The sequence below is a fragment of the Coptis chinensis genome, chromosome 5 (genome assembly GCF_015680905.1).
Source record: "Coptis chinensis isolate HL-2020 chromosome 5, ASM1568090v1, whole genome shotgun sequence".
In the NCBI taxonomy this organism is placed as follows: Eukaryota; Viridiplantae; Streptophyta; class Magnoliopsida; order Ranunculales; family Ranunculaceae; genus Coptis; species Coptis chinensis.
The window spans coordinates 71336583-71408671 of NC_141460.1; the positions used below are offsets into that span (position 1 = coordinate 71336583).

Sequence of the window (72089 nt, forward strand, 5' to 3'; positions counted from 1 at the left end):
ATGCAAGAGCACGTTAGTGAGTTCCGTCGGCGCCTAGCGGATTATTTGAATGTTGGTATGAAGATGGATGATGAGGATCAGCGGCATGTTTAATATTCTCCTTGCTAGAAAGCTATGAGCATCTAATGACTACATTCATGAACAGAGAAGTCGCCGATCTTGACGAAGTTCAGAGTGCACTTCTTTCTTATGAGTTGATGAAGAAGACGCGGGTAGAGAATAGCATTGATGCAAGTCGGGGGCTAGTGGCAAGAGGAAATTAAATGCACGCATTTAATTATTCAAGTAATGATAATTCTAGGTCCAAGTCAAAGAAGCCTTTAAAACATGTACGATCTACAATTGCAAATGAAAAAGGACATTACGCAAGTAATTGTCCTCACCAAGAAAAAGAGAACAAGAGAGGGGTCGGAAGAAAGGTAAGGCAAAATTTGAGGCAAATTATGCTTCAGCTCTAAAGAGGATGAGTTCACCTCGTGTGTGTCCACACAAGACTATATGACCGAAGGTGGATCCTTGATTCGGATGTTCCTATCATATGTGCCCGAATAGAAAGTGGTTTACTTCTTATGAGAGCATTGATGGTGGTTCCGTTTTAATGGGTAATGACGTTGCTTGTAAGACGGTAGGAATTGGAACTATACGGGTCAAGATGTATGATGGTGTAGTGAGGACTCTAACCGATGTGAGACATGTTCCTGAGCTAAAGAAAAGTCTTATTTCTCTTGGTACCTTAGATTCCAAAGGCCACAAATTTGTGGGCGAAGGTGGAGTCCTAAATATTGTTAATGGCTCTTTAGTTGTTATGAAGGGTCAAAAATATGGAACCTTGTATACTCGATTGGTAGTACGGTGATAGGCGATGTAACAAAGGGTGCATGTAGTAATGATTCCGAAGTGCACTAAGATGTGGCATATCGCGTTTAGGGCATATGAGTGAAAAGGGTTTGTCCGAGTTGTGGCGAGGGCTCTTGAAGAACTTGAAGAAGCCAAGTATGGGGTTACGCGGAGCATTGCGTCTATGGGAAGCGAAGCAGAGTCAAGTTCAAGTCAAGCAAGCATTAACGACAACAGCATCCTTGATTATGTGCATACGGATGTTTGGGGACCTCTCGTGGTGGCTTCCAAGGGAGGTAACCGCTATTATGTCTCATTCATTGATGATCATACTCGCTATGTGTGGGTGTATATGATGAAATCGAAAAGATGAAGTGTTTGAGACATTTAAGAAGTGGAAGGCAAGGGTTGAGAATCGCATGACGATAGGAAGGTAAAGACATTACGGTCCGACAATGGTAATCGAGTATACCTATGGACCTTTCCAAGAGTTCCGCGGCGCAATGAGGAATTGCCGCATTAATCGGACGATCGTAAGCACGCCACAGAGAATGGAATGGCGAGAGGGATGAATAGAACTTTGCTTGAAAAAGAGCAAGATGTTTATTGTCTAATGCCGTCCCAGGCAAAGAGTATTAGGGCGATGCACGGTCCATGGCGTGTTACCCGCATAATAGGTCACCAAGCATTACCACCCCATAGATTGCGGGACACCCTATGAGGTGTGGTCGTAACCCAACCGATTATTATATTTTTTTGATGAAGTTTGGATCGACAACTTACTACCATGTGAGGGGCGCAAGCTAGATCCTAGAGCTAAGAAGGCCATATTCTTAGCTTCGCAAAATGGGGTAAAGGGATACGATTGTGGTGTCTAGAAGACCACAAGTTCCCCGGTCACAGAGATGTTACCTTTGATGAGACTTCCGTGTTATCTTTTCGATAGTTTAGGAAGTAGGCGGCGTAATGGTGAGTCCATAGAAGTTCAAGCTTACCGAGCTTGAGTTGTCCGATGCGCCAGATGACCGGTTGGATCATGATGAGGTACCAAATCATGGAACCACACGCAAAGAACAGGAAGAAGAGCATGAGCATCCGCGAACTTGTAGTGGTGACCCTAGCCACGAGACAAGTTAAAGAAGTGCACAAGTATGGGCATGAGAAGCCGGTGAAACACTATGGTCGTGGATTTAGTGGCATATGCACCGAATATCGAAGATGATGAGCGGATAGCTTCAAGGAAGGCTGTTAGAGATGCTCATTACGAGAGATTGGTTGGTAGCTATGCAAGCAGAGATGGAATCTCTTGATAAAAATCACACATGGGACCTAGTTTTATTGCCAAAGGGCAAAAGGACTATCGGCGAAAATGGGTGTTCGGAAGAAAGAGGTCCTTCCCGAGTCCGACAAGATCGGGTACAAGGCAAAAGAGTGGTAGCAAAGGGTTTTTCACAGAAGGAAGGAGTCGACTACAATGAGGTATTTTCCCCGGTGGTCAAACATACGTCCATTCGTGTGTTATTGAGTCTAGTTGCTCACTTTAACTTGGAGTTAGAGCAACTTGATGTGAAAACTGCTTTCTTGCATGGGGACTTGGAAGAAGAGATCTATATGAGACAACCCGCGGGTTTGTCGTTCTTGAAAGAAGATTATGTATGCAAATTGAATCGGTCAATCGTGACGGGTTAAAGCAATCGCCTGCAATGGTACAAAGCGCTTTGACACATTCATGATGCAACATGAGTACACCCGGCGGTATGACCGCTTGTGTCTACTTTAGAAGGCTTCGTGGTAATGACTTCATCTATCTCCTGCTTTATGTGGATGACATGCTTATTGCTTCCAAAAGCATGGTGGAGATAGACAAGTTGAAATCTCAACTTAGCTCTGAGTTTGAGATGAAAGACTTAGGTGGAGCCAAGAAGATACTGGGCATGGAGATTGACAGAGATAGGAAGAAGCGACGGATAGTTGTATCTCAGAAGAAATACATTCAGAAAGTAATTTCTCGATTTGGTATGGAGAATGCAAAGTCGGTTTCTACTCCTTTAGCTGGGCATTTTAGGCTTTCAGCTAAGTTCTCTCCTAGTTCGGTGGAGGAACAAAAGCATATGGCTAATGTTCCTTATGCAAGTGCCGTGGGTAGTTTGATGTATGCTATGGTGTGCACACGCCCAGACATTTCACAGGCAGTTAGTGTTGTGAGCAGGTATATGGCAAATCCTGGGAAGCAGCATTGGGAGGCAGTGAAATGGGTACTAAGGTACCTGAAGGGTACTTTGGATGTGGGATTAGCTTATGGTGGAGGCACTTGTTATGTCGTCACCGGTTTGTGGATTCTGATTATGCGGGTGATCTAGATAGACGACGATCGACTCATGGTTATGTGTTTATGATGCATGGTGCACCGGTTAGTTGGAGGTCTATGCTATAGGCTACTGATTGCTCTATCTACTACTTGGGCGCGTATATGGCGATGGCGAGGCGCGGAAAAAGAGGCACTATGGCTTCGAGGTCTTCTAGATGATTTGGGTATTGAGCAGAACAGTGTTGTTGTGTATTGTGATAGTCAGAGTGCTATTCATTTGGCGAAGAACCAAGTTCATCATGGTCGGACCAAGCATATCGATGTCCGATATCACTTTATACGGGATGTAGTTGAGGATGGTGATGTAGCACTTGAGAAAGTAGACACCCATGACAATCCTGCTGATATGTTGACGAAAGTTGTCACCGGAGTTAAGTTCCAACACTGTTTGGACTTGCTCCAAATCCTACATGTTTGAAAGAGCCCTGTGTGGGCATAGCCCTTGGCGGTTATTTCTGAAGTCTTCCTTTGGCGGGAGGTGTTCCTACCGGATGTGATCTTCTTTGGATGTGTTCGCCCGGTTTTATGTGTTAAAACCTCACCGAGGTGGAGAATGTAGAAAAATTTCTGTTTCTCACGATCGAGGCCCAGCCAGCTTTCGAGAGCGCCGACTTCGCGCTCATGACTCCAGTGATTTAGCGCGACCCGCGCTCAAAGAAAGCGCCAGCTCCGGTGCTCCGATGATTTTGGCACGCGACCAGCGCTCAAAGGGAGCGCCCAGCGCTCGAGTCCTTTTTATGGCCTCCTACAAGAATCGCGATTTTTGGTTTTGGTATAAAAACAAAATCAGTTTTTTGGAAAACCTAACTTTTCCAAAACCAAGAAAGAGAGTGATTACAAGAGAACAATTCTTTGTGAGTTAAGTGTTCATTCTTTGTGAGTGAATTGAGAGAGACTTGTAATCGCCATACTCGGACATCTAGTAAAAGCTTGGAACTCGCGGTGTGGAAGTAGGCAAATTGCGAACCCACGATATATCTCGTCTTGTGGTTTGTTCTTCTTTTACATTGATTGTTTTATTTCATATGCTTGTTATTTGATATTGAGAAGTGTTGGGATATTGCTTGGAGGGTGTTGAAGTCTTGTCTATTGAGAAAGATCAATCTTTGTGTAGGATTGATCCGTTTGGTGTGGGTAACGTTGTTTCCGCAGTTAATTATTCTCAACACATGTATTAGTCTTATACATGTATTATGAATTATAAGTGTACAGAGGAGATAGGCTTAAAATTAAAACTTGTTTATCTAGTTTAAGTAATCTGAGTTAAAACTCATGTAAGCAAACATTTTATCTTAAAAGAATAAAGCTGCAAAACGAGACAACAAAAACATTGGAAGGAGGAATACAAGAATTTTACATTTAGTTTACGTATGCCTTCCATCTTGATAAGTTTCTCAGTTGGAATCCTTTGCCAAGAATCAAGAAGACCCTCAGAGAGAAAACCCACTTGGAAACACTCGCATATGCAGGCTGCAATTTTGCAGTTGAAAGAAACCAAAGGATTAGGTTCTTTTATTGAAGTTGTATAGGACGTACACATGAACTAGGAGGTTAGTGGTGACAACGGGACCGGATGCAGTATAGCATGGGAAGGCAGGTTGCACAGGATCAGATCCGCGGTATCCCAACCGCTCTGGAACTGCTGCGAGACGTGGAGAGAGGGAGAGCGGAACCATAACCGTAAGATAACCGCTGCGGTACGTGGAAGGAGAGGGAGGAGATATAAAAGAGAAAGGGAGAGAGAGAGAAGAGAAAAAAAGGAAAAAGAAAAGAGGGGAGAGCAAGAACTTGGGACTAGTAATATTATAGGTTGTGATCACAGTTCATACATTTGGCGCCGTCTGTGGGGACCGAGAGAAAATGGCTACGGTAGTGAAAAGAGGAGTAGAGAGACCTAAGAAAGCAACGGTGAGAGAAAATATCGAAGAAAGAGAGATCACGGGAGTAGAAAGGATAGGAGAAGAAGAGGTATCAGACGCGGCAGCGGATGCTACCAGACTTCTTCAGGAGGAGATTGTTAGGCTACGAACGGAAAATGATGAGTTAAGGAAGGGAAGAGAGGTTACGCAGGGTGCAACGGGTCGGGATGATCATCGGAGCAGCGAAGTAGAGGGGGAGAACGAGGAGTATCCGCCACAGGACATTGAGCAAACGGTGGGTATCACCTTGGAGGTAGTGAAGGCAATGATTGAGAAGGAGAGAGAGATGAATCGCACTGCAGAAAAAAAACCGTGAACCAAGCTGCTGAAGGAGGTTGCAAGCCTCAACAAAAAATCCAATGGCGGTTCGGTATGGAATTCGGTGCGAAAGGATTCTCCCAGCCAAGATTTGAGAGGTATGATGGAAGGGGGGACCCGACGGATCATTTGCACCATTTCAGGCAACAGATGTCGTTATGGCAGGAGAGTAAATATGATGGGCTTCGGTGTATGATGTTCCCCGCTAGTCTAAAAGGGAGAGCTTCGGATTGGTATTACAGGTTGGCTTCGCGGAGTATCCAAAGGTTTGAAGAATTGGAGCGCGCGTTTGTTGATCACTTCATACACCAAAAAAGAAGGGTGGTTGACATCGCGGCACTATTCAACATAAAACAAAGGTCAACGGAGTCCTTGAGAGAGTTTCTGTGCAGATTCAAGGAGGAGACATTGAGGGTAGAAAATTTGGAGGAACATGCAGCGGTCATAGCCTTCCAGCACGGCTTGAGGGTGGGAACTAGAGTTCATGAGTCGGTTCCCAAAATTGAAATCACTTCTTTGCACGCTCTGTATCCCAAGGTAGAAAAATATATACGCTGCGAGGACATAATGCAGAGAAATGCAAAGGAACATAAGAGAGCAGGGAAGGCAGTGCAGGCCGTTGACCGCGATGACCGCAAGGGAAAAGGAAGAGAAGAGGAAAGAGGGAAAGGAACGTACAGAGGAGAAAGTCGTGGTCCGGATAGGACCGGAGATCGCGCCGGGCGGATATCCGAGAGGAAGCCGTCTGAAATCGAAAGCGGACCCTTCATCGGCCGCTTGAGGAAATCTTGCCGCTGATTAAGGGATTACAGTACTTTGAGGGTCCGCGGAGTACGCCAGTAGAGATAGATGGGAAGCCATTCTGTGCCTACCATAAAATCAGGAATCACGCTACCAATGAATGCTACGCCTTGAAGTGGTTGGTGGAGAGAATGATTGAAAGAGGGATGCTCAGGGAGTTTGTCGCAGAGGTTCGCCAGGCCGATAGAGGGCAAGTTCCGGCAAGGATTTTAGGTACCATCAATGTCATCTTCAGCGGGGAAACCCTGGGAAGAAATGCACACCGAGAAAAGATGAGAAAGACAGCTAGTTTACAACAAGTGAATGAAGTGGTGAGCATACCGCGACTAGTTCGAGGAGTCGTAATGGGTGATGAAAGCATAAGGTTCACCCCGGAAGACTTAGAGTCAGTAATTTCCCCGCATGAGGATGCTCTGGTGATTACTATAGCGATGGGCAATTATCTGGTAAAGAGGGTGCTAATAGACTGCGGCAGTTCAGTTGACTTGTTGTTTAAAGGGGCGGTGGAGGAGATGAATATTGGAAAAGACCAGTTACAAGCCCCCCAAACTAATCTTTATGGGTTCAACGGCAGCATGACAGAGCCCTTGGGTGAATTGATGCTACCGGTTACAGCCGGCCCGACCACGGTATTCACCAGATTTATGGTGTACCTTTTAACCTCACACCTCCAATCTCCTCTGTCTCTTCTCGAAGATGAGACTCTCTCTCTTGTGAACCTTTCAGCTGAACCCGTTTAGGGCTGCCTACGTACCCCCGACTCTCCGGGGGATCAAGCTGTGCCGCCGTAGTTCTCTCTTCCTTCTCTCCTCTCTCTCTTCCCATCTCTCTTTTCCTCTCTCTCTCGTAACCACCCCTCTTATTCTCATCTCCTTATTTTCTCTCGTAACCGCTCTCCTTTTCTCTAACTGTCCACCTCTCGCATTACTTATCGCGGACTGGATATTGTACACCTGACCCCGGTTTCACTATCTTGCATCTTCTTGAGTCACTGAACCCCTTCTTGCCACTACGTCTCTCTGGAGTCCACGTCCCTTTAATGTTTCGCGGACTGGATCCTATGCTCTCTCTCCCTTGTGCCTTATGTTACCTCCGTCCCATGAGACGTGTCATCCTGATAGTCATGAATTTGGCCGATACACCTCCAAAACTTGAAACAACGGCTTCAAAGTGTGGCTGGGTATACTGAGGAGTTTCTTTTGTTGTGCACACGGGCTGATTTGTCTGAATCCATCGATCAAAAAATTGGGCGTTATTTGAATGGGTTGCGAAAACCACTTCGAAAAAGTTTTTGTGGGAGAATATAATATGCAGGTTTGGGCTGCCGCATACTGTCATCGTAGACAACGGAACGCAATTTACAGGGAAAAAAGTGCGAGAATTTCTTCAAGCATTTAGAGTCAAACAAGGGTTTTCTGCCCCATACAACCCTGAAGGAAATGGACAAGCAGAGGCATCTAACAAAATAATAATGGACAATCTAAAGCGAAAGTTGGAAGAGAGAAAGGGTGCATGGGCGGACGAATTAAGTCATGTGCTATGGGCGTATCGGACCACACCAAGAACTTCCACTAATGAATCGCCGTTCGCGATGGCGTACGGAGTAGAGACCGTCATCCCAGTGGAAATGATAGAATCCACGACCAGAACGCAAGCTGTGGAACATGGACTGAATGAGAAAATATTGGCCGCGGACTTGAATCTTGTTGAGGAGAGGAGAGAGATAGCCCGTATTCGGTTGGAGGAATACCATCGAACTCTGCAGATCGAGACAATATGATAAACGAGTGAAGCCACGGAGTTTCCAGGTGGGGGACTATGTGCTGCGACGAGTTACTCCAGCCACCAAGAATGATAACGACGGGAAGCTGGGGCCAAACTGGGAAGGCCCATATGTCATCGCGAAGAAGAAGGGTACCTCGGAACTTATGGATTAGAGACTACGATCGAGATAAAATAGATAAGCCGTGGAACATCGTAATGTTGAAAAAAGTTCCATGTCTAAGATCTTTGTTCAGTCTTTTCATATTCGATAACGCACTCTTTGTATGGTTTATTATTATGACTATGAAATAAACATGCATTCCTTCCAACAAGATTAGCAACGCATAATAGAAACCAAACAGGGACAAGTATGTTATCCGAGTTAAGTTGGGGGCAACCCTGACTAGCTTCACAGCTATACAAAGAGAGCGCGGGGGGGACGAGTCCTTCGCGGACTGTAAGTCCGAATCAAACTGGGGCAACCCTGACTAGCTTCACAGCTATACAAAGAGAGCGCGGGGGGGACGAGCCCTTCGCGGACTGTAAGTCCGAATCAAACTGGGGGCAACCCTGACTAGCTTCACAGCTATACAAAGCGAAGCTGGGGACGAGCCACGCCGGACTGTAAGTCCGAATCAAACTGGGCAACCCCGACTAGCTTCACAGCTATACAAAACGAAACGAGGGGGGCGAGCCCTTCGCGGATTGTAAGTCCGAATCAAACTGGGGGCAACCCCGACTAGCTTCACAGCTATACAAAACCAAAACCAGCGGGACGAGCCCTTCGAGGACTTTAAGTCCGAATCAAACTGGGGGCAACCCTAACTAGCTTCACAGCTACCAAAGAGCGAGCGGGGGGAAAGAGCCCTTTGCGGACTGTTTGTCCGAATCGAACTGGGGGCAACCCTAACTTGTTTAAAAACTATACAAATAGTAAATGCAGGGGGGAAGAGAGCCATTCGCCGACAATGCGTCCAAATAACAAGGGACAACCATAGCTAGTGTCTAGCTAACGGAGTTTGGAGATGCAAATGAAAAGGGATTGAGTCAAAGTAACATATAGATCAATGGCTCCATGCATAACGAAGTAAAAATACGTCGTAATCGAAACACGACGGATAGTGAATTACAATGCAAAAAGAGCACAAAGAATATAAAAGTACTAGCTACAAAAGACGTTGTTCCTCATAAACACAACGATAATTGTTCAACTATTACAAATCCAAGGCCATCTGCAAAGAAAGTAAGCCGACATGTGCTACTACTAAGGATCAGTAGTCGGTTCTTCAGGAGAAGTATTTTCATCTTCATTGACTGGGATGCTGGCATCTTCATTCGCCTCCACTGGAGAAGGGACCGCGCCGGTGATGGGAGTCATAACACCAGTGGTAGGCGTCTCAACAGCTTCAGACTGCACAATTGGTTCTACCAGGGACGATGTCTCTACAACAAGAGGAGGCGGTGGAAGCAGTCGGCCAGCAGCGCTAAGCTGATCAAGTTGTTGTTGCAGTTCGCGTGCGATCTTTTTCGCAGCAAGGCCCCGGAATCGATCCGCGGCCTCTTTGACAGCCTTATCCACAGCAGCTTGAGTGGCAAGCCTCTCCGTCTCTCTAAGACTTTCCATTTTTAAATTGACACCCGCTACGTAGTCGCGGTGTCTGTCCTCAGCTACCTGGAGCTCCTTATGGAGCTTAACTACCTTGATCCGCACCTCGTCCCTATCCTTCTCCAGCTTGGCGTACCTTGCTTTCCAGCCATCAGGGCCGTGTATCTCCTTCGCGCAAGCGTCCCAAGTTCTCCACGGTCTTTGGTCGTGCCACGCAAAGACATAGCCGATGTCTAGACTTCAATTCACGCGAGACATATTGGTATAAGAGTAGCAAAGGAAAGGATGGAGAGATATTATAGTCAATAACGCATACCTTTTCCCATCCAGTGTAAATGGAGGCCCTGTGGGAAGCAACGGTACCAGCATCTCCATAAGCTTGATCCCGAGGGAGGTGAGAGCTGAAAAATAAGGAGGCGGCAACGGCTGGATTTTCCAAAGCCGAGTCTCATGTAGTCACATCGCGGTCCCTAGCCTTGAATTTGGGATGCCACACCTCGACAGGACCAGAGGTTAAAGGACCAGCTGAAGAAGAATCCTGTCTAGGGTGGTGCGAAGATATCACAGATTGCGGAGGTTCATTGCGGCCAGTAGTTGGTGGAGGAACAGCGGAAGAAGTTTTAGCCCTTTTGGTGGGAGGGCTTTTGTTTGACACGTCAATAGGCGCATCCCCATCAGAGTCGCTGTCCCAAAGCTTGTACTTGTTCACATCCATTGCGGTGGCAGAAGGGGGAGCGGTAGTAGGAGCAAAATCGTCTTCCCACTCAGCCACACGAGTAGGAATGAGGAAGGGGTGTCCCGCGGTAGTAGTCTTCTTTAGCGCCGGCGGCTTGTTGAAAGCAACGGCTTCGTGAATGGGAGATTTTGGTGGTATAGTTGAAAGACTTGTAAGACGGGCGTTTTCTTTTTTGAGGTGGGGATGGTTTGGGCTTTCTTTCTTTGGGGCGACGATATAGAGGGGCTTTGGTATTTGCCAATGTCTTTTAGAGAAGGGTCAAGTAACAGAGGAGTGGCTTTTTCCGGATCAATGCCAAGGACTTCACACTATGAACTCCCGAGTTCGCGGAGGGATTGGAAAATTTCTGAGTAAACACCGTTGTATATCTGGGATCGCGAATCGGGTCTCCAACCTACATCACCAAGAACAAAGACAAATTAAAGACAGGTGAGAGATAAATACCGCTACTCAAAACGGCTTACTTACCACTTGTTAGGAAATGGAGATGCCTCAGAGAAACTTCCGGAGGGAGGTCTGCGGATAAAAAATTACCGGACACATACAACGGGTACTGATGCCACACCTTGTCAGAAGTGGTGATGTGAAGAAGGAAAGACTTCTTTTGAGGACGAGTGCAGAAGGATTGATATCCCACACTCCCCAGTTTAGTGCTTTTTTTTATATAGAAGTGGGCAAGGATATCACGGAGTTGTATTTTGGGGGAGTGAGTCTCATTGTAGTGGTTGGCGGCATACATAACACACCAGAAGTTATCTATGCCCTGGCACGGAGGAATGTTGAAATGGTTACGCACCTCGGCGTCAAGGGGAGTCAAAGGAAAGCGTAAACCGCCGCTATCCGTCCCTACAAGAGCTACTGAGATAAACCGTAGCGGTGATACTAAGTGAGGAAAGTGGGTGACGCCAGACACATGTTCGAGAATAATGTCACTAGGAATGCCGTAAGCGGCTTTAACGGCATCTAGATTGGGTCCGCGGTAGTAGGGCCGGGCGGTGATGGCGAGAGAAGGTTTCCTACCGAAGTAGATGGAACAAAGCGATGGGATCGGTAGAGTTTGAAGTCGGGGATTCGATCGTCCGCTGATTGGCGACTAGATCTAGGGGTAGAGGATCCGTTTACCCGATGTGGTGGCGGAGGATTGGGTGGAGGAGATGACCTCACATTCCGATGAAGGCATAATGGAAACAAAGTGCAAGAGGGAAGTTCGAAAAAAAAGATAGATCGCTAATCTAGGAAAAGAAGATAATGAGGAAGCAACCCCCAAAATAAACAATGAATGCACAAATAACGAGAGGAAAGGAAAACAATTTAAGACAAACCTGTAGCAAGAGAGGGCCAAAGCAAGGGAGGGCGTAGAACCAAAACGTGCCGGAGGTTGCGCGAAGAAATTGACGAAAGGAAAACGGGGGAAGAGGTTGAAGAAGGGGAAGTTGAAAAGAAAAATGGTGAGGGTTTACTGTTTGAGGGTTTTGAGGGTTGTGAGAGAAGAAAGAGATTTGAGCGGGATTTGAGGGGGCAGGGACAAAATGGTAACTGACCAACAGAGAACCAAATAAATGGGGACGTGTGTAATCTCGATTTTCGAAGGGCAAGATACGGCGCGCGCCCGTATTCGATTTCGCCATATTTTCCGTGGCAAGATAGAGGAAGCCGCGTGGAACACGTGATGGGAGAAAGAGATAAGGGAACAGAGTGGGAGGGTCAGACAAGAAGTATTTAGCAGAGTGGGTATGGAAAGAGAAGGGGTAGTTCTCGGCACCATTGCCAGTCGCGGACCATCAATAGGGCCGAGAGAGGGCATCTGTATAGGACGTACACATGACCTAGGAGGTTAGTGGTGACAACGGGACCGGATGCGGTATAGCGTGGGAAGACAGGTTGCACAGGATCAGATCCGCGGTATCCCAACCGCTCTGGAACTGCTGCGAGACGTGGAGAGAGGGAGAGCGGAACCATAACCGTAAGATAACCGCTGCGGTACGTGGAAGGAGAGGGAGGAGATATAAAAGAGAAAGGGAGAGAGAGAGAAGAGAAAAAAAGGAAAAAGAAAAGAGGGGAGAGCAAGAACTTGGGACTAGTAATATTATAGGTTGTGATCACAGTTCATACAGAAGTTAACATATTTTTTAAAATGCTTTGTTTATATAAACGTATCCTTGGTGTCACCTTTCGGTGTTCATCAGGATATTTGTGTTTGTGGGTGATGGAGCCAATATCCTGAAAACCATGTGCATTTTGGTAAGCTCGCAAGATTAGTCGAACATAAGCCCTTTCATTCTGTGGGGGGGTAATTGATGTTCTATTGAATACTTACTAGTTCTGTCCCCACCCCCAGTTAAACTATCAGTGACAGTTGCATGGGATTTATTTGGGTTGTCAGATATTCCTGCCTAGGATTCCAATGGTCGTGAAAACCAAATTACAGTGGACTGTCAATTTTCCAAGTTTTAGACGTTATGCTGTATAATTTTAAACATATGAAGCTGATTAACAGATTAAGAATGTGCATATGCAGATATTTCAGTTACTCCCTTGATGGTAGAATACTTCCAAGACACAAGATGGCCGTTGAGGACCGATTAAATTTCAAGCTGCGCTACATGCTAGCATGCTCTGATGAAGAGTTTCATAAGAGAGTGGATGCTGCAATTGAGAAACGCAGAAGATTTGAATTTGGCATTGTGGATGTTCCTCTTTCTAATAATGAAGCAACTGATGAGTTAATCGAGGGGACTCAAGTTGAATTTACAAGAGCAGAAACTTGTCAAGGGCCCTAATTAAATTTCCGTTGTAATTTGTGGAGTATTTTGAAGCGAAAGAGGGGGGGATTGATGTTCCAGCAAAAGAATGTTAAACCATCCGTTGACAGTTTCTTGTTGTCAGCCAGATCACCTCACAGTCGGATAAATTAGTCTCTAGTAGTTGAATGTCGAACTTGGATTCCGTCAGAGAACTCAGCTGCCTTTAAACATCAATACGATGTTCCCCCTAACCTCTTTTTATTTTTGTACTTATTAATTCGGCGATTTCCATTTAAATTTGTTTTCGACAAGTATAGGTTTCACTAAAATATATTGAGTCGACTTTCCCTTTTCACTGATTCTCATTTCCCCACTCTTCAATACGATGTTTTCCTCATCCTCTCTGTATTTCGTGATTGGATGTAAACCAAGCCAATCATATGCACTGACTGATCCCAGACTCCCAGTGTAGATAAATGGGCTCGATAAGCAATTGTGACCATGGGTATTATGCTGGAGCTAGAATCGGGTCCTAGATGTTGAAAGTTTCATGATTCAAACTTTTGGTTTGCTCTCCAGTGGTCGCTAGTTTGATTCCCCTCAGAGCCACTAGCGAGGCAGTACTTGAAGTATTCGTAAGCTGGCCCGGCAACACCATGAGCACAATGTTCCAATCAGTAGTTGCATGGTTGGCTACTAACAAAACTAGACATGAGATCAAGTTGTGGTAGAGGAAGAAGAACAATGCAGTCTCGTCCATCATTTGTGCCTTTGTGGGATGGGCTCCGAAACAAAAAATCTTGACCACCCACCTTCTCAAGCAGTTTCACAACAATTCTCCGCTCTATTTTTGTTATCCAATTTTTATATTTTCTGGTTTTCTAATCCCAATATCTAACCCAGACCACTCTCCCATTTCATTTCTACCATGCACTCATCCTCTATCTATATTCTCTTGTTATCCAATACAAAATCAAGACGACATTTCAAATGGGATTTCCGACCAACGTCAATCCATCCAAATTGGAGAAGATCGATCAATTTCGTGAGTTTTAATCAAGGTTGTATATCCAAGAATCAAATATGCATGACAATCAATTGAGAGTATGTAATTTAAGTAACTATAACCAAAATTGAAAGCAATATCACAAAGTGCATGGGGAAAAATTTGAGTCTTTGAGATAGTTTTTTTTTTCCTCAAATAGTCTTTGAGATAGTTGGGTTGAAGAGATTTAGTGACGTACAAAGGAGGAGGAGCCCACTGAGCTAAAAGATGAGTCTCTCTCCTAGGGCTGTCAACGGGGATGGACCTGAACAGAACACACCTAGGTCTAGGCCCGGCCAAATCATATTTTATATTTTGAGTCCAAAGCCTAAGTTCTATTGGACAAGTTCAGATTCGGGCCAGGCTTAGATCTGTTAGCAATACATGGAAACTGTTATTTTTTTTATGTGGCAGACACAATACTAACCAATATGACTTCCAATTTTCTATATCAACTTTCAATAAATATAATAGATATATTAATAATATTAAATATAAAACACATAAAACTATTATAGATTTCGAGCCAGGCCATTATCAGATCGGAAGACTTGATCCAATAATCTTATCAGGCTAAATTTAAAGTCTAAGTCCTTATCTTATCGGTTCAGATTCAATTGGGCTTCGGGCTTGTCCCGGCCCATTGATAGCCCCCTAGTCTCTCCCAATGTTAAACAAAAAGTAGAAAGGACGATGTCACAGATAATGGGCTCGCTAGCATTTCTCCCCTGATAAATAGGCAAAAAAATCTCACTCTCGTGTAGGAAAAAAAGGCCTCCTATAAAATTGGTAATAAATTTCATAATAGCCTCCTTAAATACAAGAAATGGGCCTGAGCCCCCTCATTCCAATCCGGTTATATGTAAACCTCTCTTATTTGGCCCATCCCACATAACCTCCCTATTATTCATGCGTTATAACATAACCTCCCTGTTTTTTAGATTGGAAAAGAAATCACGTCTGTTTCTCATTTTCTGATATTTTTCTCTTCCTCTTTTACCATTTGGAGAAAAACCACATTTGCATTCCTTGTTTTCTCCTTCAATTGGTTTCGATTTCCTTGGATTCTCCTTCAATCAAGTTCGATATAGTTAGATTTTGAGAAATGTTGTTTGAAATTAGCTTCTTTTAAATCCGAATTTAACTTTGTTTAAGCTAAAAATGAGTTTTAAACATTGAAAGATTTGAGTTTTAATTGACAAATTCACCTCTTAAACTTGTTTTTCGAAGGAAAATTTGAATTAGAAGAGGAGGAATCTTCTTTAAATTTCATTTTTTTTTTCTTTTTTTTAAAAAAAAAAATGGTATTTACATGTTAAAAATATGTATATGCATATGAAAGTTAAAATTTACATAGTATTTATGTAATTAATCAAGTTTGTGCCTTGTTTGTAAACTGACATACCCTATGTAAATTGTTTTTTGCTTAAAAATTTCAGTATGCAAGTTTATTTTTACATAGTGTTCTATCTCTGCAAAATTATTTTTACATAGTGATTTTTCTAAAAAGTAATATATGTTTTTGTTTTATTGATTTTTTTTTTCTATTTTTGAACAAATCACTGTCACTATGTAAATGACTTTTTGCATATAAATTTTAGTATTAAAAATGTTTTTATAAAGATTTTTCTATGCAAATTTATTTTTACATAGTGGTTTTTCTCTGTGTTTTTTTTTTTTTTACATAGTGATTTGTTCATGAAAATTTATTTTTACATAGTGGTTTTTCTATGAAAATTTATTTTTACATAGTGATTTGTTCATGGAAATTTATTTTTACATAGTGGTTTTTCTATGAAAATTTATTTTTACATAGTGATTTGTTCATGAAAATTTATTTTTACATAGTGGTTTTTCTATGAAAATTTATTCTTACAAAATGATTTTTCTTGGAAAATTTATTTTCTATATAGATTACTATGCAAAATTATTTTTACATAATAGATTTTATGTGATATGAAACATGGAAATCGTACTACGTAAAGTTTCTCTTGCATATGAGTTTTAGTATGAAAAACAGTGTTTGCATAGTGATTTTTTGTAATTGTTCTTTTACCTTAGCTTGGTTCTTAGTATACTAATCATTTATGGATCTGTTGAAGCCTTTTCATGTTGAAATTAAATCCTTTTGCGCTGTTTGAAAATTTTGTCTTTGAAGTATAAAGTAGACAAATCTCAAATTTGGTTCTTAGTGGAAGAAACAAAATTTTCAAATCTTGATATTGCTTCTCAAATCTGATTTGCTTGGTTGAAGAACAACAAATTTCAAGAGAAATTGATTGAGAGAAAGAAAAGAATAATTTTGTATTTGAAAAGAACAAAAGAAGGATATAGAAAGTGAGAAAGGAAGAAGAAAGAGGATAGTGGTGTTAGGGGTATTTTCATCTATTTCCACTGATAATTTGGGGTTTTGAAAAAGAGGGAGGTTACGTGAGTTTGTTCGCTTAGAGGGGGTTTTAGTGTCCCGTTTATCTTGCCAAGGAGATTAAACCCAAAACCTATCCTTAAATATAGAGTAATAAATCTCTTTCGAATTTCTAGGAAAGGCGATAAATTTCTATACAAACCTCTGAATCTATATCTTCCTTTTTTGGCTAGAGTTTCCCAGAGAAAAATTGTTATTAAGGGCTTAATTGTTCGTATAAGCAAGATTATAAAAACTTTGTTTGACAAAATAGACCTCAAGTTAGCTTCCCTAAGGCCTCCGCTTGGATTGAGCTGGCCCTGAAGAAGAAAAAGTATGTATTGTAAAATACCTCCGTTTTTGCATTCCCATAGCTTCAATTTTAACCATCATTTGTGCTAGGATAGTGCCCGGCCTATTTATGCCCATACTATTTATACCCTTTTGCTCACAAAAAAAAAAGAAAAAGATATGATCTTTTCAACCGTGAACTTCTTTCACTGTTGAAGTAAAAAAGTTCTATTGTATGCGAAATATTCAGAACAACGATCCAAATGTACACAAATGGGTTTCATAAACACTAAAGCTAGAATTGGATTGACTCAACAGTTTGATATAATTAATGCCTTTGAAGTTCTACCACCGCAACCCTAGTGACCTAGTGGTAGCATAGTTAGAGCATCTCTAGGTGGTGGAGGCGACAATTGTATGTTTGAGGCCAAAATTTGAGGCAAGCATCCGCAAACAATTACCAACTCTAGGTCGACGTAAACCAGAATCTCAAATTTCATATATAGGACCTACCATGCACGACATTGGTAATGACGTGCACCATTAGTAGTATCGCAGAAGTTCCTGGTCAAAGTAAAAAAAAGTTTCGGGCGACATGATAAGTGGAGCATGCGACAGTGGGAGTGTCGCAGAGGTTCTTGGTCAAACTCAAAAAAAGTTTCGGACGACATTAGAAGTGGTGCGTGACACTACCACTTCCACGCCGCATCCACATCCGAAACTGCAAATCTACCTCCACAGATGCGGCTAAACAGTTGATACCTCTACATTTGCCTCCATCTAGAGATGGTTTTTGGCTAAATTCCTAATAGTAGAGGCACATATTGTTGTGTTATTTTTAAATAAAACAAGTGGTAATGTTTGGAGTGACTTTGTAGTGGTTTGATCCCTTGACCTCTTTGTAGGATAGTTGTTTAAGTAGAGAACTTTAATCCCACATTGGAGAGGAAACACTAGTGAGTAATGTTTATGAGTGAAAGTCCCATACTCAGGGCGTGTCTTTAAGGTACAAAGGCTTTTGGGTTAAGAAAGAGGACTCACACAAAGCCACACACACACACACACACACGCCGAACCGAACCAGGCTCGGGCTTGTGGCTCGGGCTCTTTGATCCCTTATCTTCTTTTTGGTAAACCATTTTCCTGGTAGGTTTGGAAACATAATTGGATATGGATTGGGAAACATAAACGTAGTGGACTAGTGGACTCCAATCCTTATCGGGAAACTGAAGCAGTTCCCTACAATTTCGAATCTACTAAGTGCTCCATGTTTTTTCCTCTATATACTCCTCTACCAGCAGCCTATACAGTATCTGCAAAACCTTAATTTTCTATTCTAAACTACATTTTTGGGTAGTCAAAATATCAATCTCATTGTTCGTACTTTTCTTTTTTGGTTTATGTGCAGTAAACAGAGAAGAGTAATAACTGGTTGTTGTATCCTGGAGGTTGATGTGGTATGTCTGCATAGAGAAGAATAGACGCAAAACAACCTTAAAGAGAGCGTACCGATCCGTGCCTCAGCCTTCTTATATTCACTGTTTGTTCTTGTTACAGAAATTATATTCCAATAATTTTAAGGTTGTTTGACAATGGAACATGAAGAAGGTAACCTGTTCAAGTCCCACAATGACAATAGCCATAACCGACTGTTCAAGTTTGCTGGTGAGCACTTCAAGTGGTGGAAGGCGAAAATGATGTTCTATCTGACCCTGGTGAAAGTGAAAACTGTTCTAAGTGAACCGATTCCTGATGAAGATGTCCTACTGGAACCTGCTCTATCTATTGCTATTGATAAGTGGATCACTGCGGATTTCAAGTGTAAGAATTACATCCTGAACTCGCTTGCTGATGATCTATACGACTTATACTCTAAACTTCCATCTGTTTTTTATGTTTGGGAAGCCCTGCAAAAGAAGTATGATACTGAGGAAGTTGGCTCCAAAAAATACGTTGTAAATCGTTATCTTAAGTTTCATATGGTAGATGACAAATTTGTTGTGTCTCAATGCCATGACCTACAAATTATTGTTCATGAGATACTTTCATAAGGGATGAAAATTGACGGGCAATTTCAGGTTGTTGTCGTCATTGATAAGCTTCCTCCCTATTGGAAGGATTTCAGGAACATACTTAGGCATAAATCTAAAGAGTTTTCAATGGAGAGTCTTATTATGAGACTCTGTATAGAAGAGGAATCACGAAAACAAGACCATAATGAGGAAGTAGCCATGTCATCTGCCAAGGCTAAGGTTAATGTGGTAAACCAACAAACCAGTAAGACTAAATCTAGCTTAAAGCCTAATAATTAAGAAAGCCATGAAGAACAAACCTTCTAAGAAGAAAGGTTCACAGAATTGAACTAGAATTAGGTGTATATGAATCAAAAACCACCCGTTGACATGTCATAAGTTGTCTGTTATACTTGTAAAAAGAAGGGGCATTATGGTCGAAACTGTAAGTATCGTAAAGTCAATGAGGCTAAAGTTACTGAGGAACCTTTTGTTGCTATGATAACTGAGGTCGTCAATTCTGTTAATGTCTGTGAGGGGTGGTGGGCTGATACTGGTGCTTCTAGGCATGTTTGTTTTGATAGGAACTAGTTCAAGAGTTATACCACAACTACGAATCAGGAAGTTCTACTTGGTGATAATCATACGACTAAGGTTCTAGGTATTGGTGATGTTGAGCTGCAGTTCACTTTTGGGAAGAAACTGTTTTTAAAGGATGTTCTTCATACTCCTGAGATTAGGAAGAATTTAGTTTCTGGTTTTATTCTGAACAAAGTTGGGTTTCAGCAAATCATAGATAGTGATCAGTATGTGATCACTAAGTCTGGGGTTTTTATTGGTAAGGGCTATGCATGTAATGGGATGTTTAAGTTGAACGTTGCTGATCTGAATAAAACTTCTACTTCTGCTTACATGATCTCTTGTTATGTTAATGTTTGGCATGGTAGATTATGTTATATTAATAGGAAGTATGTTAAGAACATGAGCATATTTGGTTTAATCCCTAACCTGAATGATGATTTTTGTACACTGTGAATCTTGCACTAAGGTGAAAATCACAAAGAAGCCTCACAAATCAGTTAAGAAAAGTACAAATTTGCTAGACTTGGTACATACTAATATCTGTGAGCTTGAAGGAGTTCTGACTAGAGGTAGTAAAAGATATTTTATTAATTTCATTGATGATTGCTCGAAGTTTACATATGTTTATTTGCTGAAGAATAAAAGTGATGCTTTTGATGGTTTTGAAGCTTATATACTTGATGTTCAAAATCAGCATAACATGAACATTAAAGTAATTCGAAGTGATAGAGGTACTGAATATGGTTCTGCTGATTTTAATCTTTTCTTGCAATCACATGGTATAATTCATAAGACGACAGCTCCTTATTCACCTGAAATGAATAGAGCAGCTGAATGTAAGAATAGAACTCTTAAGGAATTAACTGTTGCCATGTTACTTAGTTCTGGAGCACCCTCAAATTTATGGGGTGAAGCTATTTTGACTGTATGCTATGTGCTGAATAGAATTGCTAATTCTAAGACAAATGTTACACCTTATGAGCTATGGAAGAACAAGAAGCCTAATTTGAGTTATGTTTCGACCCCCACCTACGTGGCAAATGTCCATTAGTAGGGGTCCCCACTTTATTCGTTTAATCGACAGGGCTAAAGCCCAATTTGCAATACCATGGATCAATGTACATGCCCACTAACTCATGTGTCTAGAGTTGAACCCTAGCCGCATGGCTTGCCATTTACGTACATTAATTTATGTCCAGATTCGTTTCTTATCAAATAGATAATTATCAGTTGAGAGTTATATTCAATTACAATTACTTAAGCTATAAGAAATTTCTACTCTACCTATATAAATACCAAATTATTTTTCATACAGAACTACGTTCTTGAGACTTGATCCTATCAGTAATTTGGGTACGTAGACAATCGAAAGGTACAGTCTCATCATTCTCTCGATCACCATCACTTTTCTCACTACTTTTCTACGTTATTCATCTCTTTCGTCACCACTTAGTGTTTTGATCATATTTAGTCGAAAAAAGTTACTTCAGAACATGGGGATGTCTGGCTTTTGTAAGGAAACATGATCCCAAAATCTCAAAGCTTGAGAGTAAAGCTTATGAGTGTGTCTTTCTAGGCTATGCTATGAACAGTACGGCCTACAGGTTTCTAGATATGAAGCCTACTGTCTTGTTTGAATGATCTGATGCTGAATTTCTAGAAAATAGATTTCCATATTTATCTAGAAATAGTGGGGGTGTGTCTTCCTCCATGGCTCCTACTACTGATGTTTCTGACACGAATATACCTAGATTACATGACAGAGACATTGTTAAAGAATCTGAACCTAGAAGAGGTCAGAGAGCAAGGGTTGCTAAGGTATTGGGACCCAATTTTGTCACTTTTGCTTTGGAAGGAGATCCCTCCTCCATTGAAGAAGCTCTCGCATCTTCTGACTCTGAGTTTTGGAGAGAAGCCATACAGAGTGAGCTTGACTCTCTCATGGATAAAAAAAACTTGGGAACTTGTTGATTTGCCTCCTGGTTGCAAGACTATAGAAAACAAATGGGTTTTCAGAAGGAAGTTTAAAACCGATGGTTCAATGGACAAGTTTAAAGCAAGGTTTGTTATCAAGGGATTTAGGCAGAGAGAGAACTTTGATTTCTTTGACACATATTCACCTGTTACATGGATAACATCCATTAGAGTATTATTTTTTGTTATTGCTATTCATAATCTTCTTATTCATCAAATGGATGTTAAGACAGCCTTTCTAAATAGGGATTTAGATAGAAGATTTACATGAATCAGTCAACAGGTTACGTGGAACCAGGTAATAGTAAAAAGGTATGCAAATTACTTAAGTCACTTTATAGGTTGAAACAGGTACCTAAATAGTGGCATGAGAAGTTTGATAACTTTATCATTACCAGTGGGTTCAAGATAAATGAAAGTGACAAGTGCATTTATTATAAGTATTCTAATGAAATATGTGTTATTATATGCTTATATATTGATGATCTACTAATCTTTGGTTCTAATTTATATGTTGTGAAAGAGACCAAGAACCTGTTGTCTTCTAACTTTGATATGAAGGACTTAGGTGAGGGTGATGTAATGTTGGGAATCAAAATTACAAGATCATATGATGGCATATGGTTGGATCAGTCACACTACATTGAAAAAATGTTGAAGAAGTATAACTACTTCAACTGCATGGCTGTTAGTACTCTTTTTTATTCCTGTATTAAATTATTTGCAAATAATGGTGAACCTGTGAATCAGAAAGAATATGCTAGTATCATTGGTAGTTTGAGATATGCTACAGACTGTACTAGACTTGACATTGCCTATGCAATAGGTGTTCTTTGCAGGTATACTAGTAATCCTAGCACTAAGCATTGGCGAGCAATTGGCAGGTTAATGACATACCTAAAGAGAACCATTGATATGGGTATTCATTATCAAATATATCCTACTGTTCTTGAGGGGTATACAGATGTTTACTGGAACACTCTCTCAGAAGACTGTAAGGCCACCAGTGGCTATGTGTTTAGCATTGGTGGAGGTGCTATATCTTGGAAGTACAAGAAGCAGACCACTATAGCACAGTCTACCTTGGAGTCTAAACTGATTGCTTTGGCTAGTGCAAGTGAGGAGGCTAGTTGGTTACGAGATCTTCTCACTCATATTCCGATTTGGCATAAACTGGTACCAGCCACTTTGATACATTATGATAGCACTGCTGCTATTGGGTAAGTCCACAGTAAGTTTTATAATGGTAAATCACGATAGATTCATCGTAAACATAGTACTGTCAAGGATTTTATATCTAAAGGTGCAGTGACTATTAATTTTGTGAGATCTGATGATAATCTAGCAGATCCATTTACCAAAGCTTTGGCCAGAGAAAAATTGTGGACTACTGCCAGAAGCATGGGACTGAAGCCAATTGAAAGATGAACACTATGATGGTAACCCAACCTAGGGACTGGAGATCCCAAGAACTAGGTTCAAAAGGAAGAACAAGTCATAGAATGTTGGTTGTGAGACATGCATTGTTACTTATCTGTCCCGTAGTTAGATAGTAAAATGTATGAGATCCTAAAGCGATAATAAAGGTTGAGGTTTTCTGGGAAAAACTCTTCATGAAGTTCTATGGTCCTTATGGGCGGAGTGCATAGCTACAGGAGCACTCTTTATAGACTCACTTAGTGAAAGTGAAAGTACATGCCGCTTTCTATGAGAATGAGGGCTGATTCTCTAGATCATTCACGAACCAGGATGAGAGCACAGGACCTTTAAAGTGCAGGACATGAAAGGAGAACACTGGATGTGTTGCGCGTGAATCTAACTTATTATATACTCAAGATCTAAGTTTAAGACTTAGTCACTTATGGCTCTTATATTTTGAGTAATTTTCACTACGTAAAGGTTTAATTCTTGGATACCTTCATCTATGCATAACATGTTGAAACTTATATTGATCGCCCTTAAATATATTTTACATTTTGTTTTTATCAAAAATAAGTGGGGGATTATTATGTTATTTTTAAATAAAACAAGTGGTAATGTTTGGAGTGACTTTGTGGTGGTTTGATCCCTTGACCTCTTTGTGGGATAGTTGTTTAAGTAGAGAACTTTAGTCCCACATTAGAGAGGAAACACTAGTGAGTAGTGTTTATAAGTGAAAGTCTCATACTAAGGGCGTGCCCTTAGGGTACAAAGGCTTTTGGATTAAGAGGGAGGACTCACACAAAGCCACGCGCGCGCGAGTCGAGCCGGGTCGGGCTTGTGGCTTGTGGCTTGTGGCTTGTGGCTTGAGGCTCTTTGATCCCTTGTATCTTCTTTTTAGTAAACCATTTTCCTGATAGGTTTGGAAATAGAATTGGATATGGATTGGGAAACAGAAATGTATTGGACTAGTGAACTCCAATCTTTATCGGGAAACTGAAGCAATTCCCTACAATTTCAGATCTACTAAGTGTTCCACATTTTTTCCTCTATATATACTCCTCTACCAGCAGGCTGTATAATATCTGCAAAACCTTAATTTTCTATTCTAAACTACGTTTTTGGGCAATCAAAATATCAGTCTCATTGTTCATCCTTTTCTTCTTTGGTTTGTGTGCAGTAAACATAGAAGAGTAATAACTGATTGTTGTAACTTGGAGGTTGACGTGGTCTGTCTGCATAGAGAAGAACAGACGCGAAACAACTTTAAAGAGAGTCACTACAAGAAAAAAGGCTTTATATCACTGTTAAAAATAGTGACAAAAAGTATTTTGTCACTGTTTTTTTTTTTTTCCAAAACCGTGACGGAGTGGGAGTCATTTATTTTTTTCCCAAAACCGTCACAAATATTTGTTCCAGATAAGCCTATATCTACTATATAAAATAGTAACAAAAACTTAAAAACCGTCACAAAAAAATCAAATCATTTGTGACACTTTTAACAAAACAGTAATGTAATCATCCTATAACCGTCACATAAAGGAAACCTAGTCATGACGGTTTTCTTAAAACTGTGATAAATATACTTTTGTTTTTTCAAAAAAAAAATAATGAATACATGCGAAACAAAAACTACATCATATTCCACATTATTGAATTGGACCTGCACTGATAATCTTTTTTCTAAACAAACATAATTCATTAAGTTTCAAAATAGTATTCACAAACACTTATTCCGTTGAAACTTTACAAACAAAGATAGACTTGGATAACCGATAACCATATTTAACATAGCCGGTGAGCCAATTCCCTAAAATCCAGGTCGAGGCATCATCATTCCTCTTATCCTAGACATCATACCCGTACTATTTGCACCAGGTAGCATACAAACGCCATGATTTTTTGCAAGACCCATGAGTAGCCACGCCGGAATGTTGAATGTTTTTACTAGGAAACATTATTTGATTGTATGGTTGCATCTTTTGATTTTCATTATTCGATACCGACCGACCGTGTCGCAAAGACACCATATCTTTGAGCATCCCTTATATATGATAAACAACTAGTGGTAAGCATGAATGAACAAAATTAAGGGTGGCAAAGAAATTTGATAGTTATCTAACAAACCTGGAAGAGGTATATATTGAATGCAGCAGATGGTGGTGACAAACTATTTTCATGGACAATGGCAGTAGCAAATCCTTGTTGCAGATGGAGTTTGCACCAGATGTAGGATGTACTGGTGGAGTAGGACCCTGGTTTGAGATGGGCAATCCACTAATATGAGAACCTTTAAATGCAAGGTATGAACTTGATGTAGTTGGGTCACAAAGATCAAAAGACCTTCATTAAATCAAATAAAAGACTCAATATGGATATATATAGTCCAAAGAGACTTCAATCAACATACAAAACAATACCCCAACAAGATTTAGTAAATATTGATAAAAAAATAAATGAGTAGACAAATTCATGGAATAGTGCACAAATACAAGGACTTGCGTTAAAATTACTCAGATCAAGTTATTTGGGCAGGACTTGGGAAAGAGCAACAATATGAGAATTGTGAATTGGAACAAGTTTAGTCCCCTGTTTATCACTCTTCAGAAGAAACATAAGGAAACAAAACAAAACAAAAATTAGTAAATAGATAAATCAATAAATCAAAATTACAAACTAGCATAAGAACTAAAATAAGAAAATATTTAATGAAACCATAGATAACATATTCAGATGACGAATAAACATCCAACAACACATTAGGATGTCAAAACCATGTTGACTTGCCAAAAAAAAAGCGTACAACTTAGATTAGTGTCACGAACACCATGCATTGAGGAAAAATGAAAGATATCAACATGCAAGCAAATGGTAGCACCTAAAGGCATTTACAAGAGAATCCATATTTGTGTTCTACCAAGAAGTAACTCTCGTGCCAATTGGAAAACAGAAGCCACAATGCCTAATAACCAAAATTAAACTCCCAACTTAACAACAATTGCAAAAAGAGGAGTGGAAACGACACTGACACCAAAGATAATCATGTGGTGGTATGAAATATTTATAAACAAACCTGAGTCCAGTGAGGATGATGTTGTTCTTACACACTCAAAATGAGACTTTAGAGTATCGTCTTCCATAGGTCCTTGAAAATGTTGAAACAATTGTCTAGCACTGCCCTGATGAATGGCATGGTATCCAAAAAGATAAGATTAGTGAAAATGATAGGTGCCAATAAAAAAAAATGGAAACTATTGGTCCAAATCCAAAACACAATTCAAATTTTGCAACAATTTCAAACATTCATACCTTCGGAATGCCCAGAAAAGTGGACGGATAAGGTTGGGAAGACCCTGAATCTTCTGCACTATCAGCCCCATCACCAGCGTTCCTGTCCATTAAAATTTTGTGGCGTTCTTTGCGTACTTTATGGTTTCTATATATACATTGTGAGAGTCAGACAGGAAAATCAAATTAGCATTTCTTATTCTCCACGAAGAGATGAAATTAGAAGAATCTTGGAAAGTTTAATAACAATGACTTTGAACAAATATAAGAAAAGTGAGGTAGATATTAAGAAATATCTTGGAAAATTTGGGATAAGAAATATGAAATCCAAATCTAGTATACCTTGAATTGCAGAGTACTATTGATGGCATCATTGACAAGCTCCCAATTTGGACCCATATCATGTACAAGGACAACAAGTGACTGAGAAAAATAAATTTAGGACATCCTTTCACACATCACGACAAGCCAAAAAGGAAATTAATGAAAGAAACATAAACCTGGTCTTCAAACAAAGAACACGGACTTCCTAACCCTGACTGCCCAGCAGGCATGTGCCACAAATTTAAGAACCCAAGTTATAATATATAATTAACCAAAAAATATGCTAAAATTGATTAATTGGATGGCAATCCATTAATATCTGTGGTTGCACATTTTCACAGATCAGAGGATTTTTTTTTTATTAATATTCAAATACATAAGAAAAAAAATTATATTGGATTCGGAAGCATCAATTGGTTTATGATTACCTGTCAAGGTCCTAAATCGGTACAAGTGTACATGAGCTGAAAATAATGGCAACCAAAGGATTGAGATAAACACTACCATAAATGAAACACTAAGTATTAGTGAAATAGAGCTCTAGTGTAGAGTACAAGCTAAGCGTGCAACTGCAACCATCTTTAGAACTACTAAAGATTAACATTCAATAAATACAAATTATAAAATGTTAGATGTGCAAAGATAAGAATATGCTTCTTAATTTCCTATAATGCCATGACCAAAATCCTTTTGAGTTCTATGCAGATGTACATGGCCCTTACTCACACCTTGTGTTCTTGTAACGATGCAATATCAAGGCAAAAAACCATAACTACTATTAAACTGTTAGTTATGTGTTTCACCGACCAGAACAAGATAATAGAAGATACGAAGCCTTCTAGATCATGGCAACTCTGCACATCTACAAGTGACCCAATCTTTGAAGTAGTAAATGAGTTGTGCTCATTCCATATCACAATCTGAAGCTCCTGGCTCCCAATATGGTCAGAAATTGGCCAGTTACTATCGTTTTCCTCCTTATCTGAAACAAAATTCCACCATTTAAAACCCATCCAAATCTTCAACACATACATTTCAATTACTTAACTATATACCTATATAAATCATTTCTCCACATACACACCCAACATCTCCTATTTAATTCACGTGTTCTAAAATCAGCATTCAATTGGCATAAACAAGTCCTATATAACATTAAAATCTTGAATTTCCCAACAATAAAGCTTAATTAACTAAACTAAACAAGGAAAACAATCGAATAACGAATTCAATAAAATATCACTTACCTAGTACTCAAAATGAGTAATTTTAATAACCAAGCTCACAATAACACTAACTCCACTAGCAAAAACCTACAACATTGAATCAAAATTATCAAACTAACCTAGGCTAAAATTCAAGACATTATACCAGTCCACTATACAGGCAATCACCAGGCCATTACCGGGCATAACCACGAGACATACGGATGAGTACAGATCATGGAGAGTTGTGGATTTCGATTTTTTGCATGAACTAAGTTAAGTTAAAGTTATTTAGCATAAAAAACAACGGAAGGGATGGAAGTATCTAGGAGATTATGCATCCTAATCCTTGCTACTTTTGGATTCGAAGTCGTAGGCTACCTTACTAACATTGTAAGTTGACATTCATAATCTATTCTGGAAGATTCAGTCCTTCAAATCCTTTTGCAAGAAAGGAAATGAGAACAATATTGATTAGCTTTGTTTCTTCAGTCATAGTACAGTGTTGTTATATAAGTAATAATCCCAAAAAAAAAAGGTCAGTAACATACCGCATTTTGTGGGAAAGTTGGTAAATTCCCGTTCCAGCCATTGCAAGATTTACATTGACAAGGTTCCAATTTTTCTACAGCCCAGTACAATATAATTGATTTTAAATTTATATTCAAGTCAGTACTCTGTAGAAGACACGGGTCAAAAGAAGCCAAGGCACACTATAGAGGTGCCAAACCAACTTACTGGTGTAATAACTGTGCTGTAGCGCACACAGATAACTCCAGTGCATGTGACAACTGCGTACCACAAAAAAATTTGATATATCAGTAACACAAAACTGTGTAGAGGAGAAATTTCATAATGTATCCACGAAAGAAGGACGGAGAAAGTTCTCATTTAAAAACTGAATACCTATTTGTTGGGGATATGATAGTTTCTCTGGGGGCTTTGCAAAGTCAACAATATTAGCTATGCTAATACCCCATTTAAAAGTTGGACCCCAAAAGTGAACTGCAATTATAAAAGTTAATTTCACACAGAGGAAATTTAAGACTCTAAATTTTGAAGAGAAAAATTACGAAGAACAGCTTCTTCAAGTTCAATAATAAGAACTTTCTTACAAGAAAATGGCGACTTTGCATCTACTCAGTAAAGTTTGAGAAGTTTAATTAACCAAAACAAGAACAAATTAGCATAAAAAGAGTAACCTTGCCATTTTATCCACGGGTGTGGAGAAATCGGGGAGATAGATCGAGCAGAAAATGGGGAGCGAAAACCCTAGTGACAGACGATTTTCTAGAAGTTGAAATTGGGGAGAAATTAGGGAGTTTCAGTGAGACTGTTTTTGGAGTTTCCAACCAACCAAAATTTTCTATCTGAAATTGGAGTGAAGAGAAAGTCGTGGGTGTTCGAACCTTTTTTTCTTGTTTTTCATTTTGTGTAGAGGAGAGCATGTACAGTACGGACTGGAAATGTTTGAAGGAAGCATGAATTTGAACATGGGCTCACTAGGCTGTGTTCGTGACTTTGTGTATCTAAGCAGTTATTTTTTAGTGGAGTTGTGGTGCACTAGACCGAAAACTAAATGGGTCATATACTCATATGAGACTGTGATATAAAGTGGGGAGTATCTAACTGTTTTGGGAGAATAGTCACAAATAATCCGTAATACATAAACCTTTCCTAGAAAAAAGAATTTGTCACGGTTCTAAATCCGACAGTCACAAAAAATATTTCAAAACAGTCACAAAAGCCCCTTTTTGCCATTTTAAAACAGTCACAAAAACCTTTTTTTCTACTAGTGAGTGTACCGATCCATGTCTCAGCCTTCTTATATTCACTATTTGTTCTTGTTGTAGAAATTATATTCCAATACATATGCAGTTGATGCCTCCACCTAGAAATGCTCTTAGCATCCGCACTATGAGGTCATGGGAACAAGTTGTGGTGAGGCGGTGGTGGTGTTATTAAGTGGCGGCGTAGGTATTCTAAAATACCTTTAATTTTTTTGCCTAGATTATAGACTTTTAGTCATCAGCTGTGCTGCTCTAGTTAATGCACATTTTTTAAAGTCACATGGTGTGGTGATCAAGCACTAACGCCTTTTGATTATAATTAGTGAACTTTGTCATAATTGAAAGTTGAAACTACAAGTCCGTAAGTAAGTGATAAGAGCCCAAAACTGTAGTTTTAACCCTTTAATAGTTATACTTTTGGACCAATTATGTGAGTAATAATTAAGAGTTAACACTGATTACGTGTTTTTATGCATTTCAGGCTTCAAAGTCCATTATGTGCAGAATGTGCCACTTTAGTGAGATAAAGGAGAAAAGGTCGGTTACTAAGGAGTTCCTTGATTAAAGGCCAAGATTCAAGAAGATAAAGCCTTCCTAAAGCCCGGTCAAAAGCTGAAAAGTCGACACGGGTTGAAACAACACACAAGTCAGCAGAACTTCCGAAAGCCGTATCTTTGGACTCAGACCTCGGAATTGGGCCTACCTTATGTCAAAACGACCGGCTCGGAAAGAGCTTTCCAATGGTCTAAGCCTTGACCCAATCAGAAGAGCAGAAGTGGACGAAAAGTCTGTGGAAGCCAACTGCAGTTGAAGAGGCCTTTTTGGACTGAAAGAATTGGGTTTTGGGCCTGATTCTCTGGCCCAAAACATGGCTCCAAGCCCATGCACGATTTTTGGATCTGAAAGTATAAAAACAAAAGTTTAGCTCTTTGTTAATGGTAGCTAGTTAGACCTAAAATATTATAGATAATTCTAGATCTGTTTTCATTAATTAAATTAAGCTTTAGTTCCATTTGCAATTCTTGTTTTAGATTAAGTTTTTGAATCATTGTTCTTTGATTGATTATTGATTAGATAAATAAAATAGTTGTTTTCCATTGTTATTTAAGTTAAATTTTAATATGATATTTCAATTTATAGATCTTGATGATTTTAAAACCTCCATCTTGTTGATTATCATTCCGTAGTTTAAATAGATTGAACCATTGTTAGTTAATTTAGTTAAAATTAAATTTTAATATGATGTGTAGTTATAATGAAATGGGAAATGATGGTTTGATGATATATCCAGGCTAAAACCTCCATTAGAGGGGTTCCGATGAAAGCCTTGATGAAAACTTAGTGGTATAGTGTAGAAACATTGTTTTTGATCTTATTCCAATATTGAAAGGTCGAAATATCCGTGATTCCGAGATATATCGTGAGAATATCGAATATATCGGGGAGATATCACATTTTAGAAACTTAGTACTAGGTAGAAATGCCATGAACATCTAGGGATTAGAACTATCGAATTTTGGGCCTGCCGTAAGAGAAATGTAATGAATAGAGATACAAGAATCTATGTTAGGCTATTAAGTTGGATTCGATTCGGTGGATTCAATTCCCTCTAATCCTTTATCTAGATTCAAGCATAATCATATTTCCATAGCATTCGTAGTTAAAATCAAGTAATCAAATTCAGTAAGTATCGTAGCAAATCACCTTCGTAAAGCTCTCATTGACTTAAGACCGACTAATTAGATTAGAAAACATTCCATGCTAGAGCACTAGGAGTGGAACGAACTTCTTACTCCACTATATCTCGATAGAATTGAGAGTAGGAAACTTTGATAATTATGAGCATCATAAGATTAGTTTAGTTTACTTACGTTTTGATTTCATCGTTCATTTCGTAGGTAGACTAACAATTTTATCTTTTATCAGTAAGCAAATTACTTGTAAAAAAACATTCAGTAGAAGAAGTAATTTCCCATATATATATACTAGTGAATGCCCGTGCCAATCGGCACTCTAGACACATTGCTTGTGAACGACACCCCAAGAGACCATCTCTATGGTAGTACTAGATCGATGATATAACCATTTCCAGCAGTTTTATATTTCATAATCATTTCATGTGCATACTTAAGTGAGCTTAGGCAATTCTATGCATTTCATTTCTCACAAACCAACTCATTACACATACCCCTTACATATTCATTAATTCAACACATATCAAAATGAGAATGAGGAAAATAAGGAGAGGGAGTCTTCAAAAAAAAATAAATAAAAAAATCTAGCAGAGTCTCCTCTGTATTTTCAACATTTCAAAAACCTAAATCCTATTATAACCTGAAAATCAAAACAATACAATCTCCATAGATCAACCATACAAAGATATATAACTTCATATTTATACATAACACAAATTACTTCTAAAACTATAAAATAACTCATTAAAAATTAAATAAGACTCCGCATAAATTTTCACCTGGGACTAATTCTACTAATTTCATTGCACTCCGATGAAACCTGACAACAAATTAAAGCCATAGGTCTTAGAGTGGTCTTCATGTTGCACAAACTCCAGCTTTATTTCATGTTCCGACATACTCAATGCATTCATACCCGAATTTGGGGAGCATATAGGGAATGACTTTGTTGGACTACTGAATAGATCTGCAGAGGATGACCAGAGTTCTGCATCACCAAGACTTTCACCTCCAAATATAGGTCCATCATTTATGCAGAATCATCACTTAAAAATTATATAACAAACAATTTGCTTGATAAGCCCAGAAGATCCAATCTAATGTCAATAGGTCTTGAGAATTGGTAATTAAATCACGTGTCAAGAAACCAAGATATATGTCGTATTACCTAAACATGTTGTCAAGATCATCAAAGATTCCAATGTTTTCCCAACTATATTCAAGAAATCCACCGTTCTCTTTCTCGTCACACTCATTTCCAAACGACCCAAGCCTGTTATCTAATTGAGCAGCATCCTCTGTCGATAAAAAACGGATATTTGAAGATGAAGTAATCTTGAGTAGTATCAGCACAATAATAAGGTATGAACAAACTATTACCTCTTCCCAAATCAAATTAGGGCATTTCAGTTCCAATAACTTGCATATTGGTATAATTTTTGGAATTTCTTCCATACTCCCCATCACATTAACCTGGCCAAGAGTCAATTTCCAATCCTAGAGCTGGAAGTGCTTTATTTGTATCGCATTGAGCGCTGCTTTCCACTTTAAGTCCAGAGATGTAACTTTTAGGTCCTTTTCGGTCTGCAAGCTCAACAGACCTTTGTCCCGGAATAAATTGCTTCTTACTGTAATCGCCAGATGTAACCCATGGTTTCCCTTCATTTCCCTTGGGATAAGGCACAATGTGGTCATCAACTTCACTGGCCTCACACCCTCACCCCATGATGTCCCCAAGCTAAAATCAAGAAAAACAAAACACGTAACATAAAACATAAAACAAAAAACAAATGTAACTTATATTTTACACAATATAATACGTTACAAATCATAACATCTTGCAAATAAAACATGAGAACTAAACAATCGTATATGTTGTCTATGGTTCTTTGCTTGTGTTTACTCAATTTATAATGTGGCCTTCCACATAAATGTTTGAATACGAAGTGTTGGATAGGTCACTATATTCTCCACCAATTTTTTTCTCCTTAATTTAGTTTTCAATATAAAATTGGTAGACTGGTTTCCAACCTCATCAATCCAAGAGCATTCTTGCGAACAACTGATTGGCAATTTCTGCAATCTCACTCTAACCATTTCATCACACCATCCACCAATCTCAATTATTTATAACTTATTTATACAATAACACATTTCTCTACACTCCCATTCAGTGGGCAACTGATTCTCACAGTTCACTAATCACTTATCACTACCAATCTCACTCTAACTCAGAAGACGAACCAACTAATTTAATACTATGTGTAATGATTCTGCAAACACCCTCTAAAAAAAGGCCACAACAATAGTAATAATAATCAAACACATAAGAAAAAATCCCACATAACGAATAAAGGCAACAAAGCAGTCAGTATATGCGTTCAATAAAGGGATTCCTTTTCAACGAAAATCCTCTACCCCCACACAGCTCACTCGACCAACTAAGCCAATATATACCACTGCTAGTGAAACAAACACGTTCAAGAGAATCGGTCGTTTCTAGTCTTAACTAAATATTTTTGTTACCAAGTTTCATCAAAAATTTGCTAATGGCATTAATAATAGGAAGTGGATTATCCAGATGAACACTTCGTTGTAAATAGAATGTAAAAAGATTTAAAAGAAAGGAAACCAACCAGCAATGCCCGTAAACTTTAGCAACAAAAGTAAGACCACCAGTGGATCGAAGTAAGAAATTGCCTTCACTTGCTTCTGAACAGTCTATTTAAATAAAATTACTTCCTATTAAATAAAATCTCTGCACACACGATAAATTCATATTAGATATTGAAATTATAACAAATTGGCAAGAGTTTGAGTTGTTGAGTTTTTTCTTACTGCTCTAGATTTGTAGATGTTGAATTTGTCGAGAGATGATGAGATTTCACTATAAAAAATGGGTTTTTGCCTAACCGTGACCTTCACTCCTCTTTAGCTCTCTAGCGTGTATACTATATGAGGATTTACTTCACTCAACAGTTTGGCCTTCACAACTTTAAAGCGAAAACTTTGAGGGTTTGTAGTGTTGGGTTTACTTTCGTTTGTGTGCTTCGTGAGCGAATTTTAATAAGACTAAACCAAAAAAAAAATCTAAACTCATGTTTCTCTAGGCTCGAACCCGCGACTTGGTGTAAGAAAAGCCAGTAAAAACCAAGTGGGGATCCGTTCCCGTCAGTGTCCTGTTTGAAAATTTTAATTGGAACTCTTATCTCGACCGTTAGATCATGCTCAAATAGATCTGGACCGTCCTTTATTATAATTTTGTCTTATCGGCCAGAGATCATCGTTGATTGTGGATTAGGAGCCGAAGCTTAATTTAAATCCTTGGGTTTCAAGTTTGGACAACCTTAACTGTTCAAAATCTTTAGTAGCGGATCATAAGAAGGGGCAGGTGAAAAGGTTGAGCTTTGTCAAAAATTGTTAGAAATCCTTTGTAGTCATTGTGTTGCTGGCAGCAATACTCCTGTCCTGATCATTCTATTCAGGTTTGGTTTTGGTTAAATCCAATTTGAGCCCCGACGTTGATTGTACTTGGAATGTGTTTGTTTTGACTGGTGCAACGTTCTGTATTCTACATGTAGTACAGTACTACATCTTCTGCTCTGATTATTATTCAATTATTAAAAAAGTTGAGGACATTCGAGACTTCCTAATTTTTGTACACTTGAGTTAGTTACAGATGAAGTAGGGATATATGAGAACCAGGTTCATGGCTATAGTTTCTACAGATACCACTTGCCTGGTTCTCTATTGATGTCCATTCTGCCTTTGAGGAAATCTATTTTTAACCAGTTTCAAATATACTGCAATGTTCGTTAAAGATGTGGAAAGCAACATCGTTTCTACTGCCCTCTTTCTATAATTTTTACTGCACAAAGCAATATCGTCATGTTTCATTTATCTTAAATAATGATTTTTGGGCAGTGATTTAGGCAATGTAAATATAATATTTTGTTTATTTGTTTTAAACTTTTTTTCTTTGCACTTCTTTGCTTCAAGTTCTAGATCATGGAGTCACCCAGAAAAATTGATGGTTTGGAGTTTGGAGGAAGGATGATAATTCATGGAGAAGGGAATCACAAAGCTGATGGGCATCCTGAGCCACGATTCAATCTTTGTAGGTTGTGTTAATTGTGGTTGTCGTCTTTGAATTTTCTGTTGGTAAGTCATACTCTCCCTACAAACAGAAACTTACAATGGTTATAACCTCATGACTTTGACAAACAAAAACTTACAATAGGTATGATTTATTCACTCATCCTTTTTTATGTTCATTGATGTTCAATATTGAAATAGTCTTTACTCTTGCAAGGTTCATATGCTTCTCATGTATTGAACCAGTCCATATTCTGCAACTTCCTATTTTAAAGTAGAGTAGCCAATTATAGCATGAATCCTTTTGTACCAGGTGTTCTATCATATCCAGGTGTAGATAACCTTTGTTAGTCTACTTTTTTGCTTTGGTGTTTGATCAAGGACAAAATTTGACTGTTGGGATATTGAATTTTCATTTTTTTTTATAGTTTTCATTTTCTTGATTGCATTATGGATATCATTAGCTGAGACTGTTGTTGGTGAGGATGTTAAGAAGCGCACGTCTATTGCCATTCCTTGACAATTGGATTTTTCCAGCAAACTGTGTCTTGATAGGAAGTAATTTTAATTCTTCATTGTTGTTTCTGAGTTTGATCATTGGTTGCGTAGGTTCTCTAAAAATAATTTGTATGCTGAATTTTTTTAAAAACTACGTACAGTTCTATTTTCAATTTATTAATTGTTATTTATATTTTATTAATATTAATTGTTTGTATGGAACTAATTCTCTCACAATGTTGCAATTGCTTTCTCCCTTGCATTGACTAATCATAGAGTATGCTATTACCTACAAGGGTAGCCATTCTCCTCTGGCAACTAGCATGTTTATGCTTTAGATCTCTTGGCTTCGATGGTAAAATGTTATATAATTGAACCATTTATCAGTGCCTGAAGGCCCTAGCCGAGGAGGGCATCTTAGGTTACAAAAGGTTTTGGATTTGCAGCTCGCAAGAGTCGTGATTGCGACAACACACCAAAATAAAAGGGTATGAAAGAAAGTGCAGTAAGTTTTGCTCTTTTTATTTTTTTGCCCCTTTTTCTAGAGAGAAAAAAAATATTTTGTTTTAGGTATAAGGTGTTGCACAAACGTAAGGTACGAGATTTGAAGACTGCACATGCCACCAAACATCCAACTATCTAATGCACATGGACAACATATATCAATCAACTTCCCATGATCAAGCTAGTATGCACATCCTCATTGTGCATGACTCATGTTGATATTAATACGCCTTTAAATATGTTGATATTGTGCTAGGGTTTGTTCAGATGGGATGCAAATTGAAGTCCTTTTTAATATTTGTGATTTAGGGTGATGTTTATTCATGTTGTTTCAAGTACATGAAGTGACAATTTGATTTTATTTTCGTAAGTCTGGTTCTCGACTATATTCTTTTTGGAAGAAGTGGTTTCAGTCAAATTTTTGTGGTTTTCTTATCTTCCAACTGTTAAAGTGAGCTTTGTCTTTCTTTCAGTCCTGCGTGGTGGTTTTTTTTTTTTTTTGGTACTTTCTTCATCTGAACTTCAGAAAAGCTTTGAGTTTATTTACACAATAATTAGATGTGTATTATCAATGTCTTGAATCTTGATTCGCAAGTTGCTTTAGTCTCACCTTAATCTGAATTTTTTAATGACCTAGGATTTGCCTGAAGGAACTTTATTTCAGTTCTTGCAACTTCTACTTCTAGCGAGTTGCTTCTCAGACCATTGCTCCAAAAGAAACTGCCACTGAAGCAAGTTCTCTTCCTGACAATTCTCAGTCTGGTATGATGCATTTTAACAATGATGATGGAGTTGCTGGTCAAAGATACAATCTGATTTGGCATAAAAGTAATGGAAGGTGGTCCAGACAATAATTCATAGAACTGTAATAGAAACATGACCAAATTGAACAATAAAGTCAAATTTGAAGATGCTAGCTTATCAGTGGGAAAGCATTTTGAGGAGGATACATCTTCTAGGAAAAACGGATTACCAAATGTTGACAACTACTATGATGGCGCAAGGGAACACTGGTGAGTCACCTGCCTGTGATCACAAATTTGCAGGGTTAAGCCATGTGGATTCAAAAGAACCTGGAGAACATTCTCAACAGAATGCCTTTGCTATCGTGGATATATTCTTATCAGTTACTCCTGTAGAACTAGATAAAGATTATGGTTGTCTCTGAACCTTCAATGGGCTTTCATCTCCTGTCTCAAGGAAAAACGGGGTTCAAACTTTGGCAAAGAGGTATGTTATTAAAAGCCTAGCTAGAGATTTGATTATATTGATTGGGGCGATAGCTATGAAGATGAGGGACGTAAGGTTCTTCTGTAAATAGGAACGAGACATCAGTTAGAAGCAGATGCCTTGGCCGAATTCCTCCTACCCAAACCCAGAAACCAAGGCTTTCCAGCCGCATTAAAGCCAGGTGGAAATCTAATAGTCCTAGAGAGAGGGAGGGTAGCTTGAACCTCCACCATAAAATAACTCACCATAGATTGTTAAGCAGCCTAATTAATAATTCATAACTCACCCTAATTACATCATTTTTCATTTAGTTAAGCACCATGTGAAATAACTTATCATTTTTTATGTTAGCTTCAAGTTGTGTTCTAATTTTCTTTTATGAATTTTCATTTCATAAGATGTGTGATACGGGCTTCTTAGAATATTTAAATTAGTGCAGCAGAACTAATAATTTTATTCACAGGAACTCCTATGTACACATGCCTCTATGCAACGAACATAAGTGGTGGTGGTTTGAAAGCTTTCTCGGAAGTAGTGCATGGTTTCGAGCAGTTTGAGTAGCAACAATACAATTTTTTTGTACACTTTTTTCATCAACCACTTTCCATCATAACACAGATGCAAGAAGTTCACAGGGGTGCATAAGAAAGTTTGTCTAAATTCCGGTACGCATAAAGATCTAAACCGACACCATTTTTATTAGAGACCAGACTTTTAACAAAACTACTAAGGAGGACGATGCCTCATCAACGAGGAGACTAATATTATGCAATATGAATTTAGGTTTATTACGATACGGAAGGATGTCCGGTGTGCCTAAACTCAGGTTACTACACTTAATATTTTGTGGTCTTTTTTCATTTTCATATTGCTATTGAATGTTGGTTCTCAATTGATTAATAAACCTCGCATTTCTTTCTTGAGTATGAACTCTCAATTTATCAATATTCGTTTTTTGATGCATAATAAGTAGAAGAAGTTCACATATGCAATTCATAGATTTCAAGTTTGAGTCCATAAAGTTTTTGTCTGTAAACTTTAAGCAGAAACATATTGTTTCCATTGCAGTATTTACATTTATTTATCTAAACAACAAATGATACTCATAACTGGAAGTTTAAACTTAACCATTAATGGATAGTATATGATTGTATTGTTAGCTGACCTATTGTTAAGATTTATATTGTTGTGGATGTATTGTTAAGACGTGCATCGCACGTGCATTATGCTAGTCTTATTAGATAGATATGAGATACAATTTTTTCTTTATAACTTCCTTCTAGTCTTCTATACTTTAAGGGGAGGGAAGTCAATGAAGCAACCACATTTTTGATGATTTTGCATTCCATGTATACTTTCTGTGCTAAGAACTTTGAGCACAACAAACCAAAAAAACATATTGAACAACCATTAAATCTAGATAAATGCAATGATATTGCAATACTGACCAGGATCACCACTTTCTTTGGCTACAACAGTTTAAATCTACACTTTAAGATCAATCTCCAATCAGACTAAGAAAAATAAAAGAGCTCCCTATTCTCTCTTTCTTCTTTCTATTTGGTATAATTATTCGGTGAACATATATTTTCGATTTGCGTATGTTACCTTTTATTGTGATTGATTTGCATATGTTCTGCCTCCTTGTTCCATTTAATTCTACATTTTTGTTCTCCTGTTTGTAGTTCGTGTTTGGATTTACCCAAGCCCAACACTTTTTAACACCTGAAGACATACACACAATGATCCAATATCCCAGTGATAATGAATGGGCTTGATAAACAATTGTAGTCCATGGGTTGGATTGGACTGCCGAAACAGATAATGTTAGATTATTGAACTTTGGACATTCTGCGGTTCTGCCACCAGCCCACCACGACCCGGCCCAATGATCCAACAGTAGCCTGGCTGCCTTCCCAACATAACTACACAAGGTCATGCGATCAATTGTGGTGGTGGAAGAAGAAGAGGAGGAAGAGAAGGGAGGTATTCTAATAAATATGTCTCTATTTTTTACATGTCCATAGCCCACTAATGCCTTGTGGTGCGATTGATAAAACAAAACTAGCTATAGGAAAATAACACACCATGGATATTTTACTTTTTTTTTTGATAGTTCATGGATATTTTACTTAAAAAGCCCAAACAAAGTAGACAATCTAAATTCAACAGTCTGCGACCATGACCCCACTGATCTAATGGTAGTACAGTTGGCTTCCAACAAAGAGGTCAGGGGATCAAGTCTTGGTATGGGGATTGTAGGGGAGTGATATTCTCTATCCAGCACGCGCACAACATGGTGGAAATGACACATCGACCTGTGGATCCAGGTCGCACCCATGAGCTAACAGAACGATACTAACAGGTCGCAGTATCACGCGAACTACGCTAGGAAAGTGACTCAGATACCCCTTCCAGAAGCAATCATGACTAAAGGTATACTTGCACATATCTTGGCCGTCAACCACTGGTCACGGCCGCAAGCTACTTATACAGACTGACACTCCACATCATTACAGCAGACCTATGAGGACAGTTCTCACATGTTACCCTGATCTCCACCCCTCGTTTGGGATATCCTTTACACGTGGTGGGCAAGGATACACTCTCAAGATCTATAAATACCTCTCCAATGAACTACACCAGACCTAATTCTACTCTTCCCACAAAACCCGAGTAAGATCGTGGCGGTTAAGCTCTCAAAGGCGAACTTCGGTCCATCCAAAAACCTATTCCAGTCCCCCACCGACTGTTTGTAAGGGAAAGCTAAATCACACCTTTACATTGGTGCCATCTGTGGTCTCGATTACTTGAGAAACCAAACCACTTCCAAACAAATCAGTAACCAAACCTCTCAAGCCCACGAAGCATGGCAAGCTTCGAAGCTCAACTCCACATGCTAGCATGACAATTAGGCCGCGATGGCGAGCAAATAGCTCACCAGTAGATTAACGAAAGCACAAGTGGATACCGCGAGAACCCACTAGGTGCCACCGCCGAGGACGGCGTCATCAACGCGTCGACCAACGATCAACTTAGCCAAAGGCTCGACAAAAATGCGGGTAAAGAAAGACTCCACCACGATAGTGCAAAGATGCCGAAAACCTACCGCAAGCATCTCCATTTGTCGCCGAGCTACTCCGCAAGATTTCTCTTCCAGATTTCGTCCAACCACGGTTCCCGATATGTACGATGGCCGTACATGCCCAAAGCCAAAGATAAAGCTCGGTATGTTCAAAGTCTAGCACTCTACAGTGCACCAGAGTTCGACCACCTTCATTGCAGACTATTTCCCGCTAGTCTAAAAAATGGCCCACTCGACTGGTTCTTCTCCCTCGAGGCCGACTTCGATAAAGAACTTCAGCGGCTCACCGACGTTTTCAAGCCAATCGTCCATAACAGACGTAAGAAGAGCGATCTCAATTAACTCTTTCAGCTTACACTCGGCAAGGAGGAAACCTTCCGCTCCTTCTTAAGTCGGTTCAAAACCGAACTGCTAGACATGGAGAGTGGCCTCAAAGAGTCATTCGCCGCGGTGGCTTTCACAAACGCTTTGCACGACTCCGCGCAACATCTTCGCTCACCAAGTCGCCCCCCGAAGAACAAATCCGAACGCGTTGGCGCTATACGCTCGAGTCGATAGGTACATCAAGTTACAAGAAGATTTGAAAAATCAGAACCAAGATGAAGAGGAAGTAGAAGAAGGAGAAGTTTACGAGGTATCATCATCCTCTAAAAAACGACCCCGACAACAAGGGCAGCCCTCCAAACTCAAAGCGAGCAATGACCGAGAATTCGCCGTACTCACTAGATCTCCTAGTTACATACTAGAAGATCAAACGAGTAAATACCTACTACCGACGAGATCGGACAATCGGCAGATCGCCTCGACCCGACCCCTTATCGCCTTCCACCGAGCTAGGTGCCATGAGACCGACGTATGCTGGGGGCTCAAGCATTACTTGCAGGATCTCATAGAAGCCGGACACATCAAGCAATACACCAACATACCCGACGGCGACTGCGCCCACAAGCTCATGGCCCAGATGCAGAGTAAGCGATCCCCCTCGACGTAGCGATCAGAGGACCTAAGGTTGCTCTCACAGCAGAGGACGTTCCCGGGACCGCTCTCGTCAAGATCGTCGCCAACCGTCAACAGGTCGCGAGTACGACAGAACCATTCACATGATCACACTTCAAGATGATTCTGTCTTAACATCTCGAGAAAAGAGAAGGCGCGTTGGCGCCCTTCATGAAGTTTACAACTTTTCTTCACAGCCGCGCACCGCACGCACGCAGCTCGGGACCGCAGTCGGGGAGATATCACCTTCTCAGAGGCCGACCTCAACAAGGTTTGCCTCCCGCACAATGACGCACTCGTGGTCCACGTCAAAATCAGTGACTGGACCGCCAAGCGAGTTTTGATAGATCCTGGCAGCTCCTGCGATATTTTGTTCTACCATACGATCAAAGAGATGAACCTGCCAAAATCGGTCTTCATAGACCCAATCGCACCCCTCTTTGGATTCAATGGCTCCAGGGCCGACCCAATAGGGGACATCATACTCCCAGTCTCAGTGGGTGCCCGAGAAGACAAGGTCAGCTTCAATATGCGTTTCAGCGTCCTCGATACCAAGTCGTCCTACAACGCTATTCTAGGACGACGATGGATCCATCAACTGCAGGCAGTGCCGTCCACTTTGCATCAAGTGATCCGTTTTCCTGGCCCGAGGGGAATGCTGGAGCTACGGAGCAACCAACTCGATGCGTATCATTGTAACCAGATCATCGCAGCGAACAGGACCACAGAATCTCCCATCAACGTCAGAAACGAGCCCACCAGCTATACAATGGCCAAAGACTTGGTGGCCGAGGTCAGAACCAACGCACCAAAGCAGGACGCTGGGGGCTCCAACAAGAACTTCCTCTCACCAGCCCAGATCCCGACCTCCGCTAAGGCAGCAGTTGTCACATCGTCACAAATCCTTGAGGTCGCCCCAGTAGAGATCGCCACTCCGCATACTGACCGGTCTTCTGCGAAGAAACCATTCCCATTTTCGTTGTCATAGCCACCCGAAGTCACTTCCGACTTCTGTTATCGTAACCCGCGTAAGATGCTACAGACACTCACCAAACCAGCACAACATCTACAAAGTGTAATCCTCCAGAGAGCACTCAAACAGCATAAGGCTCAACACCGACCGAAGAAAGGCAGCAAGTGAATCTGGGAACAGAAGACGACCCTAAACTCGTCTATGTCGGGGCTAACCTCGACCCCACACTTAAAGCCCATCTTGTAAACTTTTTGTCCATGAATAAAGATGTGTTCGCTTGGTCGTATATCAATGTACCTGGTATAGATCCTAGCGTTGCATGCCATAGGTTAAACGTCAACCCTGGTGCCAAACCAGTTTGACAACGGCCCAGAAGATTGTCACTACGTTTTCAAAAAGCAGTAAACGACGAGGTCGACAAACTCAAGCAAGTCGGCTTCATACGGAAGGTCGATTACCCAGATTGGGTAGCAAACATCGTGGCAGTTCCGAAGAAGAACGGTACAGTCCGCCTGTGCGTCGACTTCACCAACGTCAACCAAGAAACACCTAAAGACAGCTTCCCACTACCTAGAATCGACCGACTAGTCGATCAGACTTGTGGGCACGAGCTGTTATCATTCATGGATGCATACAGTGGGTACAACCAAATACCACTCGCTGAGGAAGATCAGGAGAAGACCTCATTCATCACTGAGCAAGGAGTTTATTGCTACAAACGTTCTCCGCTCGGACTCAAGAACGCCGGGCGAATCTATCAACGACCGGGTAAATGGACATGTTCCAGGACATGTTAGGCGACACCATGGAGGTCTACATAGACGACATGGTCGTCAAAAGCAAAAAAGCAGGTGACCACCTCACTCACCTTGAGCAAGCGTTCTCCAGATTACTTAACCGAATGAAGTCAACTTCGAGAAAAATGCCTCTTTGGAGCGTCCTCCGAAAAATTCTTAGGGTATCAGGTCTCACAGCGAGGTATCGAAGCAAATCCAGACCAAATTCGGGCGTTCTTCAACATGCCCGACCCACAAACAAAGAAACAGATACAAAACTGCGGGCATGCATGGTCACCGCACTCAACCGATTCATATCGAGCGTCGGACAAGTGCGAGCCGTTTCTACAGATCCTAAAAAAAGGCGAGCAGTTCTCATGGAACGATTAATGTCACCAAGCATTCTCCACTCTCAAGGAATACCTCACAACACCTCCCGTCTTAGCAAAACCAACAGACGGAGAAACACTGGGGCTCTATCTGGCAGTATCAGACTTCGCCATCAGTTCGGTTCTCTTCAAAGAGGAAAACAATTCAGAAAAGCTGATCTACTTCACAAGTAAGACGCTCACTCCAGCCGAGAAGAATTATTCCCACGTAGAAAGAGCAGTGCTTGCTTTATTATACTCGGCAAGGAAATTCAGACCTTATTTCCAAGCTCATCCAATCAGAGTGCTTAGCGACCTTCCATTGAAGTGGATCCTTCACAAAGAGAATAAGACTACTAGGATAGCGATATGGGCCGAAGAGCTGGGTGAGCACCACATGGACTTCGTCCCCCGCACGTCGTAGAAGGGCCAGGTCGTCGCAGATTTCCTAGCAGATTTTCCAGTCGACGACCCCAATTGGGAGCCAGAAGCAGAGGTCGCACCCATAAAAGCAAACATAAAAATAGTCTGGTCCCTCTACGTTGATGGTTCCAGTAATTCAAGAGGCAGTGGTATCGGAATCGTTTTAGTATCCCCCGAGGGAACTATGATGGAAAAGGCAGTTCGCATAGACTTCGCAACCTCCAATAACGAAGCGGAGTACGAGGCATTAATAATGGGGTTGCGTGCGGCAATCCAGCTCGGTGTAAAGGAGCTCCAAATCTTTAGTGACTCGCAACTGGTTGTTCGCCAGATCGCAAAAGAGTACACTACCAACGAAGGTAACCTTTCTAAATACTTTCAAGTTGTTAATGATTTACTTCCTTCTTTCAGCAGAGCTACAGTACACCATTTTTTGCGTGACGAGAACCGTCACGCAGATAGCTTAGCGTACCTAGCCACTCAGACACCGAACTGTGCCCCTAGACAATTGACCATTGAAGTGGTCGACCGACCAGCTTACCAAGCGGACCATGTTCTAGCAATCAGTGACCTGTGCCCACTCTCTGGAGATCAGGTGAGTCAAACATGGATGCAGCCTATTATACAATACATCCAGCACGATAAACTCCCAGATGAGCGTGCCAGGGCCACGAAGATTCCGCACCAGGCACGTAGCTATTGTTTGGTTAATGACAGGTTATTTCGCAAATCTGCTGGGGGACCTCATCTGAGATGCATCAGCCCAGAGCAAGGTCAGTTAATTTTCGCTGAGATTCATGAAGGAGAGTGTGGAAACCATGTTGGAGGTCGCTCATTAGCCCATAAAGCGATCTCCCAAGGATACTTCTGGCCCCGTATGCAGATCGATGCCAAAACGTATGTCCTCAAGTATGTCAAATGTCAAACATTTGGGCATAACATCATTCGACCCCAAAATTACCGATCAACATCGCGAGCCCTTGCCGCGTTCCACATGTGGGGGGTATGGACATTATGGGACCATTCATCCCTCGAAGAGCACCGCTTCCGCTTTGTCTTGGCTGCCCCACAGATTACTTCACTAAATTGGTCGGCAGTTCCGTTGGCACACGCCAAAGAGTCACATGTCGAATTTCATTTGGACTCATATCATCACCAGATTTGGCTTACCACACACGCTAGTGATGGAAAATGGTTCCCAGTTCAAGGGCAAAACAGTTAGAGAGTTCCTAGCCAAGTGGAAGATCGTTTATGCATTCTCCACTCCCAAGATGCGGCTCAAAGCAATGGACGGTGGAGGCCGACAATAAAGCCATTTTAGAAAACTTGAAGAAAAAGATCGAAAAGAACAAGAGCCAATGGCCAAACCCAACTCGAGAACATACTATGGGCTCACCGCACCACAGTTCGTTCAAAGACAGGCGAATCACCATTCTCCTTATGTTATGGCACGTGGTTCGCCATCATCCCCACCGAAATGACAATCATGACAACTTGATCCGAACTTGTCGAAACAGTCATAATGACTCGATTAGCTTCGAGAGGTCGATCTGGCTGGAAGAAGCGGCCAGCGACCTAGCGACTATCGAGTAGCATCTTACCAACGGATCCTAAAGCGGTCCTACAACAAACGAGTACATCCTCGATCTTTTCAACCTGGAGATCTAGTCTTGAAAAAAACTCAAGATGATTCTAAACTAACACCAACGTGGGAAGGCCCCTACATAGTGGAACGCGTCGTAGGCAATGGAGCGTACTGGATTAAAACCCAAGAGGGGAAGTCATTGCCACGGCCTTGGAACACGTACTTGTTAAAGAAGTTTTACCATTAGTTTCATAATGTTTTGTAATTTAGGTTTCCATTTGCTACAAATTCAAGTGTAAGATACTCAAGATTGTTATTATAATCTAGGGTATTTACTCGCATCTCCAAGCCATGCCACTCGCACCGCGAGCACCATCAGCACATACGCTCTCAAGCGAGTAGAACGCTCTCAGGAGGTTACAGGCTCATAGCCTCTCCGAGTCTCGCTAGTTGAGGACCTATACTCTTAGGATCAACTCAGCAAGAACGCTCTCAGGAGCAGCACACCCTCAGGGGCTACATACGCTCTCAAGCGAGCAGAACGTTCTCAGGAGCTTACAGGCTCATAGCCTCTCCGAGTCTCGCTAGTTGAGGACCTATACTCCTAGGATCAACTCAGCAAGAACACTCTCAGGAGCAGCACGCCCTCAGGAGCTACATACGCTCTCAAGCGAGCAGAACGCTCTCAGGAGCTTACAGGCTCATTGCCTCTCCGAGTCTCGCTAGTTGAGGACCTATACTCCTAGGATCAACTTCGGCCGAGAACGCCTCAGAGCAGCACGCCCCGGGGGGCTACACACACGCCTCAAAGCGAACGCCTCGAGCTTATAGGCTCCTAGCCTCTCCGAGTCTCGCTAGTTGAGGACCTATACTCCTAGGATCAGCTCCGCGAGAACGCTCTCAATGAGCAACACGCCCTCAGAAGTTTGTAGGGTCACCCCCTAAGTCTAAACTAATCGGACACTTACATCTCCCAGATCGCTCTCCCGAGCAATACTACACAAACATAACGCTTTATGAGAGCACATCTCATAAACAAGCCCAATAATCAGAGTAATAGCTACAAGCAGTCAAGCAAAAGATAACATTAAGCATACATTTACCATGAAGCTACACGACCAGTTTCAGATAATCAGTTCTAACCCACTGATCTGCTGGGTTTACCCAAAAAATCCAGATCGGACCGGTGAACAAAAGGAGAAAAATTAACGAACTGCCACTTTCGTGGACACCAGTTCTCTGTATCAACAAAGGCAAACTGCTCATGCAAGCCTGAAAACACAGCTCTAATGTTTAACCCTCGTAGGGGCAAGGAACAGACATAATCACCACAAGATGAACCAAGTTTCTTACCAAGACAAAGAAGAGAAATCACCATCACGGAGCCGCGACCACATGCTTGTCCTGAGGAGCAGTGCTAGTCGAAGGAACGTGCCTCGCAGCCCGCAAAACAACGCGCATACCCGTCCCTTGAGCCCCGTCTGCCTTTTTTAGCTGACAATACTTCTCGTCTAGCTTGGCATACTCGCTACAGGCCGTGGTATACACACTTTGAGCTTTGCAAGCAACCCCCTGACATCGCTTAGCGTACTCAGTGACTTCCGCTACTTCCATTTGCAGCTCGACCATTCGCGACCGGTTTAAGCGTTCTCATCGAAGAAAGACGGTGCCAGCGCCATCATCGCCTCCAGCTTCCTCTTATCAACCCCCGAGGCAGCTTGCAAGCATCCCAGCTCGACTCGGGAGTTGACGTCGATATCGACCGCGTTACCTGGCGTTCTTGACTTATCATACCCAGCCAGAAACTACAAGGACAAAGTCATAATCAGAATCACTTAAGAAACAAAGCGGCAAAGCTGACAGATAAACACTCACCAAACAACTAGTCATATCCATGGTCCCCAGCAACGTCTCCATATCTTCATCCTCGACTTCAGCTTTGTCCCCGTCTAACACGATCCCCTTCGCCCGTAGACTAGTCGCTATGGGTGCCGAGTGGAAGCCGCAATCGAACGCTTTTAAAGACGCTTCTTCCCGTTCTCCCCATAGTAGTAGAATTCGCCCCCCACGCCCCGTCCCGACCGCGAGGGAGAACTCTCACTAGCGATGTGACGACCTTTGCCCCGTGTCGCCGCTTCTATCGGCAACCGATGGGAGCCTTCCGCCACGCTGGCGAATTTAACAATAATGCCGCCACCGAGCGACGATCGATCCCTTTGATCGCTTGCTCTTCTTGCCCCTTAAGTTCTGACTTTCCTTTTGCCACGGTCCCCATGCACATGAGGATGGAACTCCATCTCCTTCATGAGCAAAGGGGAACTCTCTTTTACACTCCCTTCTCTCCTGACGTATGGAAAGCACCGAGCCATAAGCGAAGCTGAACACAGAAAACAAAAGAAAGCTGGTTAGAGCGGCCAGTAACCTTTACATTCATGATCTAAAAAGAAGAAAAGAGAAACGTACCTGAGCAGACGGCAAAGGAACGCGAAACAAAAGCAAGAGGGAAGAGAAGCAGCCGCAGCAGGAAGAACAAGAAGAGCAAATGTCCTTGCTCTCCCAAGACCAGTCATATTTATACCCACGAAACGTCTCTTCCCAAGGCACATCATTATGGCATCGAGACACCAAACGCTAGCCAACCTGGCAGCCATCATTTCATATCTCCCGACCGCCCACATTTCGACACGTGCCACGCATGCACTATAGCTCAGGCCGCTCCAGAATACAGAACGCCCTGGCGTCCTCATAGAGACGAGCGACTTGCACCATTTAGATCGCGACAGCATGCATATGCTGACAAATGCAAACATTCTTATCATACACAAGACTAAGTGTAGAAAGCAAAGGCAACAAGATTCACATTCATAAAAGAAGCAACCTGACGACAGCAGGGACGCCCCAGTTCACAGACTAACCATGCTGCTGAGAATACTCAGAAAATCCAGCACAGTTAGTCACTAGTTATCATAGTCAATGGAAAAGCAGAAAAACGAGCGGCCCAGGTCAACCCAGGAAACCAACTCTATTGTTTATGGCCAGAGGCCTATTACAAACACAAACAACAAAACTTCCTAGACAATATCATCAAGATCCTCTCCAAGAGCGACATTCAACACGGAGGCAGAGTTCGGATCACCAGAAGACGCCACAACTGCCTCAACAAAGCCCACGCTTGAGCTCGCCCGGACCCCGCCGCCGCTTTCACTCACCACACCAGGGGGAAGGCCGCGACCGTAGGAACGATTGCCCGGCATCTTCGTGCAGCGATTCGCTTCGAAGTTCTCCCCGGTTCGGCGTTCCCGCCCTCCTCCCAGCAGTCGCCCGGCTTTTTCTCCAGTTCCTCCACCTCAGTACGGATGGTGAGATAGGCCTCTTTCGCCTGCAGGGTGGAAGTCTTGCATCGTTCAACATAGGTGTTCACCGCAACTAGCTGGCCCCTCAACGCCTCCACCTCATGCTTCAACCCGATCGACTCATTCACTACAGAGGTCTTCTCGAGTCGTGGCAAAGGCTGGGGCCTCGGCCAAGATCCAGCTTCGCTTTCTCGGCTGTTGCCGCGCAGATTCGGGCAAATTCGTCCCTCAGCGACTCAACCTCCGTCTTCTCCGGTCGGGCCGATTCAGCGCGGCCGTCTTCAACTTCGGTACCTGTACCCGAATCAATCAAGACAACTTCGCCTGACATATCACGTTATTATCAAACAACAGCATGTAACGTGATAACACAGTCAAGTAGAGTGCGAAGGTGACTTACCAGACACATCGCCTTATCCATCCCCCTCAGATTCGACTCCAGCTCCTTGGCATCTAGGTCCTTCCTATCACCGTCCAGGGTCATCCCCTCCAGCAAGCAAGCAGCTATGGGTGCGGACTTGTAGTAGCCGCAGTCCCGACCTCCTCACATAGCTTCTTCCCGGTCACCTCATCTACGTGACATCAGTTGCGCTCCAAATTCGTCTTTTCCAATCCGGAGTGCCCCCTTACCGTTTCCCTCGCGACCAACCTTTCCGCTTCATCTTGCGGAGGGATCTCCAACAACCCCCGGTTGAAGCGACCTCGGGGCGTCCTCACCTAGAGGCCGGAAGTCGCATCGATCGATCTAAGCCCTCGAAGTTGCGAGCCGCCTTCCCCGATTAAGCCAAGACTTCACCACCTGTGGCGCCCTCGACACCCTCGTAACCTTTGCCGGTCGAGACTCCGGGACTTCGAAGAGAACGTCCTCCACATCGAACGGAGCGTCCTCTCAGCCCCTCCCCGCTCCAGACCCAGAGGCCCCAGCAGTTCCAGCGGGTCGCTTCACCCCGGCACGACCTCGATGCCTGTCTTCCCTCGTAACCAAGTCACTCCTACGCCTCTCCATTACAGGTTTCTTCGACGTCTTCCCACTCACTTTCTTCCGAGCTCTGGCCTTTTGCACTTGCCTTTTCTCTTTAATTGCGGGTCCCCCGCGCTCTTCAAAGAAATGAGCAATAAGCAACTTCCGGTAGCTTTGCTTGTTTCTCAACTCGCGTCAGCCTAGCGAACTTCTCGATCACCTGTTGGCTCGACCCCCTTTTCAAGTGAATATCTGCATAGGCAACAAGATAACAGTTTCAGTATAAGTTCAACCAAAGCAAATTTGATATCATCAGATAACGCACTGGTACCCACCAGCTGAAGTCGCATATTTTATTGTCCACACTGAACCCGCTAGCACAGTAGCTTCCTACAAGGAGCAGCGGTCGTTTGTCCCACAACTCGTTACTCTTACCATCCGGCGCCGACAACAGAACCCGAAGTTTGCAAGCTAAAGTTCAAAGAACCTAGATCGCTTTACGAGGTAGTGCTCGATAACATCAGCGACCTCGATTCGGTACTCACCGCTGGCGTTCAATAGGTCAAAAACCTTGAACAATCGCCACGTGTTACCCACAAACTGCACAGGCGCTTTGCTACAGCGGTTCAGGAACTCACAAACCAGCTTGGAGAATGGTATAGTCATGGACGCCCTCAGCTGCCCCTCACAGATGATCACCCCATGATTTGGTGGGGTGTACCCATCGCTATAAACCAGAGCGTTCTGATCAGGCTCATGGATCTCCAGACCGCTTACGGTTATCCCATATTTCTCTCTCAGATATGGGAACGCCCTCAAAGCATGTCCGTCCCGCGACTCGGCAGATCAAGAAGAAGGCGACCCCTCACAAAATACACCTAAAGTGCTAGCTTCAGCAGCTACAGACGCAGATCGAGCCGCATCTTCCTCACTACTAGCCCTCTCAACCGCCTCATCTTCATCATCACCCTCAACCACCCCACACACAGACTCATCTTTCTCATCATCTTCGTCATCCCAGCCAAGAGAAACTTCACGGACCTCATTAGATCGAGTGTCATCGGAGTCAGACATTTTTCTTCTAACCCTAACAGGTCTAGCTACTAAGTAACTAACAGGGTATCCTAACAACTCTATAATAGAGGCTAAGCACAAAACAAGAAGCAGAGGTTCAACAATGGTAGAGAACTAACCTGAAGGATGATGCAGTAATGAAGTAGTGTCTACCAGACGAAGCAACCAAATGAAGTTTCAAAAGAGCCAGTGAAATTTTTGAACAACCGCCCCTCCAGTTTCCAAGGCATCATGATTACACCCCTACTAGCCGCCTACCGACTTCCAACCAACTCGCCCCGCTTTTTTCACATCCCTAAAAATGGGGCAAAGACGCGTTTTTCTCTGAATCGCCAGATCCTGCCACGCGTCTTTGAACACGCCACAAACGCTTGCACCCACCACCACATGGTTAACACGAGCCGCTCCTCACAGATAGTTGGAAATTTCCACCTCTAGCATGCTCCACGCGCGCGATCGATCTCTCTCAACAGGTCGTTTTCACAACCTACTGAGAGGGGGCTGTGTAGGGGAGTGATATTCTCTATCCAGCACGCGCACAACATGGTGGAAATGACACATCGACCTGTGGATCCAGGTCGCACCCATGAGCTAACAGAACGATACTAACAGGTCGCAGTATCATGCGAACTACGCTAGGAAAGTGACTCAGATACCCCTTCTAGAAGCAATCATGACTAAAGGTGTACTTGCACATATCTTGGCCGTCAGCCACTGGTCACGGCCGCAAACTACTTATACAGACTGACACTCCACATCATTACAGCAGACCTATGAGGACAGTTCTCACATGTTACCCTGATCTCCACCCCTCGTTTGAGATATCCTTTACACGTGGTGGGCAAGGATACACTCTCAAGATCTATAAATACCTCTCTAATGAACTACGCCAGACCTGATTCTACTCTCCCCACAAAAACCCAGAGTAAGATATGTAGGCAGTTCGCTCTCAAGACGAACTCGGTCCATCCAAAAACCTATTCCAGTCCCCCACCGACTCTTTGTAAGGGAAAGCTAAATCACACCTTTATAGGGATGATGATGAAGATGATAAGATCAGGTGAGGTATTCTAAAATACTTTTTTGCATCATGCCCAGAAAATAATCCCCACAACTGATGCTGAAATTATTCATTATTAAACACAAGAAAAGTCCCCTAATATATGCAAAGTAATGATTTTTTTTATGAATAAATGTCATTTTTCCACTGTCACACTGTATATATATCTGAAAGTATGAGTAATCAATTTCTATTTTATTTTTCTAGTCTTGTTTACTTTAAGGAGTATATGAATGAAGTCATGAACCAAACAAATTATTCATAATTTGGCATTTTGTGCTAAGAATTTTCATAGCCAACCATTTTGGACTATTGACTTGGGAGTGTCTGTTTGTTCATTGCTAGGGCGTCTATATTTCCACACTTTCATCTTAATAATTCATTGTAAAAGAGCTTTTTACATCTACTTTACTAGTAAGTGTTCCTCTTTTTTGGACTAACGTGATTTGTAAAATTAGATTATGCTTATATTGCACATCCTAGATAGACAGGAAGACTTGGCCGTGAAGAATATGAAGGGTTCACCACCTGGTGGTCCTACACTATCCTAGGTAAGAAATCAGTTGGACAATCTGAATAATTTGCATTATCAGAAGTCTGTTCTTGTCAAACTAGACGGCTAATCGGTTTAGAAACAATGTGCTCCAATTATTGTTCTGTAACTAGCATCTATAACTTTGCTTAATATGGGCACTGAAAATGGCTTTCTTCTTTGCTATTTTAGCCTCTTATTAATTCCTTGGACTAGAAATCATTTTAGAGGATGTATTTTTGCACTCCACACTGTCGTAAACTCGTAATGCGATGATATTTTGTATTGTCCAATATAATTATAATTATGTCAAGATATATAGTGCTGTGCGTCTTTCATTACAAATAATGTGTTGTATGATGCTCAAGAGTAATGCTATCGATGAGTGTCTGAAGCTAAGTCTAAAGCAGTTTTACACTAGCAAGTAGCGATTTTGCGTTTTTGTGTGCCTCCTTTTAAAGATCTAATTTTTAGGGAGGTTTGTAAGGTTTATCCTTTGCAATAAAAACCCGGTGGGGTCTGCCTTAACCCCATAACTTTTTTTTTTAAAAAAACAAACAAACAAACAAACAAGTAGCTAAGCTGTAGCTGTGTAGCAACTATGTACATGGCAGAGCTAATACTTTCGTTACAGAGCTCTATTAATAAAAACTTTGTTAAATATCAAAACAAAGATTAAATTTGTAAACCTATATTCTTAAATTTTTTATATCATTCTATCATTAATCTATATAATATATGCGAATATTCATCAATAAAAAGATTATCCTGAGACGTGGAAATTCAATGTGTGCAAAGTTGTCTTATTCCAGTACCGACTCCCTTCCTTCTATCTAAAACAGTGTGCTTAGTCAATGAAAATGTGTCATTGTGTCTTCAAAAGTCACCATTAAAGTCTCTTTGCACTCAAATCAAAGTACCTAAATGCATCTATAAATAATACCCCTCTGCCTCTCATGGTATTCAGCACTCAGACATCTTCCAACTAAAATTTATCCATCTTTTCTTCTTTCTCTTTCATATATTTCAACATGGGTGTCACTGGTTACAGCTTTGAGATTGTGTCTTCAGTTCCTGCTGATAAGCTATTCAAGGCCACAGTCTATGACATGCATGAGTTAGCTCCCAAAGTCATGCCTGAAGTTGTGAAGAGTGCAGCTATTCATGGAGATGGAGGAGTTGGAACCTTCAAGGAATTCCACTTCACTGAAGGTCTATTTTGTGACTACTTGATGAATATTTCCCCTCTCGATCTTACAGTTATTTATAAACTAATCTATATTAAATGTTAATGATTAGTAATGTAAAGAGCCCCTACTGCGTCAGGGTAACTGATCGAGAAAATACATAGAAGTCTCCAGAGACCCCAAGATAGCAAGATCGAGGTTGTTGCTTACATGTAACTAAGGCATAACACGGATTCTACCAAATCTCTATGACCATCAAATATATGACGATCCACACATGAGATCTGATAGTTTTTTGGTCTGGTCGACCTTTTACGAATCCGCAACTACTGCTACTGATTTTAAAGGATTCACAGTTATATATGTAAACTGTGGAGATTATACTCAATGATGGAGTTGAAATACACCTAAAAGCAGCATAAGGATATATAAGTCTCTTAGTAGTTATTTAAGAACCAGTTACACAGTTTAGTCGAAATAAAATTTAAACCTTTAGGAATATCTGCATACAGTCTTAACTTAACCAACATATGCTGACCATTTTTGCTTGTGTATACAGTTATTCCCTACAACTACGTGAAGGAGCGCATCGAGTCCTTGGACAAACACAACTTTGTTTGCAGTTACAGTTTGGTTGAAGGCGGTCAACTAGGAACCAAAGTGAAAGGATGTAATTACACAGTTAAAATAGAACCATCCGCAACTGGAAGTGTGTTAAAAGTGTCAGTTGAAATTGAAACCGTTGACGGTGTGGAGTTCACAGCTGAAGAACTCAAGAAGGAAAAAGAAGGAACTGTTGGAACTTACAAGGCAATTGAGGCATACCTTCAAGCAAACGCCTAATCTATATATGTTCTTAAGTTGCTCAATGTTTGCTTTTTCTCTATCCTAGGCACTATGCCTTTGGATTCCTAATAAACCTAGTTTTGGATTTGAGTGCTATGATATGCGGAAAAAGAAAGAATCCAGTGTTGTTTGACTTGCTTCTAAATGAATAAAGAAGAGTGGTTTGTCCTTTTTAAGTACATGATCTTTTCACTAAGCTTATGTGCTTAGTTGCTTACTTTGTGATTACATATTAATATAAATTCTAACTATTGAGGTGACTTTGTTGCGAAAAAGAACGATGGTGCAATTTTATAAGGTGTGTGTTTAGGATTAACTACTTCCAGCACACTCAAGCACAATTCATTTCTCCTGGACTTGGATAAATGTTGAGTTTGAGTCTGAATTAGGTAGTCAGACTCAGCTCTGCACCTGAATACATTCTAGAAACGCATAGAAACATAGTAAGAGAAGAATTTCCCTTGCTACGTACATAATGGAAGTTACTTGCTGGTCTGACAGTGGTGTGTATGGACTAATGTTCTAAAACTGGTGTTGTATTGCCTTATTTCAAAACGAACAAAAGAAAAATGCACTGCTGATATCCTACTTTGAACATGTTCTGTACTATCTGAAGTTCTTCCAATATATCCGAATTGCTAGTATAGCTAATGTACCGTGAAATCTTTAGGAATGTTCGAGTGGCATTCGTATTGAATCTCATTTCAGGACGATTGAGTCACACCCCTCGGCTTCTGCTACTGAGCAGGAAATTGAATGGAGGATGCATATATCCACCGCGGAGGAGCAAATCAGCAACTACCTTGTACATTCCTTCCGTGAGGTGAACTCCATCCCAGTTGATAAACTTGGCAGGATTAGGACAAGCTATAGATGCTGCTTGTGAGCCGCATGTGGAAAATATATCGAAGTTTAAGGGCGGACCACCAGTTCCACAACAGGCCATAAATGGTTTAGTGAACCCATACTTGTGTGTATTCTTCATGATCGTCTGATACGCATTCCAGTAATCAGCGTAAGAGATGATAGCATGCGGGTAGCGTCGCCTTAGATATTTCAGCCTGACTTGCAGTAGGGAATTGTGGTGGTAGGATTGATTGTTTGCACTAGCAACACACCCAATCTCGTCTCTGTCATCAGGGGCAGCCAGCGTCAACGCCAGTGGTAGGCATCCAGTCGGCGGTGCACCTTGCACGACAATGTACTTGGCTCCCATATCCAGCAATTCCTGTCAGCCAATGTGGACATGCCTTAGACCAAGTAGCTTGTGCTAATATTGTATCTATGTACATGCAACTTAATGTAGTATTGACCAAGAGCTAAACAGGGAAATATCAAGTAGTTACCTGTAAAAATAATGTAACGCTATCCATTGTGAGCTTTTGAATCAAGGCGTTAGAAACAGTGGATCCAAGATTGTATGCAATATCGTTCGCTCCTATCTCCCCAATCCAGAAAAGCGAATCGCTCATTAAGGCTTTGCAGTTACGCAATTTTGTCCCTCGACAAACCTGACTGTTAAAGAACTTCTTGAACCAGGCAAGTTCAGTTAGAATGGACTGAGGGGTTCTATTAAGTGTGAGATTATTCCGAACAAAGAAACTGTGATTGATTGCTGTTGCTCCAGCTACAGCAAAGTTTACACCATGGACTTTATTGGCCTTGAGATTAAGGTAGGGTGGTAAATATGGTAGGGAAAGAGCTTCAGCTACAAAGTCAATAACAAGCCTACCATCGGAATAACGATTCGTAGGTTGATGAAAGAAGGTCATACCATAGGGAGGTTTTGAAACATGCATGAAACCATTTGGTCCTGTGTCTGATTTTGTGTTTCCTGTATCTGTATAGGAGTCACCGAAGGCGAAGATCTTCGTGAAATGACCTGCTTGAGTTGCTCTACTTGCATTAACAGTAGTACTAGAAGATGAGGACGTTGATGCATATGAAGCGAAGAATATAGCAAGGGTAAGCAAGGTAGCTTGGTAAGAAAATGAAGAGAAGGAGGCCATATTTTGGATCTTTAAAACTCAATGCTTGATTTCCCAGTAGATTAGACTATCAGAGTTTGGAATGTTATATATGCCCCAGTTTCTTTACAAATGCCCCAGTTTCTTTACAACGTGTCAAATTTACTGGCAGCTAATATGGATGAGAATGCATGCATTTAATTCGTTGGCATATATTTCCCATTTTCCCCTGAAAAATGTTGCAAAAAGTTTATAAGTTTGGTTTTTAGGGTCAGTTTGTGCATTAAATTTAAAAGTTGTGGAGGTGATTATGATGTGCAACTGGAGATTAATATCCACCCTCTCGGCAAAGTTTGTTGATTTGCTCCTATAGTTAGAGGGATGGTAGTAGTTGGTTGATTGTCGGTTGAGAAAAGTTGCAAATGTTAAATGCAGCAGTAAGCACTCTTCAACCGACATAAAAGAAAAGCATGGATGGTTCTTGAAAGCAATTATCCGACGATTACTCCATATTGGTATCATGGTAACCACTACCCATTCCAAATGAGAAAATTTGTGTTCTCACACTCTCAGGCAACAAGTCAATTGGTGAGGTTTTTCCTTGCGGATGGAAGTTAAGGTGGGAAAGTTAGGGCCATTTGTTTTTGCCTCTTATAATACCTTGAGGTCTTATAACCTCTTATAAGATGTGGCCCAGTGATTTTTGATATTTTTTTGGTTTGTTTTTTGCCTTTTATAAGAGGCATTCTACTAGAAATATCTTATAAGAGGCTCCAATTCTATAAGTACCAAAATTGGATCTACTTCAATTCTATAAGTCTTATAATTTGTAAAATAACTCAAACACCCCCGTCCATATACCCCTAATCTCATTTATCTCTTCTTTCATTTTCATTATCTTCTTCTCCAAATAACTCAATTGCCCTAGCCACCATCGGCTACCACCAAACTATTAAAACCACCACCACCACTGCCACCATTACCACCATCATCATCACCACCACTACTACCACCACCACTGCCGCCACTACCACCACCACCACTACCACCACCACCATCATCACCTCCACCACCACTATCACCGTACTATTAAGACTATCATCACCACCACTATCGTGCTATTAAAACCACCACAACCACCATCACTACCATCGTGTTATTAAGATCAATATCATCACCTCCACTACCACTACCATCGTGTTATTAAGACCAATATCATCACCTCCACTACCACTACCATCACCACCACTACCATCATACTATTAAGACTATCACCACCACCACCACCGTATTATTAAAATATCCACCACTTCTACTACTACTACTTCCACTACCACCACCGTGTTATTAAGACCAATATCATCACTTCCACTATCACCACCACTGTGCTATTAAGACCACTACCACCACTGTCAACTAAAGTAGTTTCATAAAATCGATATTCTAATTATCAAAATTAATTTGAAATCGAAAATCAAACTATATTTTTGTTTCAAATTAATCTATTCATGTTAAATGTGATGTAAAGTAGGATTATATTTGTCAAATAACCATCTATAAGATGTTATATATTTGTTTTTTCTATTTTTACAAGTGTTTATAAGAGAAACTTAAAATGAAAACAAACCACTTTATAAGACCATCTTATAAGACCCTCTTATAACACATGGTCTTATAAGACCCTCTTATAACTTAATCCAAAAAAACAAATAACCTCTTAGTTTAGAGTTAATACCATAGAACAAAATGTATGGGTTGCCCTAAAATTGAGATATAAAAATACCGATAAATACTGACAAGTAAAAAAAAGTCTTGGTGTAAAGGAATTGATTTACATTATGGTGGTTTTAATTGTTTCCCAACTTTCTCACATGATATAGTGGTCGGGGATTCCCAGGTTGAAAAAAGAAGATCGAGTGGACAGCAAACTAGACAAGTGCAAGGCCAGAATAGTGGTGGAGACCGGACGAGCTCAATGCTATATTATTCCTTCTTTGTGTGTGTGAGAGAGAGAGACCCCAAGCTTAAGATTAGATTCCAAGTAACACAAACAAAAAGCACGAAGGCACATTCAAATTCGAGTAATATCATCCAATTAAAATATGTTTATTTTGATCATTGAATTAAGAAACAACTTTCATCACAAGGATGAACACTGGCAGCAAAACTCCTACCTTCTTGTGGGGGTCTTGTCTACCTTATAGCTCCGGAACAGATGGACAAAACTTTGCAGACACCAGCAGATGTGGTGAAGGGCGCATCTTTATAGCAGGCTACTAGCTCCGCGTCCGTCTGGAGATCCGCTTGCAACTTTTCAAAAACCTTCAGGTTGACATAGCCATTAATAGGTTCACCTTGAAACCCAGGAAACTCTACCCGCTCCCCAACAGGAGCAGAATGGGGTGGATCAACTAATTCAACCTGAAACAGATGGATGCTCATTAGTATTTTGATCGAGCAGTATCCAGTAATCATTGTGAAATCAAACGCTTTGCTGAGTTTGGGAACACTATTCTTGTATTTATGTCCTTTTAGACAGTTAGCACGACACTAGAGAAAATGAGGATATCAATGTTACAAGTAATTGTATACTAGATGAAATAGTGCTTACTTTAGTGTGATCATCGTTGGAAGCAGCTAAAACCATTGCATGTGACTGAATGCCCCTCATTTTCACTGGTTTTAGATTACAAAGAACGCAAACCTTCCGATTCTGCAAATGAGATATCATTAGGAAAGTAGATGAATAGCCACCATTTTCAACTAAAAGTTTATGAACATTGTGAGAATAGAATTCTTAAACAGACATACTTGCATTTCCTCCAGAGGGATATATTTGACAAGGCCGCTAACAACCGTCCTCGGGGCTTCTTCACCCACATCAATTTCTTCCACATAAAGAGAATCAGCATCTGGATGCTTCTGAACTTTTGTAATTAGGCCAACACGTATATCGAGTGTAGTAATGGAAACTTCTGCTTTCGCAATGGCTTTGGGTTTAACTGCAGCTGCAAATTTTCGTTTTTGTCATACATGTGCAAAAAACGATGTTGAAAAGTATAACACAATCAAATAAACCAAAGTGATGCTCATAGGAAATGCAAAAATAGTGCTGATCAGGAGAAAAAGGCAAGCTTAAATGGTCACAACCAACTAAACGAACAATAACAAGGAGTGTGCCAGTACAATCAAGCTTAGTAAGGAAAAACAGCCAGCTGAGGTTTATAAGGTGGTTATCTCTGCTACAGTCAGTTGCCTAAGGAAAAAAAGAGACTACAGAAGGTTCGGGCACACTGCACAGCCATGCCATCTTGTGACAAACAAGCAATCAAGGACACTTGATGTCCAGTCCCAAGTTATCACAGTTTTGAGATCTTTTCTTTTTCCAACGTGTGATAAATAAAAGTTATATTTATAACCAGAACTGTTACATCAGTGAGTGCTACATAATTAGCCAGAATTCAGAAACTAATTATGATAGCTCGCCAAACCCACCCTTATAAGATCAAAGAAAACCCAAAGGTCCAAAAATAATAACACCCCGACCTACACCCATCCAAAGGCCTACAATATTGATAATGCACCAGGGGACAGCCCCATGTTGCACCAACAAACTGCAACAACTAGAAACAGACTCAAGAAAGAACAAAAGGGATCAAAAAATGTAAAAGGAACAGAGTCGCATGCTTTTCATCTACGGCTTCGCAGTCAACAAGATCACCTTCTGTAGTCTCAAGCTCTTTGGCATCACCTCTCACCAAAGCTCAGTAGCTTCTCTCTTCCCTCCCCATTATCAGTCGTCTTCTTGCCCTCTCTAATATGCCCCTCTTAGACAAAGTGTTCTCCTTTTGCACCAACCATGATCCTATCAACCACCTTCCCAGCCGTCTATCTGTCCTCTTTCCACTCCTTTCTCCAACTTTTGTTGCCTCCCTCTACTCTAGAGCTTCCCTTAACAGCGCCAACTTAACCCACCACCTGTAGCGCCTTCCTCCTCATTTTTTGAACTCCCTTAGACCACCTCTACTGAGGACGAAGGCACTACAGGTGGTGGGTGATGGTGGCGCTGTTAAGGAGAGCTCTAGAGTAGAGGGAGAGGCAACAAATGAGGAGGAAGGCACTCTTTGCCTCCTCGAGTTGACTGTCTAGCCGCTCAATAACTGAATAATCACTAGGGTGGATCAGCCTTCCTCCCAATATTATTGGGCTAGACTTCGACCTCAACCAGTAAATTCTCATAATCGTGCCATTCTTCTTGCCACTAGCTCCAGGACCCCTTTGTCCTTGCGTGGACAACACAACTGTTGTCCACGAAGTACCAGGTCCACTACCACCTTTCATAAAGACTTGGATGTCATTTTACTTTGGGCATTTTATCACAAGCCTTAGGGCCTGTTTGTTTTTCACTACTTGTAAGTGCTTGCCACTTATAAGTGCTACTTGTAAGTTTGTGTAAGTCGGGTTTTCCAGCTTATACTTTTGGTACTTATAACTAGCAAAATAAGAGGTCTACCCCTTATAAGTAGCTCAAAAACAACACACAAAAAAATGGCCTACCACTTACAAGTTAGGGTAAGTGTCAAACTACTTAAAAGTACTATCACTATCATGTGCAGTCCCATCTGACTATACCCATGTTATCAACCTCATACCTAGTGGACTACGCCCCATGCTCCATAATAGTTGCATCTGTCATGCAATCAGTTAATGCATCAAGAGACACATTACCACTTGGACACTTTCTAAGCAAAATGCCTGACCCTGACACAGATGCAAGCAAAGACCCAGAACCCATTATGTTGAGAATGCATGGACCTGATCCCGAACTGCATATACTAACGAGATGTAACCCCCCCATGGTCCACAGGGCCTTCCAGGATCAATACACCATCAGCATCATGTGGCGCCCCATTATAATCTTCCCCGACCATCAGTTTTAAGAAATCCTGGAAGGTACAAGACAATTCATGTATGGACTTCACTAAGAAGGAAGACAACCAATGTATATGGATAAATCTACCAGAGCCGCAGTCGACCGAAAACCCACGGTGCTGAACTTTTTCCATCACTCATACCCTGCATTGATTCCCCAATACTGCATTCTAGATCACCTGAATGTTAATGGGACTAAGGACAAAAACAATCCTAGAGCGCTCAGCTATACACATCTGTCCTTCAGCGCTTCGGCTGCCAGTACAGATTGACACAAAAAAAAAAAAAAAACACTCACACAAACAACAGCGTCGAACACAAAATACTATGTGCATAGAATCACATAGGATACTTAAATGTTACATCATATAATCCACAAATAACAGGAATACTAAGAAGCATAGATGTAAGACACATTACCGCAACTCAAATCCTAGACCTAATGATCATATGCACCAAAAGAAACTACAAATATTACCTGATATTTTCGTTTTCTTCAGTTTCTCGGCTACCACTTGTGTTTCTGCTACTACCTTCCTTTCAGCTTGACTTCCTGCATATTTCACCCTATACTCCTCTACTTCTTCATCTCCCTGTGTAACAAAGTAAAAGTAATAGATTGGTTACACCAATAATGATTAACAAAATATCATACCTAACACAGAGAAAATGTCCATGAGATCAAAGACCTCGAGTACTAACGAATAGATCCAAGACCAAAGACAGAGAACATGTCCACGAGGGAAGGAACTCAGAAGCACGGCACACACAATAACACATTCTTTAATTGAACGACAGAAATAATCAATATCAGAAAATGTATACCAGTTCCCTGAATAGTGGCTCTGGTGTCCCTATTTTGTGGTCCTTAGGTAGAATATCCCAGAGTTTTCTTGCCCTGTCCAAATCTCCTTTTTCATCTTGAACTAAAATTTCAGGAGGCAAATTGAGCTGCTTCAGTACCTTAGATGCCACAAGAAAGCAGACTTAGATTGACTGATAGAACTGTGAGTGGGAGATGTCAAATTGAGATACAGCAATAAAAACGATATACCAGTTTAGTATAACAGAAAAGAATGTAAACACTACAGCCGATGTTTACCTCAACAGAAAAAGATGGCATAAAGGGCTCTAACAAAGATGCCAGAAGATAAACAAGCCCAGCAGAAGTTCTCATAACACTTGAACACTTTGTCAGATCAGTCTTGTAAAGATCCCAGAACTTTTCCTTCTGCATATCATATCAGTATTCAGTTTAACATTTGCAGACCTTATGCAACAGAAAATAATAATTAATATCAATTAATAGCAACAAGCTTACTTGTAGATAGACATTTCCCTCGTTAGCTATACTCATTGCAATCTTCAATCCTTGCTTTAGTTTAACCTATTTCATAATGCAGAAAGAAAATATTAATAAGACAAAAGTCTGAATTGTGTAGCCACACTTTTTTCAGCTAAATCAATAAAAAGAAAAATCCAAGCATACATTTATTTACCTTCTCCATGGCTTCTTGGTAGTTCTCCACATAATTGGCAACCGTTTCTGCAAATTCCTTTGTCAAAGGATCTGATTCAGCACCTGGAGCATCAGGGACAACAGATCCATATCCTATACCTGCAGAACGTATACAAATATACGATCAACAGTACAATTTGACATGGAAAGATAAACATGGGAAGAGCGCGAAACATTTAGGAAGCATACCTAACAGCTTTCAAGATGCAAATACATAATGAACTCCGGCCGCTATATCTTGAAATATTACTACATTTTTTGTTGTATTCACAGAAACACTGCTAATTGATAAACCTTTTGCATCTTCTAAGTATAAAAATAACAATTTGGAATTATCATATTAAATACTCCTAGACTCCACCAATCCCTCAAGCTTGTCACTGAAGACGAACATGAGATTGGTGGAACCCCATGCCAATTTAAATAAAATAAACCAATTTTGACATGAAATATCATTGGACATCAAGTACACGCTCCCTTAGATTTCTAATTCGGTCTTACACGTGAGGATTGAGGTAGACATTTAAATATAAGAGAAGTGTTATCTATGTGCAAGGAACTTCTTTAGACATGATAACGCAATGCATATTTGCTTTGTTTTGCTAAACCATTATAACAAAACAATATAGGTAATAGACACTAATTCAACTTCTATATGGGGCATGCAAAGATACATCCAAAAAGAGCATAAAGTTGTAAACAAAACATCCAAAATCTAGCGGCAAGCAATGAATTTAAAAGGGAAGCTGGTATATAGATAGTGAACCCCTTCCCACTACGACCAACTACCTATTAATATAAGCCTTTGTCGAAAATTTTGCATACTTGTTCACTCATGTGAATTCCTAGAACTCAAGAAGAATCATAAGGAACTACACCTGTAGGTTTAGCAATGAAGCTCAAAACTCGATTGATAAAATTTCCAAGGTTATTCACCAGATCCCCTTTTACTTTTGCTTGCAAATCTGACCATAAAAATAATGTGTCGGATACCTAGTAGACAGAAACCAATTAGAATTTACAGATTGCACCTATAAGAACAACAACAACCTAGCTAAAAGCTGAGAAACCAAAATGAGGGCCATATTAATGAACTCACCTCTGGCCTATTAGTCAACAAGTAATATCGCCATACTTCTACAGGAATCTTTGTATCCTGGGCATCATTACCAAAAACTCCTATACCCTTACTTTTGGAGAACTTTCCTACAGATGCCATCAGAAGAAAATACTTAAGGAGATACTCTAAATCAGACATCTTCTCATAAACAGAGTTGACAAATAACAAATATATAGCAAGCTGCTTACCTGCTTCATAATTCAAGTATTCTGTCACACTTATAGTCTTCATATATGTCCATTTTTCCCCAGTACCTAGCAGCGTTGAAGGAAACATTACCTAGAATTGCACAAGAAGGATATCAGTGGAGAGATAGCATTTAAACATATATAAATATACGTATATGCATATGACAAGCAAGACTTGGTAACAAATGGAGAAAATTCAAGAGAATAGAAAATTAAGGATGAGAAGGACTCTATGTAGGCACGGGAGAGGCAAGGCTGGCAAACACATAAGTTGAAGCCACTGCAGGCCATGGAGCGGTAGGCTCAACATAATGGTGGTAGGCTCAAAAGACAGCGCCTTGAGTGCTTTTGACTATATAGAGTGCAAGTGAAGGGTCTTGCAAAGACCAAATACTGCATACTGACCATAGATTTGCTCAACGTCCTCTTGTGCATAGCAGCAGGTTCTAGTCTTCTAGATCTATGTAAAGGTATTTCTGCTCTTTTTCAATAGCTTTCACTCCAAGTGCATAAGTTGAATGATTGAACAAGCTTCTTATTTTTCTTTTTCTTTTTTTTCTTCTTTTTCACGAGTAAAATTAAATATATTGATAAAAACACCGGGCAAAAAGGAAAAAATATTGATACAACTGAGGAACAGATAAATAGCACTAGCAAATTTTCTAAGACCAGTACGCCATGATGCCACGTGGCCACTTCCACCCTAACAGGACCTTAACAAACTTAACCCCAATCTGTCCAAGTAAGGTATACCTTCAAGCTGCCTCCTATCCTCCAAGCCCAAAGCCCATCCTTCACCACCTGTGGACCACCCATTGTATCTCTCCTATTTGACAAAAGGTCATCTTCCGCCTCGTCATCTACTTTGTCAGAAAACTCACAATCAAGCTTTCTTCATCATCCTTATCCTCAAGTTCGTTAAATTCCATACCATCTTCAGTTACCACCTCACCCTTCAACTCAAATCTTCTTATCTCTTTCTTTTCTTTGGATCAATGCCCTGATCTCACCTTGATTTTCAGCCAATCTAGCACCCCACCTTTTACCAAATTCTCCAAGTTTTTTTTTCTTTCTCACTCTTAAACTCCTCCAATACTCTCGGATTCTTACCTACCCTAGCCTCTTTCCTTATTAGCTGCAACAACTAACAAGCTTCTTAATTTTCTTTTCCTTTTTTTACAAGCTTCTTGATGGTACAAAACTAAATGAAAGACAATCCTTTTCACCCATATTCCCAAAACCTAATCATGTTCTCCCTTCCTATCAGAAAGACTCTCATTTAAGTTCGCCAATACCTGAAAAATGCCCCCGCATACCACAAACGTTGCTGAATAAACCCTTTGCGCCCCACTGGAGGCTTTCTAAAAAAAAACCCCCTCCACACGTACTAATTGTTCAGTGCTTCGCAAAGGATTCCAAGGAATGTAGTAAAATGTAATTTCATCTCTTTACAAAAAATAATTTGGGAAAAGAAGAAATAATGATGAGACAAAATGTCGAAAAAATAAAGATGAGAGAAAATCATTTAAGAGTTTCATAGGATTTATTTATTTATTTATATATTGACTAGAAAGTAGGTCTGTGCATACAACATACACACCGGATTTTTTGAGCTAAAAACATAACTTCATAGTTATAAGAGACTGTTGGGAATTGGGAAATTCACCACCAAGGTAAATGTCAATGGTAGCAAATAGCTAAATAAAAACACGATGGGCTCTGTCTGGTTCATGAAATTGAGTTTCCTAGTAAGTGGAGAAAAAAACAAACAAAATAAAAAACAAAACAAACGAGAGATAGCAGGGAGAGAGACTGCGAGAGAGGGAGAGCGGAAGAGAGAACGATTGAAGAGAGACACGGGTTGCCAAAGTGGGTAATAAGGAAAGCTCGAGAAGTTGAAGTTGCTTTCCATATATATCATACTCAATAAGCAAACTTAAATATCAAAAATTGGACATCGCCTTGCCTAGGCCCTATGTACATGATTCCTACTTCTTGGCCAATTGTTCTTTTTTGTTACATACACTATCTAGGGGGGGCGTACCGCTGCAAAATTGGTGCTCACTCTCAAACACAAAGGTGGGCACATTGGAAAGATTTATACACCTCTTAAAGTCTTAAACCAATATCTAACTATACAACCGGCAATCTTACTTCAATACTCCAACACCAGATGCACATATCACTGATCACATATGAAAGTTTGGCTGGAGTTGGACTCTATGGCCACAGACCGTGCAATCAATCATTTGGAAGTTCTTTGTACACTGCTTAGTAGATGGAAAAGGGCTCTACTAAAAGTCTAATGGTCTCCTCGTCAACATTTAAAAGATTTGGCATCTTTAATTTCTCTGGCAACCGAGCATCAGGAAAAGGACAAAGGTCCTCGAACCTAGTAGGTTTTACTTCAACACCATGTATCTTCTTTAACAGATCCTCTAATTGGTTGATTTATTGTTTCAAGGGCTCAACTTTGTCAGAGGTAGGCAAATGTGAGTTGGATGCTTTAATGATTGGAAACTCACTCACACTTGATGTGAAGCCAATTTTGGTGCTTATATTGCAGCTAGAAGAGGAGCCAACTTGAATGAAGGAGAGTTAATATAGAAAACAACTAGTCCATACTTTTTTTGTAAAATGGAGAACAATTTTGGAGTGACACTAGGCCAGATTTTGTTTGTAAAATTTAAAAACCCTCTCATAACCTACTAGACTTGAGTAAGGAAACCTTGGTTGTAATAGTCATCCCCATTGTAATTGCCACATTTTTCCACTCAATAGACTAATAGAAAACTACTTGTGTGCAAAAAAAAATAAATAAATAAAAAATAAAAAAGTAAATAGATAAAGATTTTCATCTCTCTTTAAATTTTACCCAATGCATTCTATTGTGATAAACAAAATGATCATCTTGTCAGAGTTCACAAGGTCTTAAACAAAGGCTATAACAGGGACCAGTCGCTTCCTCGCTGGCACAAAAAGGGTGAATACGTTACGAACATCCTAGCACAAACTCTCTTGAGGAAACCAAAGCAGGCACATCCAAAGATATGATCCAAATCAACCTAGATCATGTGGTCATACAGTTTATATACTTATTTTCCTAACAGTGTTGAGACATGGAAAGTCATCCTATAACCTTTTGGTATAAATCTTTTTAGCTTGTCTAGGGAATTTGGGCATCAGGATTGTAGTTGTATAGTCTTTAAATTGTTTTTAATGTGTGCTCTCATCAAGCCTTAACCTTCTAACACCAACTAGTTTCCTGCGAATATTTTATGCTGGTGATATATCCCAAGCTATGAAGCACAGACTCCAACATGCGACATGGACACGGCATTTTTCAAAAAAGTAAGACACGGGATACACCATGGACAAGTTTAAAAAACAGATAAATATATATATGTAAATATATTGAACATTCTCCACCAAATTTAAATCAAAATACCAACTCTAGTTCAAAACATGTCCAATTATAACAGATTAAGCAGTAACATACATGTCCAAGTGCAAGCAAATGCCAACAAAACAGAAGTTCATAACAATACCAGTTTAAAAAGATCCATAACGATAAAAAAGGACTCGTCAATCATCAAGTGCAGTCATGTGTTGCGCTGCGCCACTTTTTCCTTAATCCACGAGTGAAATGAAACCCTTCCTAGGTCATACTTTCTTTTCAAGTATTTTAATCACTTTAAAAAATAAAAAACAATAAAGTGTCCAATGCGAGTCCCCAGTGTGTCGGAAATTCTAATAGTTTATTAAATAGATCCGATACTCACAATCGCATGTCGGAAACATGTTGAACGCGTGTCAGGGCGTGTCGGTGTCGGACACTGATACTTGGCCTCTAGAGGTGCTTCATAGATCCCAAGTGGTAGGCATAAGGCCCATATTCAACGAGGTAATTAAAAGGAAAACACAGATGAGCTAGCTTATGGCGGTATAGAACACCATTTCTTTTTTGTGTTCAGGGGACCCATTACTGAATCCTACCATGAATTCCACTCAGTTTTTTTGAAGTTCAAGAGACTTCTAATAACACACTTCTTATTGCATAAAAGTATAAAACATTAATATAAGCTCATAGAATCGTAGTTGATCATCTTAAATTTGAATAGGCCTTTCAAAATTACTTTGAGATGGTGTAAGCTTACAGTGTGGAATGGCACATTATCTTTGCCCATAAATTGATACAGCTCCACATTTTCAGGATTCTTCCACCACTTCTCCCACTCTGAAGTATAACATGAAGTGATTGAAATGTATCCAATAGGTGCATCAAACCAAACATAGAAGACCTACAACCAAGTTGTCAAAGACAGATAATCAATAGAAAATATCTATGCTATACGCCTTTTGGAACCAAAAGGGGACATATTGGCAATATTTGGCATATAAAAACAAAACAACATTGAATTAGAATAAAGGCTTGGGGGGAGGACATGCATTGTCTAACCTTGTCCCTATACTTTTCGTGTGGAACAGGAACACCCCATTTCAGATCTCTTGTGATGCATCGAGATTTGAGCCCTTCATTCAACCACGAATTTGTGATTTGAATTGCATTCTGACTCCAAGAGCCAGCCACTGACATCTCCTTGACGTACTCCTCCAACTTATGTTGCAATAGTGGGAGCTCTAGAAACAAGTGGTTCGTATCACGAATTTCTGGAGGGGTCTGACATGTCTGCAATTAAAATGATCATAAATTGATAAATGAGCGATGGAGTATATAAACAAGTGGATGTTCTTCTGGACCCAACTGTAAACATGCTCTTTGTTTAAACTACAATGAGACTCCAAAAAAAACGGAGAAGGATAGAACGAACCTTGCATCTAGGATCCACCAACTCTGTCGGATTCAAGAGCTTTCCACATTTGTCACACTGATCACCTCTTGCAGAGTCGTTAGCACAGTCGGGTGTCGGACAGGTGCCCTCCACAAGCCGATCAGCCAAGAAGCGCTTGCACGTAGTACAGTAAAGCTGCTTCATTGTATTTTCAGATAGCCAGTTGTTTTCCATGACTTTGTTGAAAATATCCTGACAAATTTCAGTCTGTTGGGGAGTAGAAGTGCGTCCGAATTCATCAAAACTGATACCGAACCAGTCATATACCTGCTTGTGAATAGCATAGTACCTACAAGAGAGAAGCAGTTGATGAGTGAGAAAGAAACAATTGATTTGTTTAGTAACTACTGACTGACTTGTCGCAAATCTCCTTTGGAGAGCAGTTTTCCTCTATAGCTTTAATCTCGGTTGTAGTGCCGTATTCATCAGTTCCACATATGTAAATAACATTGTAATCCCTAAGACGGCAGTATCGAGCAAAAACGTCGGCACTCAAGACACAGCCAATTATGTTTCCTAGATGAGGAACATTGTTGACATAAGGTAAAGCACTCGTAATCAAAATGTTTCTTTTTCCCGCGACCGGAAGCTTGGCCTCTTTTTTACCATCATCATCTCCCATATTAACAACCTGGGGATGAACAGATGTAAACAATCAAATAAATTTACTACCTTTATTAATTACAAAATCGGATTTCATTACATACCTTTGATTCTCTGAAGAAGCGGCCGCGGACACGAATAACTTTTTATAGGGGAGACTGGACCTTAAAACACTTTAAATGAAATATCGAATTTTGGAATGAATCTCGAGCAAGGCTCACTTTGGATTTTGGATGTAATTTCAAAATAATGTAACACATGGAAACTCACATTGTTCTCAACATCTCACTTGGTCTTAGATTCCTTTTTTTTGTTTTTGTTTGTTTTATTTGATATATTGCGTTTAATTTTTATAATTACATTAGCATTTGGACAAAACCCATACCTTATACAAAACAAATACAACTTTGAGGGCAACTTATTCCATATTGCCCTCAAAGGACTAATACTTTGTGATCTTACCGCTATAAAGATCACCATATCCACAAAATCTCATATCATTTCAAAATCTCCACCCACTTAAAAGTTAATTTGAAAATATGAGTTTATTTTAACGGACATGATTAAAATAATTTTGCAACCCTTTTTAGCTTCTTTAGAAATTTCCAAATTAGTTTATATTTGCAGGGACTCTATCTATATTATCCATAGTGGGAAGATGACATCCACAAAAAAATAAAATGTAAGTAAATTTGTAGAGTGAGAAAGAAGCAATACATTATATAAATTGTTGTATACATCCACTACTCAACCAAATCTAGTAACTTTCACACATACTTACGGCTCACAAACAATTAATAGTAACTTGCCCTTCATACAAATCCATTATATTATCATCAGTATCACAATGCATATCTATGCCAACTTTTGTGGATGAGGTTTGTAAAATCTAACTCCTCTATGTATTATGAGTTCTAGGACATGATTTTATCTTCACAACTTCATCCATTCCAGATTCCTGAATTTTTTTAGTCGAGATGAATGGAGATGACATTAATGGGTTATTGAAACTTCTTGAGATTAGGGAGCTCGTCAACTCTTCTTTTAAACATCATGAAAAAAATGAGAATTGAAAAATTAAAGTAGTTTGCTATGTCAATGGTGTAACCATAAGAAGTTTCATTTATGTAAAAAAAAAATTGCGGTCTGTCATTACATGCATGCACTAGAGTGTTGTTTTGATGAACTAGCCGATTTTTCGTGTTTTTTGCAAGTGCAGTATCCAACCAGAGGAAACTACCAACTTGGCAATGAGACCCTGAAGTACTTTTGTCTCTTTGACTTTTATGTTCTTTCAACATTTTTGTTCTTTTTTTCTTCACGCGCGTCTCTGCTATTATTTAGACTTGTTATTTGCAAGCCATATTATTATCCTTGAAAACTATAAACAATCTATTACTCTATCATGTACTATGTTCAAAAGAACCATCAATGTACTCATCATTAATGGTGTACATAACGACTATATTTTCAAGGCCACTAGATATTCAGTCAAAACTCGACCAACAAAAAGAGAATGCACGCACCAACGAAAAACTCATTCCGACCAAAATTTAACCCAACCCAAATCTCTATAAATGGTATTACATGAAATAAACTAAAGTCATATATATCCTTAACAATATCATCTTTATTTCAATATACTTCTCAAAATGGCATATACACTAAGTTTATACATATACAATGGTAAAAGACGAAAACAAATTTTGATAATAAAAACATAAACAATATACGTCTAATCATTTAAAAGATATAAAAGACATTTCACCTGATAAAATAGTCATCATAACCAGGAAAAACATCGCTCTCAAAAAAACTAGTTCAATAACAAGTGCATTACTCAATTTCGTGTGCGACGATTTCAAAAGATGCGAGGTTCAAGAAATACTTGTCTAAATATGAAATTTCACAATATCCATAAATCCCAGTGAAAATCCTTCAAATTCAATCATTGTTGTCCTTTCTCCTTTGTAGCTAGATTTTCACCATATCTTTTTTTTTTCCCTCCTTCCTCTCTTCAACTCACTCTCTTAATCTTTTTGTTATAGAACTTCATTCAAAAAACTCTAAATAATGAGGGAGAAAATTAAAAGAGTGAAAAAAACATATTTGCAGTTTTGATGAAAGGTTTTATGTAATAATCAAAATTCTTACTCTGGAGACACATGTCTCACAACGAGCTAACCAAAAGTAAACTTATTGATTCTAACTTAGGTCTCATGCAAATGGTTTGAGTCTTG

General features: G+C 40.4%; 4 protein-coding genes and 3 long non-coding RNA genes across 11 annotated transcripts in view; 3 read left to right on the plus strand and 4 right to left on the minus strand.

Moving 5' to 3' along the window:
• LOC147498700 (transcription termination factor MTERF2, chloroplastic-like) overlaps positions 1-13448 on the plus strand; it is a 15802-nt gene extending 2354 nt beyond the window's left edge. The window contains exon 3 of the mRNA XM_086559064.1: positions 12868-13448. Coding sequence (XP_086415190.1) covers positions 12868-13129 — 262 coding nt within the window. The 3' untranslated portion in view covers positions 13130-13448. The remainder of the gene's footprint in view (positions 1-12867) is intronic.
• Positions 13449-28375: 14927 nt separating this feature from the next.
• On the minus strand, positions 28376-28676 carry LOC147498701 (uncharacterized). The gene is made up of 2 exons (XR_015194344.1): positions 28544-28676; positions 28376-28428 (listed from the first exon to the last, which is right to left on the minus strand). It is a non-coding gene; the product is annotated as an uncharacterized LOC147498701 (long non-coding RNA).
• A 3210-nt stretch (positions 28677-31886) lies between these two features.
• On the minus strand, positions 31887-34102 carry LOC147498702 (uncharacterized). The gene is made up of 4 exons (XR_015195578.1): positions 33960-34102; positions 33758-33879; positions 32502-32859; positions 31887-32419 (listed from the first exon to the last, which is right to left on the minus strand). It is a non-coding gene; the product is annotated as an uncharacterized LOC147498702 (long non-coding RNA).
• Positions 34103-34395: 293 nt separating this feature from the next.
• LOC147498703 (uncharacterized) lies at positions 34396-38371 on the plus strand. 5 transcript variants are annotated; one of them, XR_015195574.1, is made up of 3 exons: positions 34396-34606; positions 35121-37448; positions 37912-38371. It is a non-coding gene; the product is annotated as an uncharacterized LOC147498703 (long non-coding RNA). The 5 variants fall into 5 exon arrangements; XR_015195575.1 differs by having other exon boundaries at positions 34423-35282; positions 36102-37448; XR_015195577.1 differs by having other exon boundaries at positions 34449-36219; positions 36856-37448.
• A 15028-nt stretch (positions 38372-53399) lies between these two features.
• LOC147498704 (major strawberry allergen Fra a 1-3-like) lies at positions 53400-54846 on the plus strand. The gene is made up of 2 exons (XM_086560626.1): positions 53400-53846; positions 54381-54846. The coding sequence occupies exons 1-2, from the start codon at positions 53666-53668 to the stop codon at positions 54662-54664; spliced, it is 465 nt and encodes a 154-aa protein (XP_086416752.1). The 5' UTR covers positions 53400-53665; the 3' UTR covers positions 54665-54846.
• A 341-nt stretch (positions 54847-55187) lies between these two features.
• Positions 55188-56751, minus strand: LOC147498705 (GDSL esterase/lipase At3g48460-like). Its single transcript, XM_086560625.1, has 2 exons — positions 56014-56751; positions 55188-55895 (listed from the first exon to the last, which is right to left on the minus strand). Exons 1-2 carry the CDS (start codon positions 56674-56676, stop codon positions 55386-55388), a joined length of 1173 nt encoding a protein of 390 aa, XP_086416751.1. The 5' UTR covers positions 56677-56751; the 3' UTR covers positions 55188-55385.
• A 1897-nt stretch (positions 56752-58648) lies between these two features.
• On the minus strand, positions 58649-70461 carry LOC147498706 (methionine-tRNA ligase, putative / methionyl-tRNA synthetase, putative / MetRS). Its single transcript, XM_086560624.1, has 16 exons — positions 69954-70461; positions 69603-69877; positions 69226-69535; positions 68853-69083; positions 68551-68694; positions 64394-64484; positions 64185-64291; positions 63964-64078; positions 63066-63184; positions 62888-62953; positions 62669-62797; positions 62392-62529; positions 62045-62159; positions 59446-59642; positions 59246-59347; positions 58649-59055 (listed from the first exon to the last, which is right to left on the minus strand). The coding sequence occupies exons 2-16, from the start codon at positions 69866-69868 to the stop codon at positions 58828-58830; spliced, it is 2358 nt and encodes a 785-aa protein (XP_086416750.1). The 5' UTR covers positions 69869-69877; positions 69954-70461; the 3' UTR covers positions 58649-58827.
• Positions 70462-72089: the final 1628 nt, after the last annotated feature.

Excerpts from the sequence above, each read along its gene's own strand:
- LOC147498706 (XM_086560624.1), bottom strand. The coding sequence starts at position 69,868 with ATGGGAGATGATGATGGTAAAAAAGAGGCCAAGCTTCCGGTCGCGGGA. Across the intron at positions 64,485-68,550 it reads ATAATGTGCCATTCCACACT|GTAATGTTTCCTTCAACGCT; the intron begins GTAAGCTTACAC and ends GTGCAATTCTAG. Across the intron at positions 59,056-59,245 it reads CCAACGATGATCACACTAAA|GTTGAATTAGTTGATCCACC; the intron begins GTAAGCACTATT and ends CATCTGTTTCAG.
- LOC147498705 (XM_086560625.1), bottom strand. The coding sequence starts at position 56,676 with ATGGCCTCCTTCTCTTCATTTTCTTACCAAGCTACCTTGCTTACCCTT. Across the intron at positions 55,896-56,013 it reads GCGTTACATTATTTTTACAG|GAATTGCTGGATATGGGAGC; the intron begins GTAACTACTTGA and ends ATTGGCTGACAG.
- LOC147498704 (XM_086560626.1), top strand. The coding sequence starts at position 53,666 with ATGGGTGTCACTGGTTACAGCTTTGAGATTGTGTCTTCAGTTCCTGCT. Across the intron at positions 53,847-54,380 it reads GGAATTCCACTTCACTGAAG|TTATTCCCTACAACTACGTG; the intron begins GTCTATTTTGTG and ends TTGTGTATACAG.